The sequence below is a fragment of the Notamacropus eugenii genome, chromosome 5, assembly GCF_028372415.1.
Source record: "Notamacropus eugenii isolate mMacEug1 chromosome 5, mMacEug1.pri_v2, whole genome shotgun sequence".
Lineage (NCBI taxonomy): Eukaryota > Metazoa > Chordata > Mammalia > Diprotodontia > Macropodidae > Notamacropus > Notamacropus eugenii.
Window position 1 is genome coordinate 94,666,619 of NC_092876.1, and position 60,014 is coordinate 94,726,632.

At 38.3% G+C, this 60,014-nt stretch overlaps 4 protein-coding genes across 6 annotated transcripts in view; 1 reads left to right on the top strand and 3 right to left on the bottom strand.

Annotated features, from left to right (window-relative positions):
* The window catches only part of LOC140504859 (NACHT, LRR and PYD domains-containing protein 12-like), a 12,624-nt gene extending 11,499 nt beyond the window's left edge, over positions 1-1,125 (top strand). For all 3 annotated transcript variants that reach the window (XR_011967255.1, XR_011967254.1, XM_072610226.1), the window contains one exon: positions 1-1,125. This exon is cut by the window's left edge. The gene's annotated coding sequence lies outside the window, so the exon portion shown is untranslated.
* Positions 1,126-3,791: 2,666 nt separating this feature from the next.
* On the bottom strand, positions 3,792-4,736 carry LOC140504858 (olfactory receptor 52K1-like). Its single transcript, XM_072610225.1, has one exon. It carries the CDS (start codon positions 4,734-4,736, stop codon positions 3,792-3,794), a length of 945 nt encoding a protein of 314 aa, XP_072466326.1.
* Positions 4,737-16,611: 11,875 nt separating this feature from the next.
* On the bottom strand, positions 16,612-17,601 carry LOC140507632 (olfactory receptor 52I1-like). The gene has a single exon (XM_072615648.1). The coding sequence runs from the start codon at positions 17,599-17,601 to the stop codon at positions 16,612-16,614; it is 990 nt and encodes a 329-aa protein (XP_072471749.1).
* Positions 17,602-41,926: 24,325 nt separating this feature from the next.
* LOC140508844 (olfactory receptor 52I2-like) lies at positions 41,927-42,913 on the bottom strand. The gene has a single exon (XM_072616725.1). It carries the CDS (start codon positions 42,890-42,892, stop codon positions 41,927-41,929), a length of 966 nt encoding a protein of 321 aa, XP_072472826.1. The 5' UTR covers positions 42,893-42,913.
* Between the last annotated feature and the right edge of the window lie 17,101 nt (positions 42,914-60,014).

Consider the following 60,014-nt stretch of genomic DNA (forward strand, 5'->3'; position numbering starts at 1 on the left):
CAAGGTCTCACACATTTTCATTGCTGTAGGGACTGTTTCTTAAGTGGTTTACTTAGAGTTTCTCAAATTATTTCTGAAAGGCCCTCAAAGTTTAGTCCCAGTGCTGTCCACACATAGTCATTTTTCTCTTTCACACCTTGCTCCTAGATTTTGTTGTTGTTCAGTCTGTGTTAGAGGGCTCAGTTCTAGAGTGAGAAGGATGAACAGGCCTGGGATGGGGGTAGAGCAAAGATTTGATAAGGAAAGACTATATCATATTCAGTGAATAAATTCATATAGGAGGGACCTGTTTTATTCACTAATTCCAAAAACTAAGGATAGATCATGTTTGTTGTTTCTCAGTGCTATTGCAGAGTCACCAAGTGGACATAGACCTCAATCTATTCCAACATTTCCCTGAATAGGGATCCTCTTACAACATCCCTGAAACATGATCATATCCCTTCCCAGGAGAACTCCGGTGATGGGGAAGCCACTACCTTGTCAGGCAGTTCATTCTATGTTTGAACAGTTTTCATAGTGAGATATTTGTCTTAATATATAATTAAGTTCTGGCTGTGTTAAACATACACACCACTGTTTCATTTTCAAAGAAGCAGAGCACATTTCAGACCTCCTCCATGTGACTGACCTTCAGTTACTTAAAGATAGTTATTGGTTGTTTTCACCAACCTATTTTTGTCACTGTCTCCGGTTCTCATTCTTATTTCATTTTTCTATGTTTTCATTTTTTTCATATTTCTAATGTTAAATTTAAAATATATTCTTTAAAAATAAAACTATACAAAATTGAAGCTCACAACTTCATGTACAGTCTTATTTTGGGTTTGTTGTTTATTGAAATGTTCATTTTTGTTTAAATTCATAATAAGAAAGTTCAATAAAATAGTGTTTTTTAAAGTTGTCTACAACTGACATGAACTGATCCAAAGTGAAGTAAACAGAACCAGGAGAAAGGTGTACATACTAACAGTAATACTGTACAATGAAGAACTGTGAATGACAGCTATTCTCAGCACTTCAATGATCCAAGATAATCCTGAAGAACTAATGATGAAACATACTATTTGCCTCCAGAGAAAAAACTGTCTGAATACAGAATAAAGTATGCTATTTTTCACTTTCTTTTATTTGTCTTTTTGTACATAATGACTAATATGGAAATGTTTTGCATGATTATACATATATCACCTGTATGTGATTGCTTACCATCTCAGGGAGAGGAGAGGGAAGGAAGGGACGGAGGAATAGAATTTGGAACTCAAAACATTTTTTAAAAATGTTAAAACATTCTTTTAACATGTATTTGGGGAAAATAGTATTTATTTATTTGTTTGCTTGTTTATTTAAAATAGTCTGTACTCACTGCCTCCATTTCCTTTCTTCCCCTCATTTGTCGGTCCCTTTTGACCTGGCTTCCAACATCATCACGATGCTGAAAACAATCTTTCAAGTGATATCAAAGACCTCAGTTGTTAAATTCAATGGCCTTTTCACAGTCCTTACCTTCTCTGACCTTTCTTGTAACTTTTGCCACTAGTGACCATCCGGTCCTCTTGGATATTCTCTTGGCTTCCATGGTCACTTCCATCTTCTGATTATAATACCTGTGTGCTCTTATATAATTCATTTAATCATTTTGTGCCTCAGTGTCTTTTCTCTGAAGCACTCTGTTTTGGGGCTACTCCTTCAAACTTCACTTGAACTTCAGGTGTGGGGTCCTCAGAGGGTGAAATTATCATTCCCCTGAGAGTAAAATTGTAACCCTGAGGTATTGTGGCTTCTAACACTGTTGTTCATAAGTCTCCACCAGTGTGCTCCTCATTGGTTATCCCTAAGTAGACTCTATTAAACTTTGGCAAAGTTGCCTGTGAACAAGCATTTATTAAGTGCTTACTTCATTAGGTCTTGTGCTAAGCACAAGCACTGAGGGTATAAAGAGGCAAAAATGGGCCTTTCTTCAAAGAACTCTCATTCTTAGTGGTGAGACACCATAAAAAAAAGTACCTAAGAGGTATATATAGCATAGATGAATATAATCTGAAAGGGGAAAATGTTAGCTGGGGGAAGGGAGATCAGAAAAGGGCTCCTGCAGAAGGTTAGCTTTAAGCTGAACTTGAAGGAAACTAAGGGAACCAAGAGATGGAACTATGGGGTGAGGAAATAGGAAAGGGGCAGACCATGATATGCATGGGAGACAGCCAGTACAAAATAATGGAAATGGGAGATGAGGTGTTTAAGAAACCATAAATAGGCCACTAGAATTTCATTGTAGAGTGTCTGGAAGGGAATTAGGCAAAGAAAAAATGGAAAGGACCAGGTTTTGAAGAGCTTTGAATGCCAAATAGCAGAGTTTATATTTGATCCTGGAGGTTATAGCCACTGAAGCAGAGAGGGACATGCACTTCAGACCAATCACAGTGGCACCTAGGTAGGAGATGTAATGGAGTGGAGAGAAATTTGACACAGGGAAAAATCAGTAGGCTATTCCAGTAAGCCAAGAGAGAAGTGATGGGGGTCTGTACAAAAGTAGTTATGTGAACAAACAGGAGATATATATATGACAGAAGTTTGAAAGGTAGAAATGACAAGACTTGGCAATGGATTGTATACATGGAGTTACTAGAATAAGGAGTCAAAACATTGAATTTTTGAGCCTGGGAAATTGGGAATCTCCTTGAGAGCACTAAGGGAGTTTGAAAGTGAGGGGAGTTTCAGGGAAATAATGAGTTCTGCTTTTGAGATGTTGAGTCTGAGATGCCTACAGAGCATCCAGTTTGAGATGTACAAGAAGCAGTTGGGGAACTGTGACTATCAGAACAAAGATTAGAGTTGGATAAATAGGTCAGGAAATCATGCATAAGGTGTGTTATCCATGTTACATTGAATTGAATTTAGTCCCACTGAACCTATATGATCTGATGAGACCACTAAGTGAGCTAATATTACAGGGCACAGAACAGAACTTTGGGAAATACACAGTGGAAGTAATGTGCATGAAGAACTAGCAAAGGAGACTGAGGAATAGTTGGACTAATAGAGCCAAGAGAGACAAGTGACACAGAAACAGAAGAAAGAATACACAAAAGCAGGTGATTGATATTGTCAAAGTCTGTAGAGAGGATGAGGATTGAGAAAAGCCTAGTACATTTGTCAGTAAAAAGATCACTGGTACCTTGGAGAGGCCACCTTCTGTTAAATGAACTGATTACAGAGGGGTTTAGTACTGAGCGAGTAGTGGAGTCATCTAGTTTAGATGGCTTTCTCAAGGAATTTAATCACAAAGATGAAGACATGAGAGCCAATAGGGTTGATTACATCATGTGAGGACTTTTTGAGAATGGAGGAGACATGGGCATGTTTGTAAGGAAGTAGAAAAGATTCAGTAGATAGAAACTGGAGATATGAGAATGGTAATGATAATGGCAGCAAATAGTCTCTTTTAAACTAGGAGTTCCCTGAGGGCAGGAATATGTCACACAGAACAGATCAACAACTTCTTGAGGACAAGGGTACCTCTCAAATCAATAATCAACCAATGAATGTTTAGTAAGATCAACTACGTGCCAGGTCTAAGTGCTGAGGATACAAAAGATGGCAAAAGACAGTCTCTGTCCTCTAGAAGCTTATGGAGCACTCCTCTTAAGGTAGAAAGTTTGCTTCATTTGTCCAACATGAGTTTACCCACAATGAAACAAGCATGTCTCCTTTTCCTCCCTCCCTTTCCACCATATTGAGGCCTAGTTCAGTCCTCCAGTGAGACCTGTTTCTGCCCAGCCGTTTTCCCCAAACTACACATTTTTTCTCTGAAACAGACCTAAGACCCGGTCACGAATTTGCTTTGTCTTGATGCCATAGATTATAGGGTTGACCATAGGTGGGAGTAATAGATAGAAATTAGCAGCAAGTATATGGACATGAGGAGCAGCATGGCGGGCCATACGGTGCAAGAATGATGAGAGTACTGCAGGTGTGTAGAAGGCCAGGATGGCACCCACATGAGACACACATGTTCCAAAGGCCTTATAGCGTGCTTCTCGAGATGCTAGTCTCAGCACTGCCCTCAAGATCAGAGTGTAAGAGAGGGCCACAAAGAATAGATCCATCCCACCTACACCCAGTGCTACTGCAATGCCATAGACATTGTTGAACCATGTGTTACCACAGGCCAATTTTACCACTGCCATGTGTTCACAATAACAGTGAGTGATGACGCGGCCCCGACAGTATGGGAAACGCCTGAGATAGAATGGCAGTGGCATCATGAGGGCCACAGCCCGGGCTACAGCTGCCATCCCAATCTTGGCAATGAGTTGTTGCGTCAGTACTGTGGCATAGTGAAGAGGCTCACAGATGGCCATATATCTGTCAAAGGCCATGGCCAAGAGGATGGCTGACTCCATGATGGAAAAGGAGTGGAGGAAGAACATCTGAGTTAGGCAGGCATGGAAGTTAATCTCATGATCACCAAGCCAGAACAGGGCCAGCATCTTAGGCAATGTGGAGGAGGACAGGACCAGATCAATGGCTGACAACATAGCCAGAAAGAGATACATAGGCTCATGGAGAGTAGCATCTACCCTGATGATGAAAAGGAGGGTGCAATTGCCCAACAAGGCCAGAGTGTAAGCTGAGCAAAAAGGGATGGAGATCCAGATGTGTAAATGTTCTAGACCTGGAATCCCCATCAGCAGGAAAGAGCTTGGGTGCAAGGAGGTGCTATTCATGACTGACATAGCCACTGTATGCTGGCCTTATCCACATCTGTCTTCTTAGGGGCTTCTCCCCTTTCAAGAGAGAGTGCTCAGAGGGTTCCAAATTAGGCATATCAATCTCTGACCTCCCAATTGTGAAGATGACCCATGATCCTCATTCCAAAACCTAATGGAAAATCAGACAACGGGTGAGCTGAATAGATACAAAGAAGAACAACATAAGGTCTCTTCCCTTAAAAAAAACCTGGAATGTCACTAGAAATACAATATAAGCACACTTGAAATGGTAAATAATACAAGAAATGCCAAGTGACACATGAAAGTAGTAAGTGCCATAGAATTTAGGAAGAGAAAATGAATGCTGTGGGCTGCAGTGTTCAGGAAGGGTTCCATTGAAGAGGTGGGACAGCTATCATGTTAGTACTCTGCTCCAGAACCTACCATGGGTCGCTGTTGCCAAACTCATAGTAATAGGAATGAATATTTTATACTGAATTATCAGATTTAATTGTCCATATGGATCAGATTAACTGGGTAATTGACAAAACACCTCAAAATTGACTGAGTAACTGACAGAACACCTTCTAGTCATTTTTGTCAAGGTACCAAATCTACCATACACATGGCAAAAATAGCACACCCCCTCCTTTACTGAGAAGATAGAGATAGATGAGAAAGTTTAAGTGAATTCTATTAGGTTTTTGCCTAGGATCATAGAAGGAATCTCAGGGTCATCTAATTCAGTCCATATTTCAATAAGAATCTCTGCTACAGATCCCCAGTCTGTCCAATCAGCCTCCACTTTGAGTCCTCCAGTGAGCAGGGAATCCTCTTCTGGAGGCAGCCTACTCTGCTCTTGAATGGTTTGGATACTTAGAAGAGTTGAAATCTGTGTCTTTGCAACTTCTACCCAGGGCTTGTAGGTCTGTACTCTGGCCAAGTAAACAGAACAAGTAAAGCAGAACAAGTCTAATTCCTGTTCCCCATACCACCCCTTCAAAGACTTGGAGTCATTTTATTCCCCTCCCTTACCTCTGAACCCTAGGATTTTTTTTCAGGATAAATATCCGCAGTACTTTGTGTTTGTCCTTCATTACCAAAGAAGACCATGCCATCAGAGAAATGATGACATGACTTGCACTTGACTTTGTTTTGAGTGAGGAAGGGCTGTGCAGGTCACCAGCCTCACTTCTCCTCCAGAACCATCTGAATCCAGTGACCAGATATTCATCAGGATGACTGGAGATAACCCAGGATGCACTAGGAGACCTTGGCCCATTTAGGCCAAGGTCTAGCCCTCCCTCACTGAAAATAAAGTCAAGTGCAAGTCATGTCATCATTTCTCTGTGCATCCTGGGTCACCTCCAGTCATCCTGATGAATATCTGGTCACTGGATTCAGATGGCTCTGGAGGAGAAGTGAGGCTGGTGACCTTGCACAACTCAGTACTTTCAATCAATGATTCAACGGCATATTCTCAGTGCCCCTCACCACCTTGGCCTCACGTTGGCCTCACTGGATAATCTCCAATTTTATAATTTCCTTCCTAAGACATGACCTTTAGAACTGAACACAGTACTGCAGATGTGGCCTACCCAGGACAGAAGATAGCAGGATTATGCTCCCTGATGTTTGGGATATTATACCTCTGAGTATGCTTCTGCCTACATCCATCTATCCATTCTTCTTTTCCCTCCTGTCTCAAAGAAAAAGTGTCTTCCTTCTCACAGCTAAACTTGTCCTCCCATATCATCTCTCCAGGACTTTGAATAGCTTCATCTTTGTCAAACTGCACAGGTTTCCCATATATTGAAGAAGGAGGAGTACTTTTCTTAATTTGCTATTCTTTTAAGTTAATAATCTGCTTTGAACTTTGCCTTTTACTACTAATCCTTTTTAATAAACACAGTGCCTTGAACATAGTAAGTATTTAATAAAGATTTATTTAAGAATGAATGATCCTACTCTGATAAGGCAGTATGGTCCAGTGGAAAGAAACCTGGCTTTGGAGTAAGAGTCTTTGTCATTTACTACCTGTGTGACCTCAGCAACTCGTTGAAACTCTCTAGTTTTGTTTCTTCATATGTAAAGCGAAGGGGTTGGGCTAGATGGTTTCTTACATCAGGCTTGCATATCATATGGCCTGTGGGCCACTTATGGCCCACCAAAGCATTTTGGGTAGCCCATGAAAAATGTAGAGGACATAAAAGAAAGAAAAGTTGTAACAAGTGCTTTGTCCATGTCCCGCTTAATCTACCTTCCACTAGTCACTATTATGTCAATTGTGTAACTTGGCTGCTGGGTTGCCCCTGCATGCTCTCTCCTATTTGTCACATGACCCACAGTAACCAATCATTTTGAGTGTTTCTAGTCTTAGAGGAGCAAGAATAGTGTCTTTTCACAGTATTTTCAGTTGTTACTAAATGTAAACAGTAAGACAACCTAAAAAATGTGTCAAAATTTGAACTGCTCAGCAAAGACATTTTTAAACATTAATGTGATTTCATGATAAATAAAAATCTGAAGTAATAAGTGTAATTAATTAATTAACACTAATTGGAATTTTTATTTTTAAAAAATATGGTTTATTTGCAAAAATAATTTAATCATTTATTATGCTTGGAAAGTAAGCCCCTAAAATCTGTCTATGGCCTGAAGAAGTTTAGCCTATTTCAATTTTGGTCCCTAACTACTGCCAAGTTATGTAGGTCTGTCTTTCATAGGTCTAAATTCAACAATGTATGGCTGTGGTCTTTTACTGCTTGAGGCCTCAAATTGAATCACTTATTTTATTAGGCCTTCCTTTTCCCCAACTGGTCTTCAGCCCACAGAAAATATGGACTGTGGGTCTCTATTTCTTCAGCTTCTCCTTCCCCCAGTGCCTAATACAGAGCTCTACTGCCAGTGGTCTTTCAACTAATACTATGAGCTAATTGGCTGACAGAACCCTTTATTGGAAAACAAGCTAATCATGTTGTGGACCCCTTTGACAGTCTATTGAAGCTTATGGATCCCTGCTCAGACTAACACTTAATGCATAAAGTTAAAAAAAAAATAGGATTACAAAGGAAACCAATTCTATTGAAATCATTAATAATTTTTTGAAAACAATATTTTCCTTGTACCCTGGAGTAAGAACTCCTGTTCTAGAGCATTATAGAATTCTAGGATTAGATGCATTTAGTCCAAACCTTCATTTGACAGATGAGAGAACTGTTGCCAAGGGAGGTTAAGAGACTTGGTTAAGGATGTTCAGCAACTCAGGGCCAGGGCTTGGACTAAAAATAGGTTTCCCAACTCCCATATCTTTCCCTATATTCAGTTATGTTCTACTCTTAAACATGTTGCAAGACAAAAAAATGGAAGGAAAGAAGAAAGATTAATAATATCTGGACAAACCTAGAGCCAGAAGTGCTAGGTTTATGGGGGGTTGCAAATCAGGGAAGCCTTGTTGTAGGGGGGTGAATGTTGAGTGGGGCAGGGAAGGAAAAGAAAGGCATTGTCAGAGAAAGCGTGGAAGGTATTCCAAATGGAAGGCTCAGAGGTCTAAGGAATGTGAGGCATGAGCTTTGGATTTTGAGAATGAGAGGAAGCTTTCAAACTGGAGCAGAAGCATAAGGCCATAGAAGACAGACATAGAGACAAGACCAAATGGTTAAACAAAGCCCATGCTAATAAATTCAGATTTTTCTTACGTATATGGGAACCTCGTCCCTCAAAAATCAGACCAAAGCCCTGGACCGTACCAGCAACACAGAGACAAAGACAGATATATAGTCAGGAATCCCTGTGAACACATGTCTCCTGCCCAATCCCTTCATTTAAAAAAAAAATCACCTTTTCCTGATCAGGAAACCTTATTTCAATTTGAGCTCTGACTGGGATTTTGATGGGATAGTTTAGGGAAAACTGTAGTTGTCCACAGGGATGCCAGTCTCCCAGAATAAGAATAAGGCAAAATATTTAGAATCTTCTGCAATGACCTGTCTTCCTGAAGACTGGGAAACTCTCTAAACCTTTCTTATATTCATTCCTTTCTCACCTCACAGAGAAGTCTCACCTGGTGACAATTTAGCTCATACAAGCTCCCAGGATCTTCCTGCAGTTTAGGAAACAAATGGGCGACACATCTTTCTACCTCTTTCTGAAGATTCTAACTTCAGTTCTCTTCTGCCTGAACTTCTTTTGCTCTAGACAAAAGGGACCACCTCTTACTTATCTTGCCTCGTCCAGCTATGGCACATGTGCTTGCCTATCAGAGTTCCTTTCTATGATGCTCTTAAGCTCTAAATACAAGAAAGGAAGCATTAGTACAGTGGGAAGAGGAGTGGTTTAGACATCAGTGGACTTCAGGTCAAATCCTACCACTGTCACTTTACTGTGTGACCCTGGGAAAGTCATTTAAATCTCTGGGCTTTTGTTTCTTCAACTTTCAAATGAAAGGGCTGGATTAAGTCTCTTCTAGCTTTAAATCCATGGTTCTATGACTTAGGTTCTACTCTTAGATTTGAGGGTAGGGGAAAGGGCTTAGGTAGGGAGCAGGGGAATCAAAATCTTTTAAAAGATCAGTCTCCTCATCTTCCTTGTTTTTGTAGTGCCTGGGCAGTAAAACTTAGTGTACCCCACACCTTAGTGTTAATTCTCCATTCACACACCTATGTGCCTCTAGTTCAGAGGAACTTAGACCTTGTTCATATGTAGTCATTTGCATGTTGTCTCCCCCATTAGAGATACTAGGTGACATGGTGGATAGAAAACTAGATCTGGAATCAGGAGTTCAAATCTGCCCTCAGATACTTAGTAGATATGTAACCCTGTAACTTAATAGTAATCACGCAACCTCTACCTGCCTCACTTTCCTTATCTGTAAAATGGGGATAATAATAGCACCTCTATCCCAGGGAGATACATTTGTAAACCTCAAAGTGGTATATAACTACTAGCTACTACTGAGGGCAAGGGCTATTTTTGCCTTACCTTTTATCCTCACTGCCTATCACAGTGCATGACACCCAGCAAACCCTTAAGAAATACTTGCTAATTTATTGACTGGGAATATTCCCAGTATGCTTGGTGATCCTGGGAACCACATTTTAGAAGGGACGTGGAAAAGCTTGACTACAAAGAGAGATGAGCAGGCAGGATTAGGATCTCACTCTTGAGACTGACATTTGATGTTCCATGTTGGTGAGCATCTTCCATACCACCATCTACTTGTGGGACACATTCATTCTCCATCTCTTCTTTCCTAGCTATGCTCTGAAAAGCCCTGTTGTTCTCTAGCAGCTAGATAGAGTTCTGTCCCCACACTTAAGTGAAATGCATGGAATTTAGAAGACCTATGAATTTAGGTGTGAACTTATAAAATTCTGTGCCACAGACTTTACCTTGTTGCTGTGAGTGTGTAATCCTTTGTGCAGTCAAGTGACTCATCAGAAAGTCATAAGATACAATCCTTACCACCAACAGTGAAAATCTGTTCTATCCCTGTGGCCCAGCTAAGAAACTCATAGTCCAAGGGTTCTTGACTTGTGATCAATGACCTTTAAAACATTTTGATAATTGTATTTCAGTAATAATTAGTTTTCCTTGTTATCCCATATATTTTATATGTGAGGCAGTTAGGTGGTACAGTGGATAGAACACTGGTCTTGATGTCAGGAAGACCAGAGTTCTAATCTAGTCTCAGGCAATTAGTCACTATGTAATCCTTTGCAAGTCTCTCCCACTATTTGCTTCAGTTTCCTTATCTGTAAAATGAGGATAATAATATCACTTACCTCCCAGAGTGGTGCTTTGCAAACTTTAAAGTGTTCCATAAATGTTAGTTGTTATTGTTATTAATTTTCTGCACTTAAAAGCACCATTCTGAGAAGGGATCAACAGGCTTCCCAAGCCTGCCAAAGGGGACCATGATAGAACATTTTAAGAGTGCCTGTCATACTTCCTTGTCTATATTTCTACCACTTTTCATAAACTCCCTGAGCACAAGAAGAAAGATTAGATTTTGACCAAGGCTTTATAGTCTTTGTCTCCTCTGCAGCACCTAGCTCAGCATTTTACAAAAAACAGATGATCCTTTGTTGAGTTGACCGAGAGTCACCTTGTTACATGAAAATAAATGAAAGGATCTAGGGACACTTCACCTAGAAAAGAGAAAACTTAAGTGAGACACAATCAAAGTCTTCAAATATTTGAAGGGTTGTCATGGGGGAAAGGATCAGACATGTACTTTTCCCTAAAGGGCTGAACCAGAGGAAGGTTTACATTCAATATAAGGTAAAATTTCTTAATAATTAGAAGACTCAAAGGCATGGTCTCTGCAAGAAATTTCTTTTCTCTTTATCCTCAGAAAGTGACAGTAAAAGTTCATCCAAAAATTCACTCCATGAAAGAACCCCTAATTCATATTTTTTCTAGGAGCATGAGCTCTAATGGGGGAGAAAAGGGAAGGACTGCAGGAAAAGTTATCCCTAGTTATTCTGTATAGCCAGAAATAACTATCCCTAGTTACGGAGGGGGCCTGTATTCTTGTGGGGAGGGAGAAAAGGGTGTGATATGTGACTGTGTATTTGTTTCTTGATTAGCCTTTTTGAAAACCTTAATCCACTGGGCTAAAGTGTAGTGGAATGTGATCTTTGATCAACCTGCCTAAGGAGTTGAGTCCCTGGATGGTTTCCTTAGTCTATCTGGAGACCCGAGTCACTGAGAATGGAAAGCTTATTGTGTCGCATCCTTTAAAGGACTACCTCCTATATCCTCCCCCCTCCAACTCTGACTTCCCAACCCCAGTATCCACCTGTTTCAAGGAAACTTGCAGATTCTTCCTTCTCTGAGGGGCAGCCAGGCATCTGTGCTACCTTTTCTTCAAATGACATATATTTATATCCCAGGCTGCTCCCTGCTATGGAAACCCAGGGGAGGAAGAGTAGATAATCTGAGATACAGGGACCTCTAGGGAGAAACTGATCAACTCCTCAGAAATCACTCAGTGTAATAACTGATACTCCACAGGTCACCAGTCCAGGTTGTCAAGGGAAGTAACATGATGTACTGGGAAGGTCAATCGTTATGGAGTACAAGGAACTGGGGTTTTTTTGTCTCTACCATTACTTATCTATGTGAACTTGAGAGGTTACCTTCTTTGAGCCTCAGTTTCCTCTTCTGTAAAATGTAAATGATGATACTGATGATATCTACCTCATAAAGTAAATCAATAGCATTTTATGCATTTTGAGAACATGTTGACAGCTGACACAAACATTCACAGCTCTAATGAATCAACCTTGTTTATGGTTTCATTTGGAGACTGTGCTAAAATATAAAACTCAAAAAAATATGCTTGTCCATTTGTCTCTGGCATGAAAAATGCCCCAATATGAATTTAAATGGAAGAGAGATTCCTTAAATATAGATGGTGGTAGAGGTACAGATGAAAAAGCATGAACATTGAGCAAATATATGGTAGGCTGCCATGCAGCAAGAATTGAACAGTAGAGGAAAATCATAAGGGCTACGGTGTTGAACAGGGAATGGCAAAAAGAAAGAGACGTTCTTCAGCACCCTGGACAGCACATGTCTAAGAATAATAAGGTATGAAAACAGTATCTGTAGATCATAACCTTTACTGGTGGAGGGAGTACCCCATTTGGATGCAATCACAACTCTATTAAAATAACAAGAGCGTTGTCTTCACATTTCACCCACAAAGTCTACCAAAATGACCCATATAAATGGGTTATGAGGCAATGTGATATAATTGAAAATGAAGAACTGGATTCAAGTCCTAGATCTGCCACTTTCTTACTGTGAAATGACAGATAAGTCATTGAATTCTCTCAGGAAGTATCTCATGTATTTTTTAAATTTTGGTTGATTTTTCTTACAGAAGGATATTCAATAGGACAACAACTGGGGCAGTGTTGGAACTGATGAAATTTGAAATGTACCTGTTCCCCACTACCTCCTTTCCAATATCTGAAAAGCCCTAAAATTCACAGAGTGAGAGAAAAACAAAGTATATGTAAGAAAAATTCACTTTCCTATGGAAAAATTATTTTTATTAACAAAATCTATTCTCTCTCTTCTACTTTCTCCTTTAATTGAAAAACAAAAACAAAATCTTCGTAAAAAATATGCATAATCAAGCAAAACAAACTGGCTACATCCAAAAACTACATCTTGATCTATTCCCAGAGTATAACTTTTTGGGCAGAAAGTGGGTAGTAAGTTTCATCATGAGTTTGATGGAGAAATGGCTGGTTATTGTGTTCATCAGAGTTCTTTACTCTTCTAAAGTTGTTTAGGAATCCTCGGCCTCTATTCAAGAATCAGCTCAAACACTACCTTCCACAAGGTAGTGGAACCTTTCTATTCATTCGAGATATTAATGCCCTTCCTAGTAAGAAATCTTTTATCCAATCTTTATGGATCTTTATGTATACACACACACACACACACACACACACACACACACACATACATACACATACACACTACTACTGCATTAGAATGTAAACATTTTGAAGATTGGGATTGTCTTGTTTTGTGTTTTATTACATCTCTGAAGTTTAGCATGGTATCTGATACATATTGAATTGATTGATTAATTGATGAAATGATTGAGACCAATTCCTAGAAGAATTTTAGAATGGATTCTTGGAGCCAAAAAGGGTAATTCTGAGAATTTTAAAAGGGAAATGGAGGTCAACAAAAGCTACCATAGCTTCATTAAAAATAAATAATGTTACACCAATATTATTTCCTTTCCCTTATAGTAGTGGCATAGCTAGATTTGAGCAAAGTATTTTCAATCTCTCTTGCTAGTCTTGTAGATGAGATGGAGAAAGAGGGTCTCAAACAATAGTTCCCAAATTGTGAACCACAGATTCCTGTGGGGAGTTATTTTCTTTTTCAATAAAGTCCATGACTTCATAAAAGTGTATTATTCAATTGAAGAGAGATTCTGTTACATATTTTCTTCGTGAAAACAAACTAATAATACAATGCTCACAAGTGATAAATTAGAGAGGAATTGTAGATTTCCTTATCTGAAATCCCAGATCCTAACACATGGGAGAATTGCTAACAACAATATTATAAATGTTAGGTATATTAAAGACATATATCAATATATATGTATGATGGGACTCTGTTTTTATTATTAAAATTAGTACTATACTTTAGGGCAATACTGTGATATGGCAGAAAGCACCCAGGATTTAGAGTCTGAATTTGTACCCAACTCTTTCTAATGTCACACTTACTGTGTGACAATGTGCAAGTCAATTCCCAAAGGGAGCTTCAATATCAACATTTGTAAATGGAGAGAATAATTAAACATCCTGCCATACAGGGCCACTATAAAAAACATGCTTGTAAACAATCCTTTGACCTAAAGAAAAGTGAATTATTTATAGGAATCTGTTAATAATTCAATAAACATTAAGATCTCACTGTGTGATGACCACAGTGATAACTTGGATGGATTAGTTGGATTACACAGCATTCTCAAGTTCTGGTGTGTTCCTGATCTTGAACTGGAGAGAACTCAGGGGAGTACAGATAAGAGAGTAAAAGGATATCACCAGGAACGATCTTGAGAGGATCCTGAAAGGAGTCATTTGAACTTTCAAAGAGCCAGTCAGGGGGGACAATAGGAGCAGGAACTGATGGAGAAGTTCTTAGCATGAACTATGGGCTAAACTGAATCAGCTGATCAAAGCTAATACTAAACCCAGGGTCAATGACTTTCTCCACTTCTGTTCTTCCTGTCTAGGGAGAAATTAGATGTTCATGTGTACTATTAATGCTCTCCTATTATTACCTACTTCCATTTGACTCTTCCAAACTGACATGGAAGCTTTTCTCTTTTCCCAAATGTTTTAATTACAGTTTTGGTTGTTAAACAATGATGATGGCACTGGTCACCAAATGACAGACTGTTTAATACAGTATAAACAAAGAGTGATCAGGAAAATAGGAGGGATTTCTTCTTTTAGAGAAAAATGACATATCAGCCCAGTGGAACTGGAATCCTACAGGGAAAAGTATGGAGGGAATGCTATTGATTACGAGCAATGCAAAAATACCCAAAATCCCTACATCTATTTTTATTTCCGCATAACCTCCCCCCACCCCCACCACCTGCAAAAAAAAAAAAAACGGCAAAACCAGAAGCATCATAATATAGAAAAAATTCACTGTAGATTTATTTCAGAGGCCTGATTCAATAAGCATTCCTGATCTTTCTCTTTATTCTTTAATTCCAAACTTAACCAACATGAAATAAGATGAACATCTCCATATGCAAAGAACAGAAAAAGGGAATTATACATGGAGCTGTGAATGTTCACTATATACAATTTGCTTTATAAGAAACTACATGTTTTAAAAGCTGTTTTGCTTGCCAGTTTCTTCCTGATTTTAATTCTCTTCTACATGGTTTTAGATGTTCCAGTGATTCTCTTTTCTTATTTTAAAAAAATCATGTTGATTGTACCATAGTCACCGAACTTCTCTACTTCTCCTCCACGTTAAAAGAAATCAAAGGAAACAAAGATAAAATGCTTAGATCAGATATATATTCAAAATTGTAATTCCTATGTTGGCCCTTTCCAAAAATGTATATCTCATTATAGGACTTGAGCTCACCATTTCTTTGGCTGCTGAAATTTTCAAAAAGCACAATTAGGAGGAAGAAGTGAGGATATCATGCAAACACAGTAGCCTAGTTGGAGAGCAAGCAACACACATGTTACCATAATAAAGCTCCCATAGCAAACCACCAGTTCTCCTAGTTCTGAACTCATCCCTAGTGGTTAGAGTAGTATCTTCAAATGTGAGCTACAACTGAAACAGAATAGAGTGTGCAGTTCTTGGGTTAATTGCTCCATAGTGGGGATGGGACACAATAAACGATCCATATCCTCACACATAGGACTAAGAGACTCTCAAAATCCTAGACAGGTGAATATTTAATCTAATAACTTCATCATCATTAAGAGTTGTAAATAATGATTTAGTTTTACTGAAGTTCAAATATCTATATCAGTAAGCTTAATGTACTTTCAAAGTCTACAATTCTGTAATTCCCTGATTCTCCCAAAGGGCAGAACTAGGAGAGTGAGGAAAAGTTTCAGAAAGGGAGATTGAGATTTGATATATGAGAAGACATCCTAGTAAATAGTACTGTCTTAAACCAAAGTAGTGAGGGTTCTCATAAAATTGAGGTCTTCAAACATAGGGTGATGGATGATTTGTCAGGACTGTGGTAGAGGGAATTACCTTTGTAGTTACAATTTGGACTGGATAACCACTGAGGTTTCTTCCAACTGTTATAATCAAAAATCCAGTTGTGATTCAATTATGCTGGAGGTGGTCTTGTTCATCCTCCTACCCACAGTAGGAAACTCTGCCAAAATGACATGAGAGGTCATACATCCTCTGTTTGCCTCCCATGAGAGGCTTTAAAGTTAGCAACCTAAGATCACCCCTAAACAACAATTTGTTTATCTACAATTAGCACCATTGGACAGTGTAAAATAGTGTCCATGGTGTTACAAAGTGATATTTTCTAAGACGGATAGTTTGCTCCAACTATAGGAGGCCTTCCCCTTCATCTGTTCAAAATCCTAGCATGAGAGAAAGTGTTGTATAGCGAATAGGGAGATGACCTTGAAGCCAGGGAGAACTGGATTTAAGATCTGCCTCTGACACATACCAGGTGTGTAACTCTGAGGCAAGTTATCAAATCTCTCAACACTTTAACAAACCCAAGTTTCAGAAGCGATACCAATTTGTATTGATGAAGAAAGTTTCCTTCTCTCAGAGTTCCTTATGCAAACACTCACAAGTCTAGTTCTACTCCCCATCTAGGTCTTAAAATTTTTGGTAATTAGACCCTCACACATGATTTTTTAAATTTGAACCTTGACACAGAGGACCAACAGTTCCCTAGCACACTTAACACATGCTGTAAGATCTGGTTGGTCCTCAGGCCATAGATAATAGGGTTCAAGGTGGGTGGAATGACCAAATAAAAATCAGCAAGTAACACCTGGGTGGGCAGAGCCACTACACCCTGCCCAAACCATTCCACATAGCAGGATATCATCCCAGGAAGATAGTAGAGCACCATGACTCCTACATGGGAACCACAGGTGCTGAAAGCCTTGAATCGAGCATCCCTGGAAGAAAGTCTAAATACTGCCTGCAGAATCAAGCTGTAGGAGGTGGCAATAAAGAATACATCAGAACCCACAATGATAGAGGAACCAATCAGACTATAAAGGCTGCTGGGCATATAATCAGCACATGCCAACTTGGCCACAGCCATGTGCTCACAGTAGGAATGGGGGACAATGTGGGAGCCACAAAATGGCAGTTGAAGCATCATCCAGCTCAGTGGAGTCATGAACAGAATAGCTCTCACCATGATAGCTAGGCCAATCCCCAACATCATCTTGGGTGTGAGGATGGTTTGGTAGTGCAGAGGTTTGCAGATGGCCACATAGCGATCAAAAGCCATGCCTAACAACAGGCCTGTCTCAACAGCTGTGGCTGCATGGACCACATACATCTGAGCAAAGCAGGCAATGAATGTGATGGCACTATCACCTGACCAAAAGATGCTCAACATCTTGGGAGCAACAGAGGTGGCCATGATGATGTCGACAGCTGCCAGAATGCACAGGAAGTAGTACATGGGCTCATGCAGAGTAGGTTCAATGCAGATCACAGTCAGAATCAGAGTGTTTCCTATAAGAGCCACAGCATACATAAAGCTCAATGGGGCTGCCAGCCAGAGGTGTGACTCCTCCAGTCCAGGGATGCCCTCAAGGATGAAATTAATATCTGATGTCTGGTTGCAAGGTGATGCCAGCATGACAAGGGAGGCTCCTCTCCTGTGGATAAAAACAGAAAGCTCTTAAAGAGACAAAGAGTCCTGATTAGGTTCCTATCTCTCTCCAATGTCACCTGCTACTTGATGACTTAATTATTAGGCTTCTAGTTTCTCTGACAACCAGAAGATACTTGGTAAGGAAAGAATAAAAATGGCTAATTAGCAGCAGATGTCCACGAAAAGTAAAGAAATCAAAGGCGGTGGGATGCTATTTTGCTGATTTCAGTTCACACAGCTGATCTAAATAATATCCTCAGGGACTGAAAGAAATGGTGGACATGGCCTCTGAGCCACTGTTGGTGATTTGGTAGATTGCGGAGCACAGGAGATGTGATTCAGGAGTGAAGAAAGGCCAGTGTTTTCTCAAGTTTCAAGAAAGGAACCAGAATGAAATCTGAAAACTATTGACCTGTGAGCTTGACTTCAAATCCTCAAAACATTCCCATTTATATTGTGTGAAAAGGTATTCAGCAAAAAGCTAGAAGACAGCAATTCTCACACTGTGGTCCATGGACCTTTGTAGGACCCTGAGATTCCTTGAGTGGGTCTGGACAGTCAAAATTATTTTCATAATAATATTTAGATGTTAATGTTAAAACTTGTCAAAAGCTCCTTTTTTGTCACCTACACATGTGTATACTACCAAATTTTCTTTATGTACTTCAACAATATATCTCAAGAGATTGAATTTTAGAATCAGGTGACAGAATCCAGATGTCTTCTGCTAAACAAGACACTAGAGATTTGCCAAAATGTGTAAAGCAATGCTACTCATCTTACTATTTTTTTCTTTGTAAAATATAGTTTTTTTGTATTAAAATGTTAACATCCAATGAGTTTATTATTGTTTTTAGTTAATTGATATTTTAAACTTAATCAGCTTAATTGCTAATATGTTACATATGACCCTCATAGTCATGGGTTATTGGGGTCCAAAATAAACTTTAATAATGTAACAGGGTCCCAAGAGAAAAAAGCTTGAGAACTATAGATCTAGAAAATAAAACCACAAACATAAAGTGTCTTCAGTAAAAACCACTACACTAACTTTATTTCCTTTTTTGACAAGTCCTAAACTGAAAGCTCAGGAAGATGCTATGCATATAAGTTACCTACATTTTAGAAAAGTATTTCATAAAGTATTCTTGCAAAAAGATAGAGAGATGTATATAACTAGATTAATTCAGACATGCTATTTAAAAAAATTGTAAGAAGTATTCATGAAATGTCAGGGTTGAAGGAGGTCTCCAGTAGAGGATCAGGAATCTCTGTTTCTCCCTTGCTGATGAACATTTTTATCACTGACTTAGGTAAAAGTATAGATGACATCCTGGACACATTTCTCATAGTGTTGTTAGTAACATTTTCTAGTTTTGTCATTTGCAGAGTCAGTATCCAAACATGTCTTGACAGGCAAGAAAATTGATGGGCCTCTAATTAGATGAATTTAATAGGGATAAATTTCAAGTCTTACATTTAGTTTAAAAAGGGAAGGAGGCTTCACAAATACTGAGTTTTCCAAAGGTCTTAGTGCATTGATAAGCTTAAGAATTCAGTAAGACTTTTAGGACATCCTGTACAATATGGGAGAGAAGCATGTTATATAATAATTTCTCTGAAGAAGTATCTGGGCACATTGATGAAACTCAGACTAATGTGGTTTGAAAATGTGATGATGACAGCAACAACCATAGTGTATGAGGAATTTTTCTGGTAGACTTAATACTTCATTGCAATGCAAGGACTTAAATAATTCCCATTGGTCTGTTAAGGCAAAATGCCTTCCACATCCAGGGAAAGAACTCTGGAATTCAATCGCAAAATGAAGCAGATCAATTTCTTTTGTATTATGTTTTGGTTTGTTTTAGGATTTTTCCAATTCATTTTAATTCTTCTATGCAACATGACTAAGGTGAAAATGTATATAATAGGAATGTATGTGTAGAACCTATATAAAACTGCATGCCATCTCAGGGAGGGAGTGGGGAGTTAGGGAGAAGGGGGGGAGGGAGGAAAAAATCTAAGATATATGGAAATGATTGTAGAACAGTGAAATCAAATAAAAACATTAAGAAAAATAATATAAAATATAAATTTAAAAAAGAAGGAAAATATGATGATGTCTGAAAAAGTTAAGGTGCCCTTGGGCTACATTAAAATAGATGAGCATTCTGAGAATTAGTGAGTTGATAATTCTGCTGTTATACTTCCCTGGTCTTAGCATATAGGCTTTGTGTTAGGATAGACAACCCTGGAGACAAGGTTAGAGGAATGGACATGTATAGATAGCATTTGATCAAAATCATCTTTCTTTTGAAACTTCGGGTGGTGGGCAAAAATGGAAACGTGCAAAGAGGTTAGCCTCAGTTGAAAAGCTGCCTGAAATGATCCCTGGTGGAACTTTCTAGGATCCAGAGACCCTGAGTGGGCAAGGAGGAGCCTTCCAGTCAATCAAAGACAGTCTGAGTTCTGGGAATAAGAACAATCTTTAAATCTATGTGTTGGGGAGCACAAACCCTGGCAGTGAGGGGAAGTACCCTGTCATTCTTTCTGAGGGCCAGAGCCCCTGGGTTGGAGGAGGGGAGATATTCTGGAAGATACACTGAAACCTTAAGACTCTGGGTCAGATTCTGCCATCCTGCCTGAGAGCCTGAGCTTCTAAACTCCTGAGCAGAAAAAATTGATTTTGTACCATCCCTTCAAAGAGACACCTACCTGAAACTGCATCCTCCCCACCCCAGGACCTACCTGCCCTGAGGAAGCTTCCAGGTCCTTCTTTCTCTGAAAGAGCAACAGAAGAATCTGAGCTGCTCCCTCTTTAGATGAGGAGGATTGGTAACCCAACCTCCTACTTGCTCTGGGAACCTGGAGACCTGGAGTCCCATTAGGAGATCTGCACTCTCTCACTGGGGAAAAGCCTGAGCTGGTGAGCTGTGGAAAATGGAATATCAGGGGAGGCAACTAGTATAGGATAAAGGACACTGGCTGTGGAGTATGGAAACCTAGGCTTGAATGCTGCCTATGTTTATGCCACTCACTAGGGAGGTGACCTTTGAGGAAATACTTCCCTTTCTGGGCCCATTTCCCTCTACCATGAGGATCATACTGTTCTCCCTGCTAACCTCACTGGGCACCTGTAATGAAAGTACTTGATCAATCTTAAGCATTGTGGAAATTTAAGTAGTAATTCTCAACATAGCAACCTGAAACAAATAACCATCACCTATATCTCCTCCTACTAGAAGCAATGGACCCTCTGTGTGGAGATTCTAAGGCAACTGGTAGACAGGGCACCATGAAGGAAGAGAGACAGGATATGGTGAAGTAAGCCACAATGGGAAGAAATATGCCATCTGGTAACTTCTTATTTTAAACAATCATTCTTACTCTCCAGTTGGCAAACTCAGTTGTTTCTTCAAAAGTGCAAGTGCTTTAAGTACCTTCCCAATTTTGTTGCTCTGCCCCCACCCTAGTTGCAGCTGTAGTCAAAAAGTCTGGGTTTAATATAGATTTTGACTTTTAATGGCTATATAATCATTGGCATGTTACTTGCATTATCAATTCAACAATTACTTTAAGGATAAATGTTTGCCAAGTATTGTGTTATGCAGAATCAGCATCCAAAAAGAAAAGGGATTACTGCCCTCAAGGAGTTTGTCTTCTACTGGGGAAAAACATATACAAAACACAGTAATTTTGTTGGTGGTTTTGTTGTTGTTATTGAGTCATTCAGTTATGTCCAAGGCTTTATGATCCCAAGGATCACAGCATAACAAGCCTTTCTATACTTAATTATCCCTTAAAGTCTGTCCAAGTTTATGTTCATTATTTCCATAGCACTATCTATCCATCTTATCCTCTGCAAACCCCTTCTCCTTTTGCCTTCAATCTTTCTTACAGGGTCTTTTCCAATGAGTACCATCTTCTTATTATGAGGTCAAAGTATCTAAATTTCAGCTTGAGTGAATTTGATTGAATAGCCTGAATTAATTTCTTAATTAATAGTCTGAATGAATTTGAAGTAGTGACTGATCTGATCTCCTCGCTGTCCAAGAGACTCACAAAGTTCTCCATTGCCACAATTTGAATGATTCCACAACCTTGAGCTTTCCTTATTGTTCAGTTCTCACTACCAGACATTGTTGTCATTTGTTGTCTTTGTTGTCAACAAGGTGATGTCTCTGCTTTTCAGTATGCTTTCAGATTTGCCATAAATTTCCTTCTAAGTAGCAAGTTTCTTTTAATTTCATGACTGCTACAGTGATCTTTGAGATGCAGAATAAAAATTCTAATACTGCCTCTGTTTGTTTTCCTTCCATTTACCAGGAAATGATTGGACCAGTTGCAAAGATCTTAGGTTCAGATAGAGAGATAGAGAGATAGATGTACATATACGTGTATATTAAGTTTCGTGCCATCCTTTATTCACTCTTCTTTCACCCTTATCAAGAGGATTTTTAATTTATCTTCACTTTCTACCAAGAGTGGTGTCATCTGCATATCCAAAACTGTTGATACTTCTCCCAGCAAACTTAATTCTAGCTTTTGATTCATTCAGTCTTGCATTTCATATCACATATATTGTATATAAGTAAAACAAATAAGGTGACAATATACTTCCTTGTCATACACTTTTTCTATTCTTAAATCAATCAGCTGTTTCATGTCCAGTTCTACCTCTTGCTTCTTGGCCTGTATACAGGTTACTCAAGATGATGTGGTACTCCTATCTCTTTGAGGACTTGGAACATTTTGTGGTGATCCATATACCCAAAAGCTTTAGAGTAGTTAATGAAGCAGAAGTAGATGTTTTTCCGGAACTCCCTTGCTTTCTCCATAATCCAGCAAATGTTAGCAATTTGTCCTCCAGTTCCTCTGCCTCTTCAAAAAACCAACCTGTTCTGGCAATTTTTGGTTCATGTATTGCTGAATCCTAACTTCCAGAATATTAAGTATAACCTCATTGGCATGTAAAATGAGTATCATTGGTTGGTAATTTGAACATTCCTTGGCATCGTCCTTCTTTTACATTGGAACATAAACTCTGTGCCCACTAGTATAATTTCCAAATGTGCTGGCATATTGAGTGCAGTACTTTAATTAGCACCATCACTCAGGGATTTAGATAGGCCTGTTGGAATTCCATCATCTTCACTAGTTTTCCTGTGAGAAATGCCCACTTAACTTCATTCTCCCTGATAACTGGCTCTCGATCAGTAACCACATGATCCTGGTTGTCAGTGATATTAAGAGCTTTCTTGTAGAGTTCTTGTATTCTGGTCACCTGTTCTTAATCTCTTCTGCTTCTGTTAAGTCCCATTTTTGTCTTTCATTATCCCATTTTTGCATGAAACATTCCCATAATATTTCTAATTTTCTTTATTTTTTTCTAATTTGTTTATTTTTAATTTTCAACATTCAGTTCCACAAGATTTTGAGTTCCAAATTTTCTCCCCATCTTTCCCCTCTGCCCACCCCAAAACAGTGTGCATTCTGATTACCCCTTCCCCCCAAGCTGCCCTCCCTTCTCTTATTCCCATCCCCTCTATTTTCTTGGAGGGCAAGATGGATTTCTGTACCCCATTGCCTATATATCTTATTTCCCAGTTGCATGTGAAAACAATTTTTAACATTCATTTTTAAAACTTTCAGTTCCAAACTCTCTCCCTCCCTCTCCACCCATCCCCACTGAGAAGACAAGCAGTTCAATATAGGTTATACATGTGTTGGTATGCAAAAAACTTCCACAAACGTCAGGTTGTGAAAGACTAACTATATTTTCCTCCATCCTATCCTGCCACCTATTTATTCTATTCTCTCTTTTGACCCTATCCCTCCTCAAAAGTATTTACTTCTAATTACCCCCTCCTCCCATTTGCCCTCACTTCTATTATCTCCCCCCACCCCAGCTTATTCATTTCTCCCCTACTTTCCTGTAGTGTAAGATAGATTTTCAGAGCAATTTAATATGCATGTTATTCCTTCCTTAAGACAAATGTAATGAGAGTATGGTTTACTTTTTCCCTCTCATCTCCCCTTTCTTCCTTTCCATTGAAAAACCGTTTTCTTGCCTCTTTTATGTGAGAGATAATTTGCCCCATTCTATTTTTCTCATTCTCCTCCCAATATATTCCTCTCTCACCCCTAAATTTAATTTCTTTTAGATATCATCCCTTCCTATTCAACTCACCTTGCCCCCCCGTCTACATGTATATAATCCCTTACACTACCCGAAAACTGAGAAAAGTCTCAAGTTACCAATACTATCTTTCCATGTATGAATATAAACAGTTCAACTTTAGTAAGTCCCTTATGATTTCTCTTTCTTGTTTACTTCTTCAGGCTTCTCCTAATTCTAGTGATAAAAATTAAATTTTCTATTCAGCTGTGGTCTTTTCATCAAGAATGCTTGAAAGTCCTCCATTTCATTAAACAACCACTTTTGCCCCTGATATATTATGCTCAGTTTTGTTGGGTAGGTGATTCTTGGTTTTAATCTGAGTTGTTTTGCCTTCTGGAATATCGTATTCCAAACCCCGTGATCCCTTAATGTAGAAGCTGCTAGATATTGTGTTATCCCAATTGTATTTCCCCAATACCCTAATTGTTTCTTTCTGGCTGCTAGCAATATTTTCTCCTTGACTTGGGAGCTTTGGGATTTGGCTACAATATTCCTCAGAGGTTTCCTTTTTGGATCTCTTTCAGGAGATGATTGGTGGATTCTTTTAATATTTATTTCACCCTCTGCTTCTAGAATATCAGGGAAATTTTCCTTGATAATTCCTTGGAAGATGATGTCTAGGCTTTCTTTTTGACCATGGCTTTCAGGTAGTCCATAAGTTTTAAATTGTCTCTCCTCCAACTATTTTCCAGGTCAGTTGTTTTTTCAATGAGATATTTAACATTGTATGCTATTTTTTCATTCCTTTGGTTTTTTTCTTATAATTTCTTGATTTTTCATAAATTCATTTGCTTACATATGCTCCATTCTCATCTTAAAGGAATTATTTTCATCACTGAGCTTTTTGACTTCCTTTTCCATCTGGTCAATTCTGCTTTTTAGGGCATTCTTCTCTTCATTGGCTTTTTGGATCTCTTTTGTCATGCTCCCTATGTGGTGCCTCATCAAATAGCCATTTGGTTTTCTTGCTCTTCTTTTTCTTTGGAAATTTTTTTGTTGTTGCCTCCTGAACAGTATCAGAAACCTCAGTCAATAGTTATTCAGGCACTCCATCTACCAAATCTAATCCTTTAAATCTATCCATCACCTCCATTTTATATGCATAAGAGATGTTATTTATTTCATACCTACATGGACTGATGGTTTTCCTACTTTCTTCAATTTAAATATGTATTTTTCAACGAAAAAACACTCATGAGCCACAGTCAATGTCTTTTTCAAATTGTTTCTGTAGAGCTTCTCCAACTTTGGATATAAAGTATACAATCAATGTTTTCTCTTACTATCAGGAGATGTCCATGTGTAGAGCCACCTTTTGAGTTTTTGAAAAAAAAGTTTTTGTTATGATGTGGATGTGGGAAAATAGGGATAGTAATGCATTATTGATGGAGTTGTGAACTAACCAAATGATTCTGAAGAATGATTTGGAACTATTCCCAAAGAGCTATAAAACTATGTATATTCTTTGAAACCAGCAATACCAATACTGTATTCCAAAGATTAAAAAGGGAAAAAAGACCTAGTTGTACAAAAATGTTTATAGCACCTCTTTTTGTGGTGGCAAAGAATTGGAAATTCAGGGCATGTCAATCAGTTGCAGAATGGCTGAATAGCTGTGTTATATGATTGTGATTGAATAGTATTGTGTTACAAGAAATGAATAGCAGGATAGCTTCAGAAAAACCCACAACAATTTGTGTGAACTGGTGCAAAGTAAAGGGAGTAGAACCAGGAGAATATCATAGTATTGATCAACTGTGAATGATTTAGCTACTCTGAATAAGGCAATGATCCAATGCATTTACAAAGGAACCATGATAAAAAAAAAATTACTATTCACCTGAAGGGAGAGAATGGATAAACTCAGGAGATTGAAATATATAATTTTTTGCTTTCTTTATTTTTCTTGGGAGTTGCTGATGTCTTTTCTTTTGTAATGTGAAAAATATGGAAATATCTTTTACCAGACTTCACATGTAAAAACAATATTAACCCCCATGTTTTTTACAATTTTTAAACATCATTTTCCCATTTCTATATCAGGAAAAAAAATTGGCATTCCTTTCTACAAGATTTTTTCTAATTTTTCTTCTCTCCCTCCCTTCCTTCCTTTCTTCTGAAAATGATAGGCAGTTTGATGCAGTTTACACATGTGTTATCAGATAAAACTGTTTCCATATTAGTCAGAGTTGTGAAAGAAGACACAGATCAAGAAGGAAAAAAAAACACAAGAAAGAATAAAGTAAGTAAAAAAACAGGCTTCAATTCTGCATTCAGAGTCCATTAGTTCTTTGGAGAGGGATGGCATTTTCCTTCATGAGTTCTTTGTACTTGTCTTATTTGATTGTGTTGTCGAGAAGAGCTGAGTCATTCATAGTTAATCATCAACCAATGTTGCTGATCTTATGTACAATGTTTTCCTAGTCCTACTCATTTCACTTTGCATCCATTTGTACAAGTCTTTACAAGCTTTTATTCCTAAAATTTGCCTATTTACCATTTATTGTTCTGCACTAGTATTCCATTACATTCATATACCACAGCTTGTTCAGTCATTGCCTAACTGATGGGTATCCTTTCAATTTCCAATATTTTGCCACCACAAAAAGGATTGCTAAAAATATGTTTTGCACATGTGTGTTCTTTTATTTTTTTAATCATCTTTTTTAGGATACAGACCTAGTAGTGCTATTACTGTTTCCAAAAAAAGCACCAAATAAACAAAACAAAACAGTTTGTGTGCCCTTTGGACATAGTTCCAAATTGTTCTCCAGAACAGTTGAATCAGTTCACAACTCCACCAACATTTCATTAGAGTCCCATTTTCCCACATCTTTTCCAGCACTTGTCATTTTCCTATTCCATCATATTTGGCAATCTGATAGATATGAGGTGGTACCTCAGGGTTGTTTTAATTTGTACTTCTCTTATCAATTTTTATTTAGAGTACTTCTTCATATGCCTACAGATAACTTTAATTCTTCATCTGAAAATTGCCTATTCATATCCTTTGATTATTTATCAATTGGGGAATGGCTTAAATTCTTGTAAATTTGACTCATTTCTCTATATATTCGAGAAATGAGGTCTTTATCACAGACACCTGCTATAAAAGTTGTCTCTCATCTTTCTGAGTTCCATCTGATTTTGGTTAAATTGTTATTGTCTGTACAAAAGCTTTTTTATCTAATATAAAAATTTATCTATTTTACATTCTATAATGCTCTTTTTCTTTTGATTGGTTGTGAATTCTTCTCATCCCTATATATCTGACATAGATATTGTTCCTTCCTCTTCAAATTTGCTTACAGTGCCACCCATTATGTCTAAATCATGCCAAAGGTCTGTCATGTCTAATTTTTCTAATATTCTATTTACCTCATTAGTTTCTATCTTGATTATTGTTTTAGTTGGGTTTATTTAGTTCCGAGCAGGGACAGTTGGTTTCCCCCATGAGTACAGTTTTGATGTCTGTTTCTTTTATATCACTTGGTGCATATTTGTTTAGTATTGACGTTGCTTCTCTTAACAGGATTTTTACTGAACCAGTCTCTAACCTGAGAATGTCCCCAGCTACAAAAAGCAGGACTAGAAACGGGAGTGCCAGGAATCAAGTAGTTTAATTGAACAGTTTCAGAGGGAGGAATATTCTTAGCTGAAGTAAAAGCACAGGTTATATACTTAAATCACAGGGAGGGCAGGGAGGGTAGAAGGTGGATTACAAACAATCATTTAGTTGTTTCCCATGAGAAACCCACAAGTTTCACAATGCAGTAATTCTGGAGTCAAGTCTTTGGGGATCACGACCACCTCCCTTAGGGTACAAAACCAGAGTTCTGTGAAAGGAACAGATTGTGCTTATCTTTGATTCACTTCCCTTAAGGTCCAGTGATTGTGGGCATCATCAGAATTTTGGTTAATCTGTTTAAGTTATATTGTGAGCTCTGACTCCCTAGCCAGAGAGGAGGCTCTTGAGAAAACTAAACTATTAGTAGATTCATTACATGTATCATATCAATTAATATGAAAAATAAAATCTTTTCTCATTCCCTTCTTTTGACCAAGAAGATCACAACAACCCTTGAGGGCTGATGAGGAACATTCATTTGAAAAATTATTTTGAAAAATTTGATTATGGAAATTTGCTATAAAAAAAGAGGCACATAGTTGTTGTTCCCCAACAGTGGGGAAATCTCCTTTAGCTCTTTTTGATTCCAGGTTTGAGTCACATCAGACAGTCAATCATATAATTACAGAGTGTTAAAGCAAGGCACAGGATTAACCAGGTGGGGATTTTCCTTTTCCAAAATGGAAATAACACAATATGGAAATGAGGTCAAAAGGATCCTGCATAGTCTAGGTCCTAAATGATCCTCACAACCTTTCTCAGGCACAGACATTTAAATTGGCAATCCTCAGACTACCACACTTGCCATTTTCTATTATTGACTTTGTGACAACTCAGATAACTATTCCTGAAATCAAATCTCAAAACAAACTACAGTCCTAGGAAATTTTACTAAAATAGTAAAATTTTCATTAATCACAAATTAAGTAATTAAATATGACATAAAAATGGAAAAAAAATAACTGCTTCCATGAACATTAAGTGATTCAGGGGACACTAACAAGAAGAAAAAAAGCTTAGTTTATAGCAGGAGTAACAGCAAACCTCAGTCCATCTTCAGTTTCTTGGTTGGTGGTCTACATCAGCTATTATCTTCTTCTAATCTTGGGGGTTTGGGAAATAATTGTCCACCTAAATGTTGGCTACTTCAGAGTCTATTTAATCTTTTTTTTTTATTTAATTTTTCATTTTTAACATGGTTTATAACAGATAAAACAATTCAAACTTTTGGTCAGGTGATACTTCTTTTTAAGGCATTTACGATATGGACAACAAAAGAATTTTTTTTTAAACATTAACCAACTGAGACACAAATAATATTTATGTTGCTAACTTCACAAGCTCATCACCTAATTATCTCCACAGTATTACAAAGAATTAAAGGACCCTAACTTAATGTTGTTGGTCTAAAGTCCTATGCCTAATAGCTTAATTTTAGATTTAACCTGGGATGTTCCCCTTCCAATAATCTATAATTTAAGAGATCTGGTATTAAGTTTACAAACCTTTGGACTATATGAAATTGCCACCAAGAGTAGGGACATTGCAGGGATATAATATCTTCCAACTTCAAGTCAATTCCAGGCAGGATTAGATTGTCCACTTGTGTTCAGTCAGGCTTAAAGTCTGCCAGGTGTCAGTGGGGAAATTGAGTCAGGAGACTCCTACCTCAGCCCAGGCTGAACAGCCACTCTCCCACCCATCCCATGAGATCACCTTTTGCAGTTCATACCAGCATCTCACTGACTTACTGACATTATGGATTGGAAGCTAAGACCACCGTTTTTGCTATCCATATCTGGAGTTAAGACTCAGAATAACAGTCACTTAATAGTCCCATAACATCTAAAAATGGTGAGTTCCAATAACCAGGTTTCAAATATGATTATAATTTCATTTTGGCTAAGGAACATCTATTGAGGCAAGTCTTAAGTGGCTTACATGTCTTTCTATACATGTTCTAGTTCCTGATTAAATAGCAATCATAAAATCAAATTTACCATTAAACCTTAACTTTTCCATCAATGTCAAATTTTACATGAGGTTACCTTCCTCTAGGAAATTTAGACTAAAACTCTTTTCCCCAAACTAAAGATGACATTGATTTATTCTCAGTAATTAATTCAGTCTATTGTTTTAATACTAAGTGCTTTTACCTCACTTTGTAACATGTCCAATTTTTCTCCCCATCACTCCCCTCCCCCCATTTCCTAATACCTTGTATTCTGATTACTTCTTCCCTCAATGTACCCTCCCTTCTATCATACCCCACCCTTCCCTTATCCACATCTTCTCTTTTTTCTCATAAGGCAAGATAAATTTCTACACCCCATTCCCTGTATTTCTTATTTCCCAATAATATGCAATAAAAATTCTCAACATTTGTTGCTAATACTTTGAATTCCAACTTCTCTCCCTACCCCCCTCCCTCCCCAGCCCCAGTGAGAAGGGAAGCAATTCAATAGACTAAATATGTGTTGTTTTGCAAAAGACTTCCATAATAATCATGTTGTGTAATAATAATTATATTGCCCTCTGTCCTACTCTATCCCCCACTTTTTCCCCCACAACTGACCTTGTCCCTTCTCAAAAGTGTTTATTTCTAGTAACTCCCTTCTCCCATTTGCCCTTCCTTCTAACATTCCCCTCACCCCTTGTTGCCTCCTCTCCTACTTTCCTGTGGTGTGATGTAAATTTTCATATCAAATTTAATGAGTATGTTATTCCCTCCTTTAGCCACATGTGGAGAGAGTAGCTTCATTTTTCCTCTCTTCCCTTCTCCCTTTTCTCCTCCATTGAACAAGATTTTTCTTATCTCTTTTATGAGTTATAGCCTGCCCCATTCCATTTCTCCCTTTCTCTTCCCAGTATTTTTCTCCTTCACCCCTTAATTTTTATTTTATTTTATTTTTTGTGTGGATATTATCTCTTCTGATTCAACACACCCTGTACTCTCTATCTATATATGTGTATGTATGTGTGTATGTATGTGTGTGTATATGTACATATATGTATATCTCCATCTAGCCAAATGCTGAGAAAAGATTCAAGTTATAAATATTTTCTTTACATGTACAAATGTAAACAGTTCAGCTTTAGAGAGTCTTTTATGATTTTTCTTTCCTGTTTACCTTTCATGCTTCTCTTGATTCTTGTCTCGGTAAGTCAAATTTTCTATACAGATCTGGTCTTTTCCTCAGTATGAATGATTGAAAGTCCTCTATATCATTGAATGACCATTTATTCCCTTAAAGTGTTATACTCAGATTTGCTGTGTAGGTGATTCTTGGTTTCAGTCCCAGCTCCTTTGACCTCTGAAATATCCCATTCCAAGCCCTTTGATCCCTTCATGTTGAAGCTGCCAGATCCTGTGTTATCCTGATTGTATTTCCACAATACTCAAATTGTTTCTTTCTAGCTACTTGCAGTATTTTCTCCTTGATCTGGGAACTCTGAAATTTGGCCACAGTATTCCTAGGAGTTTCTCTGTTTGGGTCTCTTTCAGGAGGTGATCAGTGGAGTCTTTCAATATTTATTTTGCCCTCTGATTCTAGAACATCAGGGCAGTTTTCCTTGATAATTTCATGGAAGATAATGTCTAGGCTCTTTTTTTGATCATGGCTTTCAGATAGTCCCATAATTTTTAAATTGTTTCTCCTGGATCTATTTTCCAGGTCAGTTGTTTTTCCAATGAGATGTTTCACATTATCTTCTATTTTTTCAGATTTTTGGTTTTGTTTACTAACTGTATGGTTTAACTCATAGTCATTCATTTCCCTGGACTCAATTCTCTCTTTCAGTGAATTATTTTGTTGAGTGAGCTTTTGAAACTTCTCCTCCATTTAGCTAATTCTGCTTTTCAAAACTTCCTTCTCCTCATTGGCTTCTTGGACCTCTTTTTCCAATTGAGTTAGCCTCTTTTTAAAGCTGTTATTTTCCTCAGCATTTTTTTACTTCTCCTTTAGTAAGCTGCTAACTTGTTTTTTAAGGTCTTCTATTGCCTGAGCCCTATTTAAGTTCCCTTTGGAGGCCCTGGAGGCAGAGGCCTTGACTTCCTCTGACTGTATGTCTTGTTCTTCCTCATCCAAAAGGATGGGGAGAGACACTTGTTCCCCAAGAAAGTAACCTTCTATGATCTTATTTTTTTTCCCTTTTTTTGGGCATTTTCCCAGCCAGTTACTTGACTTCTGAGTTTCTTCTCCACAACCACCTCACCTCCAGTTCCACCAAGCCAGAACTGGAGGCTGAGATTCAGATGAACTACTCCAAAGCCTCAGGAGCTTTAGGAGGGGGCAGGGCTGCTATTCAGTGTGAGATTAAGATCAGCTGCTCAGGAGGGGGCAGGGCCACCACACAGGGCTCAGTTCCCTCAGGGAGTTTACAATGAGACCTTCAACAATGGATGCAGGCTACTGCCTGCTTTGGGAGCCTTGTCTGCTGCTGCCTCTACTGCTGCCACCTGAGGAGGCTCCAAGTTGTGGGGACACCCTGCTCCCTTCTCGGCTAGCTGAAAAGACCCTCTCACTGACCTTTGGTGCCTGTGGGTTGAGGGATCTGCACTGCCGCTGGAGATTCTGTCCCTGAAGCCTGCTCGGATCTGCTCCTTTCAATGCTATGTGGCCAATGCAGGGCTGGGTTCTGCTCCACATCTGGTGCACAACAGACTTTTCCTGTCAGTCTTTCAAGTCACTCTGGGATAGAAATCTCCTCCACTCCGTTGTTCTGTGGCTTCTGCTGCTCTAGAATTCATTGAGAGTTCTTCTTTACAGGTATTTTATGGGCTGTGGGGTAAGAGCTAGCGTATGTGCATCTTTCTACTCCACCATCTTGGCTCCCCCCTCCCCCCCACCATTTAATCTTTAGCATCAGGTCACCTATGGATTCTGAAATCCAAGTGGGTGGTACTGCTCTTTTGGAGATGTGACAGGTGGATGCAGAAATTCACTTCCTGGAGTTTGGCTGCAATAGGAATGGTGTATAGAACTTCAAAGGGACCTTTCCACCATAGTTCTAAGGAGTGTTTTCAGAGGACACATTTCTAGTAGATTGAGTCACTAGGTTGGTTTAGGGGCTGTGTTTTGGTTGGAGATTCTAAAGAATGGGATTGGGAGATAAGTTGGTCAGTCTCAGATATCTTCTGAGCCAACCCAATGGAGTATTGTAGGAGGGAGCCTTTGGCTACTTTGCTTCCCACCCACAGGTACAGTGGCATTGGGCATCCTGTTACCATCTCATAGGAACTGAGCTTATAAGAACCAAATGGTCTGGACCTACAGCTTAAGAGGGCTAAAGGAAAGGCTTTGAATCACAGAATTTAGCAAGGTAGGTCTTAAGTAACCCATTAACTCTTTCAACTATTCCTGATGACTGGGGATGACAAACACAATGGAGGTGCTGAGTAATTGGACAGCATGAGAGTAGCTGATCTAAGGAAGCTCCTATGAAATGGGTACCTCTATCACTGTATCTCTTTAGGAAGTCCCCATAATGGAATGATTTTTTATCTAAAATGATTTTTGCTACCTCAAAGGCTGTGGCAGTATGACAGGGAACATTTCCACCCACCAGGAAAACATACAGACCATAACAAAAGTATATTTGTATCCAAGGGTAGGTGGTAATTGAATAAATTCAATCAGTCAGATTTCAAAGGGTGCATCTGGGAGAGTTAACTGGCCACAAATAAGCTTGAGAGGCTTAGATGAATTCTGCTTGGTGCAGGTGGGACACAACTCATAGGTGGTGACAGCAGCCCTGTGAAAACTATCCCACTGATATTTTTGAGGGAGCTCCACTAGCTTGTCAGGTCCCCAATAACTGAATGAATAAAGGTGTTTCATCATAGGGAGAGAGAAGTTCTTAGAGAGTACTGTAAATCTGTTTGAGTGAACCCATAGTCCTTTAGTTTTATCAAATTTATATCCTTCCTTTTGAAGCTTTTCTTGCTTTTTGATAAGCATTCTTTTGGGGCAGTGGCTACATCTTCTTTTGTTAGGTTAGGAGCCTTAGGCACTCCTTCAGAGTAAGATGGATATACTAATAAGTCTGTGCCTATGGAGACTTGTACCTTAAGAATTTGAGGAGTTAAAGCTGCAGTTTTAGGTGCTTGGTCAGCCTACTCATTTCCACAGGCATGAATGCTGTTTTCTTGACTGTGCCTTGGAATTTTAATTACTGCTACAGCCTGGGAAGCAGTAAATGGTCTAATATTTGGGAAGCCTATTTCTGATTTTTAATGGGTTGTCCAGAAGTGGTGAAAAACTTCCAATGTTTCCAGAGCATCCCAAAATCATATGCCAGAGTCTCATTCTCACTTTCCATCTCAGGTAGATAGGTGGCAGGATTGAATGTCCTTACACCAACTACATTTCCTCCTTTCTCAGAGTCAAATAAATCAAATGGGAGAGCTAACAGCACAACAATATCTGGGATATCGAAAACTGACCTGATAAAGTAGCATCTGAAGTCCCCAAGTTGAAGGAAACTTGATTAAGAGCCTAATGGTCAGAAAGGGTTAAGGAAGATGATGGAGATAAAGAACAAAAGGAAATGATCCCTCCTTGGTCAAATGAAAGAGAGTCCTGTTCTAACAAGTGGTTAGGGGCCTCAGGGACCAGGACATAAGGATGAAAGACTCTGACCTCTCCAAGAAAAAGAGAATGATTCTGCGATATGGGCAACAATGTTCTTATTAGCAATCCCTACATCTGAGATATTCTTCTCATTCTGGTGGAGGGCAGTGACAAAGGCAGAGGGGTTAAAAACAGAACGTGGCACCAGCCTGAACTAGAGCAAACACCTCTTGCCCCCTGTATGAGCAAGGAGACATCCCCAACAGGAGTCATGGGGATAACAGGCAGTACCTGTGCATCCCTTTCCTTTTGCCACCCCTCCTGATAGCCCTTCATAGAACCTGGTCATGCTGAGTGATCACAATTGCAGGGAGGGTCCCTCAGTATGTCCTGGGGTATTTTCTCTTTTTTCTCTTCACCATCTGCCACAATCTCCATTTTACAGTTTTTCCTCCAGTGGTCAGATTTTCTACAATTAAAACTAATTCCTGGCCTACTTGATTTTGATAGTACAGGGAAGGGTTTCTGGAGACAACAGGGGATGTCCCCAGGGATGGTAAGGAATGTACTACAGCTGTTGCAGAGAGACTGCATGGAAAAAACTGTTTTTTTCCTTCTATTAGTTCTTTTCTATTGTTTTCACTCTCCTCTGTCAGAGCTGCTGCCAGCTGTGCTTTCGCCTCAAGAAGGAACCCAGTGTCAGAGTATTGCCAATCAGAAATAGCTTAATTTGCTTAGAAATGGGTGGACAAAGATTATTAACAAAATAGAAAAGAAACTGAATTTGCCGTACTACTCTCATGCTGAAGGCTCAAATTGTCATCAAAAGCTTGTGTGAGTTTGTCATAAAACTGACAGATTCTTCATGGTCCTCTTTAGTATCTCAGATCTTTGTTGAATCAGTAGTCAGGGGAATACAAGGGATATTGCTGCAAGGAGCTTTTTACCCATAACTTGGGCAAGTTGGTAATGTTCTTTACCTTAGCCCTCCAAGGCCCAAGCTATCTTAAGATCCTCCTCCAGGTCTTCCCAGCTGGCCTTTAGGAACCAATTTTTAGTGTTCTTCTTCTCAACCAAGACAATCATGAGTTGGTACAGATCTGGGTACCCAGGTTTGTATGAATACAGGGTTAGTTGGAACTACACAGCAAAGTCTGTGGGATCCTCCATGAGACTGGGATAATCCTTGGCAATTGTATAGAGTTCTCCAAGCTGCCAGGGCTTGAAACCATAGGCCCTGAACAAGACACTCTTGCCAGGGGTTTTTTCCTTTGAAAACTTTGACTTACACTTTAAAAAGGAACATAGAAACTGGGGAACTGGTGGAGTCTTTCAGTAAAAGTGGTTATCTTTTAGGTAGCTGGGGAATTTGAGCCTTGTTAAGAGGATATTTTCAAGTGATTTAATCCTTTCTTTCATTGACCCTAATTCAGATCTAAGCTCACTCTCCCTTGCCTCTGAGTACCATTTATTATAGCTGTCCCATTCAAGAGGCTAAGTTTTCTTGTTCATCAATTACTTCCTTAAATACTCTAATGTGCTCTTATCAAAGCTGCCTCAAAGGGGCCAGAAAAGTTTAAGGTCATCACTAATCAAATTAATCCAACCCAGTATGAGAGACAGTCAAGGCCATATTTCTTGTACATTTGAAAGGCACATGTCCATTCTGGAGGTTTGTTAATAAGAATTGCTGTATCTTCCCCCATGACTTTATCACACATCTGTCCCATTTTAAAGGTATACACTCAAAACTAATAACACCACTTAACTAACAAGGCTATACAATACACAAATACAAATGTATAATAAGGGAATAAAATAAAAATACTCTAAATACAAGTTCACAATTACAAGTATTCCACTCTGTGCTAGCAATCCACTTGACTTATAAAAGTTCCATGACTCTGACCAAGAGCACAATTAAAACGTTAACAAAAAACCAACCTCACAAGCAACTCAATGAAAAAAAATTTGTGTGGCATACAGAAATAAAATCTTGCTGTCTGTAGCTCATACCACATGTATAAAAGAGAGAACAAAAAACCTGCAGGTCATACATTATAAGAGAAAAGATACAGACAAAGCCAAATCCATGTGACAAAACCAAAACAAAACAAAAAACAAACAGGGCCCTTATCACAGTGATCCAGATCAAGAAAAGAAGTACCAGAGCAGGCCTCACAATGAAAAGCTGGAACTGATCAGAGGTTGGACTCTTAAGAGAGTAAATTAGAGACCATCTAACCTGTCAAGCAAATTGGGACTCTGATAAAAATCCTGTGGTGCAGGTCCCTTCCCCCCACACTGAAGAGCTCAAGGTATTAGCCTATGTCCTCCCCTTAAAAACTTCTGACAGCAATTAATGTTAACAGGATTTTTACTGAGCCAATATCTAACCTGAGAAGAATGCTCAGAGGGAAACAAAGGAGGTCTAGAAACAGGAGTACCAATCATCAAGTAGTTTAATTAAATGAATTTCAGAGTGAGGAATGTTCTCTTAGCTGAAGTAAAAGCACAGTTTGTATACTTAATCATAAGTAGGGAAGGAGGAGAGAAGGTGTATTATAAACAATCATTTAGTGGTTTCCCATGAGAAAGCCATAAGCCCCACAATAAAATAGTTCTGGATTCAAGTCTTTGAGAATAGTGACCACCTTCCCTAGGGTATATAATCAGAATACCCTCACAAGGAAAGGTCCTTCAGTCTTTGATTTGCTTCCATTAAGGTATAGTGATTGTGAACATTGTCAGAGCTTTGATGATGGTGGAGAGGCAGTGTGGTACAGATAAAAAAGCATGAATATTGAGCAAATATATAGTGTATTGTCATGTATCAAGAGTTAAGCATCTGAGGACAATCAAAGGGTTGTAGTGCTACACAGGGAATGGGAAAAGACTGAAAGCAGCCCTTCAACACCCTGGACAGCAAATGCCCAAGAATAATAAGCTATGAGATAGTATCAGTAGATCACTGCATTTACTGGTAGAGGGAGTATCCATTTGTATGCAGTCACAAATCTATTGAAATAATGACAGCATTGTTTTCACATTTCACACCCAAAGTCTACCAGAATGACCCATATAAATGGGTTATGAGGCAAGGTAATATAATTGAAAAAACAGTGAGCTTTGAGGCAGAAGGACGGGATTCAAGTCCTAGATCTGCCACTTCCTTGCTGTTAAATGTGATAATGTTTAATATAAAATTTTGGAATAATCTCTTTGTTCTCTCTGAACCAAACTCAGAGAATGCTTCTTCCTATGTCAACAAAAGCCTGCCAGGGCTGACTTAACATTCCTTAAGAGACCTTTAACCTAAGACACTATCTTGAATAATGGGACGTTTTCCATATCTTAATATTTGTAGACATATACTATGTTATGGCATGTTAATGGTAAAGAAAACACAGACATCTTGGGTCATAATTTCTATGTGAAACTTTGTCAAACTCTGTTATCTTATTGTATTTACAACCTATGCAATTAAGAAATTCCTTTACTAATGGTCTAGTTAATCATTTATGGAGATCATAAATCTGAAGGACACAGAACACTTCTTTGTCCTAAAACATATTTAAGGCTGCCCAATTCTTTGTATCAGTAGCCAGAACATTTCTGGCTCCATAATGCATTATGTTACCGTTGTCTTTAATAGGGAATTGATTAATTAATTAATTAAATCATAAAATGTATGCATTTAGCCTGTTGCCTTTTCTTTAACAAGTTTTCAGGTCAACAAATGATAGGTAAGTCATTGAACCCTCTCAGCAAGTGACTAATTTTTAAATTTTGGTTTATTTTTGAAATGGAAAGATATTCAGTGGGACAACAATTAGGGTAATGTTGGAATTACTAGGTGAAATTTGGAATATGCCTCTTCCTCACTACCTCCCTTCTCTCTCCCCCCAAAAATCCTAAAATTCATGGAGTAGGAGAAAAATATTGCATGTAAGAGAAAGTCTTTTGCATATGGAAAAATTCTTTTTATTAATAAAATCTATCTTCTCTCTTCTATACCCTCCTTAAATTGAAAAACAAATACTAAATCTTTGTAACAAATATGCATAGTCAAACAAAACAAATACCCAAATTGGCTATGTTCAAAAAATACATCTCAGTCTACTCCTGGAGTATTACCTTCTGGGCAGAAAGTGGGTAGTAGGTTTCATCATGAATTTGATGAAGACTTGGTTGGTTAATTGTGTTCATCAGAGTTCTTAAGTGTTCTGAAGTTGTTTTGGAATCCCATGATTCTATTCAAGATTCACCTCAAAATCTACCTACTACATAAAACCTTGTCTATTCATTAAAGAGATCAATGTCCTCCCCAGTGAGGAATCTTTTATCTAATATTTATGGATCTTTATGTACACACACACACACACACACACACACATACACACACACACACACACACAATTACTGCATTAGAATGCAAACATTTTGAAGATAGGGATTGTCTTTTTTTTGTTGTTTTGGGTTTTTGTTTTGCATCTCTGAAGTTTAGCATGGTACCTGAAGCACATTGAATTGATTGATTAATTGATGAAATGATCAAGACCAATTCCTAGAAGAATTTTAGAATGAATTCTTGGAGCCAAAAAGATTAATTTAGAGAATTTAAAAAGAGAAATGCAGGTCATCAGGAGCTACCATAACTTCATTAAAAATAAATAATATCACACTAATCTCATTTCCTTTTCCTTACTGTGGTAGCATGGGTAGATTTGAGCAATTTATTCCTTAGTGTCTCTTGCTAGTCTTGTGGATGAGATGGAGAGACAGGGCCTGGGGCAAGAACTGCCAAACTATGAACCACAGATCATTGAGGGGAATTATTTTTCTTTTTCAAAGAAGTCCATGAATTCATTTTTAAAAATTTTCAATAAAATCCATGAATTCAAAAAAAATTACTGAAATGAAGACAGATTTTGTTATATATTTTCTCAAAGAAAAGAAACTGATAGTACAATGGTCACAGGTAAGAAATTAGAGAGGAACTGTAGATTTGCTGATCTGAAATCCCAGATCCTAACACATGAGAGAATTACTAATAACAATATCATAAATGCTAGGTATATGGAAAGAACTGTGTACATATGATAGGGCTCTATTTTTATTATTAAAACTAGTCCTGAACTTAAGGAAAATACTGTGATATGGCAGAAAGCACCTAGGATTTATAATCCCAATTTGTGCCCAAGCCTTTCTAAAACTACCACTTACTGTATGGCAATGGGCAAGTCAATTTCCAAAGTGAGTTTCAATATCATCATTGGTAAAATGGAGAGAATAATACTTATATATCCTGTCTTACAGAGGTACTAAAAAGAACATGCTTGTAAACAATCTTTTGGACTATAAAAATGTGAGTTATTTAAAGGAATCTGCTAACAATTCAATAAACGTTAAGATTTCACTGTGTGATGATCACAGTGATAACCTGGGTGGATTAGTTGGATTACACAGCATTCTCAAATTCTGACCTTATATTGGAGACAGCTTGGGAGTTGGGGGAAAAGGCTGGAATAAGAGAGTAAAAGGAAATCACCAGAATCAATCTTGAGAGGCTCTGGGAGGAGTCATCAGAATTTCCCAAGATCTAGTCATTGTACATAAAGGGATGACAGGAGCAGGAGCTGATAGAGATGTTCTGAGCATGAACTATGTGCTAAACTAAATCAGTTGATCAAAGTTAATCCTAAAGGGAGGGACAATGACTTTCCCCACTTCTTTTCTTCCTGCCTAGGGAGAAATCAGATGTTCATGTGTAATACTTATGCTCTCTTACTAACTACTTCCATTGGACTCTTCTAGACTGATATAGAAGCTTTTTTCTTTTCCCAAATGTTTAATTAGTGTTTTGGTTGTTAAACGATGATAAAGTTACCAGTCACCAAATGATGCGGACTGTTTAATACAGTATACACAGATAGTGGTCAGGAAAATAGAAGGGATTTCTTCTTTTAGAGAAAAGTGAGATAACATCCCAGTAGCCCTGGAGTTCCAAAATGAAAGGGAAGAAAGGAATGCTATTGATTACAAGGAATGGAAAAGCACCTAAAACACTGAGGTGTATTTTTATTTCCATATCCCTTCTCCCCCAAAATAGTTAGAGCCAGAAGCACCATAATATAGAGAAAATTCACTGCAGATTTAACTTGAGCGACCTAATTCAACAGACATGCCTTGTCTTTCTCTTTATTCCTTAATTCCAAACTTAACCAACTTGAAATGAGATGAACATCTCCATGTACAAAGGTCAGAAAAAAGAGAAATGTGCATGAAGCTGTGAATGTTCACTATATTCAATTTGCTTTATAAGAAACATGTTTTAAAAGCTGTCTTGCTTGTCTATTTCTTTCTGACTTTCATTCTCTTCTATACACTTTTAAATGTTCCAGTAACTCTCTTTTTTTACTTAAAAAATCATTTTGATAGCACCATAGTCATCTAACTTCTTTATCTCTCCTCCCCTCAAAAAAAAAAAAAGGAAAGAAAAATAAAATGCTTATATCAGGTGTGTATATTCAAAATTCTAATCCCTATGTTGGCCCTTTCCAAAAATGTATATCTCATTATTGGATCTGAGCTCATCATTTCTTTGCTTGTTTGACATTTCAAAAAGCACAGATAGGAGGGTGATATGATGATACAATGCTGGCACAGTAGCCTAGTTGGAGTGCATGGAACACTCATTATGATAATAATGCTACCATAGCAAACTAGTAGTTCTCCTAGTTCTGAACTCACTGGTTCTGAACTCATCCCTATAGTTAGAGTAGTATTTTCAAATGTGAATTACAACTCAAACAAAATAGAGTGGACAGTTCTTGGGTTAATTGCTCCTTAGTGGGAATGGGACACAATAAGCCATTCATATTCTCATATGTAGGACTAAGTAAGAGATTCTGATAACTCTAGACAGGTAAATATTTAATTTAATTTAATAATCTCAGCTACATTAGCAGTAGTAAATACTGGTTTGTTTTCACTGAAGTTCAAATTTCTATGACAGTAAGCATGACGTACCTTCAAAGTCTATAATGCTATATTTTCCTGATTCATCCAAAGGGTAGAACTAGGAGAAGGAGGAAATGTTTCAGAAAGTGAGATTGAGATTAGATATTTGGGAAGATTTCTGAGTAGCTAATTCTGTCTCAAACCAGAGTAGTGAGGGTTCCCATAAACTGAGGTCTTCAAATGTGGGGTGACTGATGATTTGTCAGGATTGTGGTAAAGGGAATTCTTTTTGAAGTTACAATTTGGACTGGATAACCACTGAGATTCCTCCCAACTCTGATAAACAAAAATCCAGTTGCAATTTGATGATGGTGGAGGTGGTCTTATTCATCCTCCCACATGCAGTAGGAAACTCCTCTACAGGGCCATTAAAAGTCATACAGCCTCTGTTTGACTGCCTCCCATGAAAGAGTTCAAAGTTAGCCAGCTAAGTTCACCCCTAAACAACAATCTGATTATCTACAATTACCGCCATTGGCCAATGTAAAATAGTTTCCATAACATCGTTAAGGGAAATTTTCTAAGGTGGATAGCCCTAGACAATGAAGGAACGTAGTTTGTTCCAAGTATAGGAGACAACCCCCTTCATCTAGTTACGATCCTGGAACCAGAGAATTAGTGTTGTATAGTGGATAGGGAGAAGACCTTGAAGCCAGGAACAGCTGGGTTTATGATCTGCCTCTGACATATACCAGCGGTTTAACTCTGGGGCAAGTCACCTAATCTCTCAACACTTTGAGAAACCCTCTGAGACTACAAGTTTCAGAAATGATGCTAATGTATATTAGTAAAGGAAGTTTCCTTCTCTCAGAGTTCCTTATACAAAGAAACTCATGAGTCTTATCCCCATCTGTTTCCCAGTCTTAAACCCTCTAGAAATTAAGTGCTTATATGCAGTTTCTCCTATTTGAGCTTTGACACAATGCACCAGCTGTTCCCTATCACACCTAACACTCGCTGTAGGATCTGCTTGGTCCTCAGGCCATAGATGATAGGGTTCAAGGTGGGTGGAATGACCAAATAAAAATCTGCAAGTAACACCTGGGTGTGCAGAGGCACTACACCCTGCCCAAACCACTCCACATAATGGGATATCAACCCAGGAAGATAGTAGAGCACCATGACTCCTACATGGGAACCACAGGTGCTGAGAGCCTTGAGTTGGGCATCCCTAGAAGAAAGTCTAAACACTGCCTGAAGAATCAGGCTGTAGGAGGTGGCAATAAAGGACACATCAGAACCCACAATGATAGAGGAACTAATCAGACTATAAAGGCTGCTGGGCATATAATCAGCACATGCCAACTTGGCCACAGCCATGTGCTCACAGTAGGAATGGGGGACAATGTGGGAGCCACAAAATGGCAGTTGAAGCATCATCCAGCTCAGCGGAGTCATGGACAGAATAGCTCTCACCATGATAGCTAGGCCAATCCCCAACAACATCTTGCGTGTGAGGATGGTTTGGTAGTGCAGAGGTTTGCAGATGGCCACATAGCGATCAAAAGCCATGCCTAACAACAGGCCTGTCTCAACAGCTGTGGCTGCATGGACCACATACATCTGAACAAAGCAGGCAGTGAATGTGATGGCATTGTCACCTGACCAAAAGATGCTCAACATCTTGGGAGCAACAGAGGTGGCCATGATGATATCAACAGCTGCCAGAATGCACAGGAAGTAGTACATGGGCTCATGCAGAGTAGGTTCAATGCAGATCACAGTCAGAATCAGAGTGTTCCCTACAAGGCCCACAATATACATAAAACTCAATGGGGCTGCCAGCCAGAGGTGTGACCCCTCCAGTCCTGGGATGCCCAAAAGGGTGAAAGAATTATCTGATGTCTGGTTGCAAGGTGATGCCAGCATGACAAGGGAGGCTTCTCTCCTGTGGATAAAAGTAGAAAACTTTTAAAAAGACAACTTGGGCTCCTATCTCTCCCCAATGTCACTTCCCACTTGATGACTTAATTATTATTTGCTTTGGGTTTCTCTGCCAACTAGAAGACATTTGGTAAGGAAAGAACAAAATTGACTAATTGGCAGCAGGTGACCAGGAAAAGTGACGCGATCACGGGCAGCGGGATGCTATTTTTTTTATGTCAGTTCACACAGCTGATCTAAATAATAACCTCAGGGACTGAAGGAAACGGTGGACATGATCTCTGGGTTACTGTTGGTGGTAAGATTGCTGAACACAGGAGATGTGTTGTAGGAGTGAAGAAGGACCAGTATTGTTTCAAGTTTCAAGAAAGAAACCAAGATGAAACCTGAAAATTGACCTGGGAGCTTGACTTTAAATCCTCAAAACATTCTAGTTTATATTATGTGAAAAGGTGGTCAGTGAATGGCTAGAAAAATCGCAATTCTCACACTGTGGTCCATGGACTTCTGTGGGGCTCTGAGATCCCTTGAGTGGGTCTGCACCTTCAAAATTATTTTCATCATTAAAATGTTATTCACTTGCTAAAAATCTCCTTACATTTTCACCTACACATGTGTATGGTACCAAATTCCTTCAGGTACTTCAACAACCTATCACAAGAAATTGAATTTTTGAATGAGGTAAGAGAATCCAGCTGTCCTACTAATCCAGACTCTAGAGATTTGCCAAAATATATAAAATGATGCTACTCACATTACTATCTTTTTTCTTTGGAAAATATAGTTATTTGTTTTAAAATGTTAACATCCAATGAGTTTATTCTTATTTTTAATTAATTGATATTTTAAACTTGATCAGCTCAATTTCGAATAACATAAACACGACCCTCATAAACACTGGTTATTCAGGGTTCCCATTTTTAAGAATTTTTAATAATGAGACAAGGCCTGAGAGAAAAAAGCTTGAGAACCATAGATCTAGGAAATAAAGGAACAATTATAAAGTATCTTCATTAAAAGCAACTACACTAACTTTAATTCCTTTCTGGACTAGTCCTAAACTGAAAGCTCAGCAGAATGCTATACAAAAAAGTATTTGATAAAATGTCATGTGATATTCTCACAAAAAAAGATGAAAAGATGTATACAATTAGATTAATTCAGAAGATTTATGTTAAAAAAGAAAAAACATGGTAAGAAGTAGTCCTGAATCATTCAATGTCAAGGTTGAGCAGGTCTCCAGTGGAGGACAAGAAATCTGCTTCTCCCTTGCTGATAAATATTTTTCTCACTGACAGGTAAAAGCATAGATGGCATCCCTAACACATTTTTCATAGTGTTGTTAGTAACATTTTCCAGCTTTTTGTCATTTGTAGAGTCAGGAGGCAAATGTGTCTCAATAGGAAGAACATTGATGGGATTCTAACTAGAAGGAACTTCATAGGGACAAATTTCAACTCTTACATTTGAATTTAAAAAAGAGGGGGGAACTAAACAAATATTGAGTTGTTCCAAAAGTCTTAATTCAGTGCTAAGCTTAAGAATGCAGTAAGACTTTTAAGACACCCTGTGTGATATGGGAGAGAGGCACATCAGACAGCAATTTCTCTTGAAAAGAATCTAGGCACTTTAATGAACCTCAGACTAATGTGAGTCAAAAATGTGATGATGTCTGAAAAATCTAATGTGCCCTTGGTTTACATTACAAGAGATGAGAATTCTGAGAATTAGGTGTTTGATAATCCTGCTGTTATTCTTTCCTGATCTTAGCCTATGAGCATCATGTTAGGAGAGAGGGCCCTGGAGACGAGGTTAGAGGAAAGGACAGGTATAATCTTTGGTCAAAATCACCTGACTTTTGAGCCTTCAGTTGGAGGGTGAAAATGGAAATCTGGAAAAAGGTCAACCTCAATTGAAAATCTACCTTAAAGAGTCCCTGGTGGACCTGTCTAGTGTTCAGAGACCCTGAGTGGGCAGGGAGGAGCTCTCCAGTCAATCGAGGACAGTCTGAGTTCTGTAAGTAGAAAAATCCCTAAATTAATGTGTTGGGGAGCATAAACCTTGGCAATGAGGGGGAGTACTCTGTCATTCTGTCTGAGGGCCAGAGCCCCTGCACTGGAGGAAAGGAGATATTCTCCATCAGACGCTCTGAAACCTTAAGACTCTGGGTCAGATCCTGTCATCCTGCCTGAGAGCCTGAGCTTATGAACTCCTGAGCAGAGAAAACTGATTTTGTCTCATACTTTCAAAGAGACACCTACCTGAATTTGCATCCTCCCCACCCCAGAACCTACCTACCCTGAGGAAGCTTCCAGGTCCTTCTTTCTCTGAAAGGGCAACAGGAGAATCTGAGCTGCTCCATCTCTAGATGAGGAGGATTTGTAACCCAGCCTCCTACTTGCCCTGGGAACCTGGAGCCCTGCAGTCCCCTTAGGAGACCTACACCCTCTCACTGGGGAAAAGCCTGAGCTGGTGAGCTGTGGAAAATAGAATATCAGGGGAGGCAGCTAGTATAGGAGAAAGGACACTGGCTATGGAGTATGGAGGCCTAGGCTTGAATGCTGCCTATGTTTGTGCCACTCACTAGGGAGGTGACCTTTGAGGAAATACTTCCCTTTCTGGCCCATTTCCCTCTACCATGAGGGTTATACTGTTCTCTCTGCTAAGCTCACTGGGCACTTGTAATGAAAGTACTTGCTCAACTTTAAGCACTCTGGAAGTGTAAGTGGTTATTCTCAGCACAGAAACCTGAGACAAATAACCATCTCCTACATGTCCTCCTACTGGACATAATGGCCCCTCTGTGTAGAGATTCTGAGGCTACTGCTAGCTTCATGCTAGCTGCCATGAAGGAGGAGAGACAGGATAGGCTAAAGTAAGCCACAATGGGAAGAACCATGCCATCTGGTAACTTCTTAACTGAAACAATCTTTCTTACTCTCTAGGTGGCAAGCTCAGTTGTTTCCACAAAAGTACATGTGCTTTAAATACCTTCCAAATTTTTTTGTTCTGCATCAAATCACAGATTGCCCCCACCCTAGTTGCAGCTCTAGTCAAAAAGTCGGGATCTGAATACCGATTTTGACACATTGGCTATGTGAACAGTAGTAGGTTACTTAGCGTTCTCAATTCAACAATTATTTTAAGAATCTATGTGTGCCAAGTACTGTGTGAGGCAGAATCAGTATCCAAAAAGAAAAGTAGTTACTGCCCTCAAGGAGTTTATCTTCTACTGGGGAAAAACATATAAAAAACACTGTAAATTCTTTCTTGTTGTTGTTGAGTCATTCAGTCATGTTGAACTCTTTATGACCTCAAGGACCACAGTATGACAGGCCTTTCTCTACTTCAATATCCCTTAAAGTTTGTCCAAGTTCATGTTCATTATTTCCATAGCACTCTGTATCCATCTCATACTCTGCCATTGCCTTCTCCTATTGCCTTCAGTCTTCCTTACCATCATCATGTTCTTTTCCAATGAGTACCATCTTCTTATAATGAGATCAAAGTATTTAAGTTTCAGTTTGAGTGAATAGCCTGAATCAATTTCTTAATTAATAGCTTGGATTAATTACAAGTAGTGATTGATTTGATCTCCTTTCTATCCAAAAGACTCACAAAGGTTTACATTTGCCACAATTTGATTGCTTCTACAAACCTCAGCTTTCCTTATCGTCCAATTCTCACTGCCAGGCATTGCTACTGGAAAAAAATCTAACTATATAAAATGTGGTCAGCAAAGTGATGACTCTGCTTGCAGTAAGATTTCAGATTTGCCATAAATTTCCTTCTAAGGAGTAAGTGTCCTCTAATTTCATGGCTGCTGTTACCACCTACAGTGATCTTTGAGATCAAGAATATGAATTCTAATGCTGCCTCCATTTCTTCAGCTTCTATTTACCAGAAAATGATTATACCAGTTGCCAAGATCTTAGTTTTTTTTTATATTAAGCTTCATACCATCCTTTATGCTCTCTTCTTTCACCCTTATCAAGAGGCTTTTCAATTTCTCTTTACTTTCTGCCATTAGAGTGGTATCATCAGCATATCCAGAACTGATGATATTACTCCCAGGAAACTTCATTCTAGCTTTTGATTCATCCAGCCCTGCATTTTACATGATGTACTCTGTATATATGTTAAATAAATAAGGTAACAATATACAGCTTTGTCATATACCATTTTCTGATCTTCACAGCTGTTTCATGTCCAGTTCTACTTTTTGCTTCTTGGCCTATATACAGATTACTGAAGATGATCTGGTATTCCTATGTCTTTGAGGACTTGGCACATTTTGTTGTGATCCATACACTCAAAGGCTTTAGTGTCATCAATGAAGCAGAAGTAAATATTCTTTTTCAGGAACTCCCTTGCTTTCTCCATAATCCAGCAAATCTTAGCAATTTGTTCCCTAGTTCCTCTGCCTCTTCAAAAACCAACCTGTTCTTCTAGTAATTCTTGGTTCATGTATTGCTGAAGTCTAGCTTCCAGAATCTTAAATGTAACCTCATTCCATGTGAAATGAGTATGATAGGCTGGTAATTTGAACATTCCCTGGCATTGCCCTTCTTTTACATTGGGACATAAACTCTGTGACCACTAGCATATTTTCCAAATGTTCTGGGTTATTGAGTGCAACACTTTAATAGCATCATCTATACTGGTTTTACTGTTAGCAATGCCCACTTGACTTAATTATCCAGGGTATCTACCTCCAGAGCAGTAACCACATGATCTTGGTTATCAGTGATGTTAAGGGCTTTCTTGCATAGTTTGTGTATTCTGGCCACCTGGACTTAATCTCTTCTGCTTCTGTTAATTTCCATTGCTGTCTTTTATCATAACATTTTTGCATGAAATTTCCCCATGATATTTCTAATTTGCTTAAAGAGACCTCTTTTCTTTTCCCCTCTATTATTTTCTTCTATTTCTTTTCATTGCTTATTAAAAAACAAAATAAACAAACAAAAAAAAAATACTTTAACTCTCCTTACCGTACTCTAGAATCCTGCATTCAGTTGAGCATGACTTTCCCTTTCCATTTCTTTCTTTCCTCAGCTATTCATAGAGCCTCATCAGATGGACATTTTGTTTTCTTGCTCTTCTTTTTCTTTGGAAAGTTTTTGTTGTCGTTGCCCCCTGTACAATATTGCAATCCTCAATTAATACTTCTTCAGACATTCTGTCTACCAAATCTAATCCTTTTAATCTACCCATCACCTACACCTCATATGCATAAAGGATTTTATGTAGGTCACACGTACATGGGCTGATAGTTTTCCCTACTTTCTTCAATTTAAATATGAATTTTTCAACAAAAACCTCATGATCTGAGCAGCAGTCAACTACATGTCTTTTTCAAACTGCCTCTTTAGAACTTCTCCACCTTTAGTTGGAAAATACATGATCAATATGTTTTCTATGACCATCTGGAAATGTCCATGTGGAGAGTCACCTTTTGAGTTTGGGGGAAAAGAACATTTGTTATGAGCAGTAAGATATCTTGACAAATTTGTCAAGTTTTATGCCATCTGTGCTGTGCTTACTTTTATACTGCAACGGCAAACTTGCCTGTTATTTCAATAATCTTTTTTTTTTTTTTTGCAAGACAGTCAGGGTTAAGTTACTTGCAGTAAGGTTAATGGGATATAACATCTTCCCTGTCCATTGAAAGGCCTCATATGGAGCCCTGGAGCATAGCCAATTAGGTTCTGGGATACCAGGACTCCTATACCTTCCCAATTAAGTGCTGATTTCAAAGCTTCTCTGCTCTCAGCCAATTAAGTACTGAGTCTTTGATTAGAAACAGTATATATTGTATTGTTGGGAGGGAAATGTATGGGTGGCAAGAGAAAGAGGAAGAGAGAGAAACAGACAGAGGGAAGAACTTGCCTAGGGGAATTTACTCTACGGGGGGCTTGAAGGAGAGAAATGTTGGCTCTCCCTGCATTAGTGATATATACCTTCCTAAATCTTACCTTCTGGTATCCCAACAGATATATTTCAAATAAACATTTTAGAATTTGTCTTGGAGGAGGACAATTTCTTATATTTTTGTGAACCTACCATGGAGTTATGGGTGTATAGTCATAGGAGCTGCTATGAGCATCTCATTGGTGTTATACTTGTCCAGGGTCAAACAGCTCCAATTACCTTTTGACTTCCTACTTTAGTATGCCAATCCTTTATTCTGAATATAATATCTTTTAGGAGATAGTATTTCTAGGTGTTGTTGTTCTATAAAGAACTGATCAGCTTTGGTCTCTTTGGCATCAGTGGTTGGAGCATAGAATTGTATTACTTTGATGCTGAACACTTTGCCTTGGATTCAAAAATATATGATTTGGTCATTTTTGAAATTATACCTCATTAGTGCTTCTCTCACCCTTTTCTTGACAATGAAGGTTACTACATTTCTTCTAAAGGATTCTTTTTTCCCGTTTTTAAAAACTTATTTATATATTTATTTTTAGATTTCAACATTCATGTCCACAAGATTTTGAGTTCCCAATTTTCTCCCCATCTCTCTCCTGTGCCTACCCCAAGATAGCATGCATTCTGATTACCCCTTCCCCCAATCTGCCCTCCCTTCTATCACACCCCTCCTTTCCCTTATCCCCATCTCCTCTATTTTCTTGCAGGGAAAGATAGATTTCTATATCCAATTCCCCATGTATATTATTTCCCAGTTGCATGTAAAAACAATTTTTAACATTTGTTTTTAAAACTTTGAGTTCCAACTTCTCTCGCTTCCTCCCTCCCTACCCATCTGCACTGAGAAGGCAAGCAATTCGATATAGGTTATACTTGTGTAATTATGCAAAAGACCTCCATAAAAGTCATGTTCTGAAAGACTAACTATATCTACCTCCATCCTATCCTACCCCCCATTCTTTCTATTCTCTCTTTTGACCCTATCCTTCCTCAAAGGGGTTTACTTCTAATTATACCCTCATTCCATTTGCAATCCCTTCTATCATCATCCCCACACCCAAATTATCCCCTTCTCCCCTACTTTCCTGTAGTGCAAGATAGATTTTCATATTAAATTGAGTGTGCATGGTATTCCCTTCTTAAGACAAATATGATGAGAGTAAGGGTCACATTTTCTCTCTTACCTCCCCATTCTTCTCCTCCATTAAAGAAGCTTTTTCTTGCCTCTTTTCTGTGAGAGATAATTTGCCCCATTCTATTTCTTCCTTTCTCCCCCCAATATATTCCTCTCTCACCCCTTAATTTTATTTTTTTAGAGAACATCCCTTCCTATTCATTCACCCTGCATCCTCTATCTATATGTATATAATCCTTTACACCACCCTAACACCAAGAAAAGTCTAAAGAGTTACCAATACTATCTTTCCACATAGGAACATAAACAGTTTAACTTTAGTAAGTCCTTTATGATTTCTCTTTCCTGTTTACCTTTTCATGCTTCTCTTGTTTCTTGTGTTTGAAAGTCAAATTTTCTATTCAGCTCTGGTCTTTTCATCAAGAATGCTTCAAAGTCCCCTATTTCATTGAATGACCATTTTTCCCTTGAAGTATTATATTCAGTTTTCCTAGGGTGGTGATTCTTAGTTTTAATCCTAGCTCTTTTGACCTCTGAAATACCATATTCCAAGCCCAGTGATTGCTTAATGTAGAACTTCCTAGATGTTGTGTTACCCTGATTGTATTTCCACAATGCTTGAATTGTTTTTTTCTGACTGCTTGCAGTATTTTCTCCTTGACCTGGAAGCTCTGGAATTTGGCTACAGTATTCCTAGGACTTTTCTTTTTGGGATCTCCTCTGGTGGTGATTGCTAGATTCTTTCAATATGTATTTTAACCTCTGGTTCTGGAATATCAAGGTGGTTTTCCTTGACAATTTCTTCAGATGATATTTAGGCTCTTTTTTGATCATGGCTTTCAGGGAGTCCCAAAATTTTTAAATTGTCTCTCCTAGATCTATTTTCCAGGTCAGTGTTTTTCCAATGAGATATTTTACATTGCCTCCTATTTTTTCATTCCTTCATTTTATAATTTCTTGATTTTTCTTTTTTTATTTTCTTTTTTAGGTTTATTCATTTATTTTTAGTTTTCAACATTCATTTCCACAAAATTTTGAGTTCCAAATTTTCTCCCCATCTCTCTCCTCCTCCCACATGAAAATGCCTTGCATTCTGATTACCCCCTTCCCCCAATCTGCCCTCCTTCTTTCACACCCCTCCCTTCCTTTATCCCCATCTTCTCTCTTTTCTTGTAGGGCAAGATAGATTTCTATACCCCATTACATGTATTTCTTATTTCCCAGTTATATGCAATAACAATTCTCTAAAAACTTCTGACACCAATTAATATTAACAGGATTTTTACTGAGCCAGTCTCGAACCTGAGAATGCTCAGAGGCAAACAAAGCAAGCCTAGAAACAGAAGTGCCCATCCTCAAGCAGCTTAAATCAATTTCAGAGTGAGGAATGCTCTCTTAACTGAAATAGAAGTAAGTACAGGTCATCTACTTAAATCCTAAGTGGGGAAGGAAGGGATGAGGTGGATTACAAACAATCATTTAGTGGTTTCCCATGAGAAACCCACAAGTCCCACAATACAACAGTTCTGAAGTCAAGTGTTTGGAGGTAGTGACCACCTGCCCTAGGGTACATAACCAGAATTCTGTGATGAGAAATGCCTCTTCAATCTTTGATTCCCTTCACTTAAAGTTCAGTGATCATGAACATTGTCAGAGTTTTGATTAATCAGTTTAAGCTGCATTGTGAGCTCTGACTCCCTAACCAGAAAGGCAGCTCTTGAGAAAACACAATGATTAGCCTATTCATTAAACATCACATTGATTACTATGAAAATTATAATCCCTTTTCATTTCATTGTCTATGTACCTTTTAGCAAGATGTAGTTTCCTTCCTTATATCTTTTAATTAAGTCTACTTTTGTTTTTGCTTTTTCTAATATCAGGATTGCTATCCCTGCCATCCAGATATTTTTACTTCAATTAAAGCATAATAGATTCTGCTTTGTCCCTTTAGCTTTATACTGTGTGTGTCTCTTTGCTTCAAGTGTGTTTCTTATTAACAATATGTTGTAGGATTCTGTTTTTGATTCACTCTTCTCTTCACATCTCTTTTGTGAGAACGTTCATCCCATTCACATTACAGTTATGATTGCCACCAGTGTATTTCCCTCCTTCCCATCCTTCCTCTTTTCTGTCCTCTCCTTTTCCCCTTTCCCTTCTCACCAACTTTTTGCTTTTGTCTACCACCTCCCCTCATCTACCTTCCCTTTTGTCAGACACACCTTCCCCTTTACTTGATCTCCTCCCCTCCTACTTCCCTGTTGGTCAAGGGAGATTTCTATATTTAACTGACTGAGCATTGGGTAAGGTAGATTTCTACATTCAAATGATTGTGTATATGATTCCCTCTTTGAGCCAAAATGATGAGAGTAAGGATCGTGTGATGCCCATGACCCACTGTCACATCTCCCCTTTTCTATAATAGGTCTTTTATACCTCTTTTACCTATTTCTTCCTTCTGTACATATAGTTCCCCTCATTCTTATCCCTTCCTTTTTAGGTCATTTCCTCTAATTCACCTTACACCTATGCCCTCCATGTATATCCTTTCTAGCTGTACTATTAATGATACAATTTTTAAGAATTAGAAGTATCATTTTCTCATTTAGGGATATAAATAATTTACCTCCATTTATTTCCTTATGTTTTCTTTTCCTTTTCTACCATTTTATACTTCTCTTGGATCTTGATATTAGAGGTCAAATTTTTGGTTTAGTTCTGGTCTTCTCTTTATGAAAGCTTGAATCCTTCTATTTCACTGAATGACCATTTTCCCCCTTGATGTAGTACATTTATGCAGGAGAAGTGATTCTTGGTTGTAATCCTAACTCTTTTGCCTTGGTAATATCATGTTCTCTGACCTCTGATCTTTTAATATTATAGCTCCCAAGTCCTGTGTAGTCCTCCTTGTGACTCACTGATATTTGAATTGTTTTTTTTCTGGCCACTTGCAGTATTTTTTTCCATGACCTGATAGCTCTGACCTTTGGCTGTAAGGTTCCTTAGGGTTTTAATTTGGGGATCTCTTTCATGAGGTGATTGGAGGATTCTTTTAATGCCTATTTTGCCTTCTGGTTCAAGTATATATGGACAGTTTTCCTTGACAATTTCTTGAAGGATGTTGTTCAGGTTTTCCTTTTGGTTATGGCTTTAAGATAGTCCAATGATTCTGATATTGTCTGTCCCGGATTTATTTTCTGGGTCAGTTTGTTTTCCCATCAGGTATTTTACACTTCCTTCCATTTTTTTTATTCTTTTGAATGTGTTTGATCAATTCTTGACCACTCATAGATTCATTAGCTTCCAGTTGTTCAATTCCAACTTTTAAGGTGTTGTTTTCCTCAATTACCTTTTATACTTTCTTTTCCCTGTCCAGTTGTACACTTCAATGAGTTTTTAATCTTCAGTGAATTTTTTATCTTCTTTTCTATTTGGCCAATTCTACTTTTTAAACAGTTTTCCAAATCGTTGACTCTTTTTTCATATTGCTCTTGTATCACTCTCATTTCTTTTCCCATTTTTTCTTCTACCTCTCTTATATGATTTTTAAGCTCCTTTTTGAGATCTTCCATGAGTTCTTTCTCAGCTTGAGACAATTTCTCATTTTTCTTTAGGGTTTTGACGTGGTTGTCTTCTTCTGAGTTTGTGTCTTGGTCTTCCCTATCAACATAATAACTTCCTATTGTCAGATTCCCTTCTGTTGTTTTTGTGCTCACCTTTTTTTACCTTTTCCCCCTATTTTACATTTCAGCTCTGCTTCAGGAGTGGAAGGGGTATTGTCTCAGGCTTCTAACCCCAGTGACTAAAGGCCCTGACTGTTTACTTGGTGCTCTGCTGATGTTGTCTTAAGGTCCATAGGGGATCCTCATGTCTGGTACTCTGCTAAGTGGTTGGGGTAGGACAGGGATAGGGTGCAGAGGTGCCTGGCACTGCTGAAGGCCATAGAGGGTCTGGCAGTTAATCTGGTGCTGAGCAGGGATCCAAGTGGTGTTGTTTTGTGTGTTTTGAGGCCCAGTGGGATGTTTCATCATTTCCCCAGGGCAAATCCAGGTCTGTCTGCTGGAGGTTGCCTTTTTGCCCAGAGCTACACTGAAGCATGTGGAATTCTGGTAACAGGAGTATGCTTGTTTGCCCAATGCTGTGCTGAAGCATGAGGTGGTTCTCACAGCTGGAATCTGTCAGCTTCCCTGGTTATGCTAAGGCATGTGGATGTCCTGTTGATGACATTTGCTTGCTCCATCACACTGAGTCTCAGGATCTCACAATGGTTTACTGAGATGTCTCTCGTCCTAGAATGGGCTCCTCTTTTAACTGAATGAGATGGACATTTCTTAATGATCTACCAAGTTTCTTGGACTAAAAACATTGTTTCACCCCATCATTTTTCCAGTTCTGCTGTTGCAGGATTTGTTTGGGGGAGCTATTTTATAATTGTTTGGAGGTGTATATGGGAGAGTTATAGTGATTTCCTGCTTACTCTGTCATCTTGGCTCCTGAAAGTCCCCCTGAAAAATGTCTTTTACAAAAGGAAAAGTAAGGCAGTCCCTCTCTTCAGGCAGATGATTATCTAAAAACCAAAAGAAAGAAAAGGAAAAAATGGAGTTAACACACAGCACAGATATGTTGTGAAGGCCTTGAACATTAAAATCCTGATGTCTCTGGGGGGAACAACTCTGAACATTGGTTTAGCAGATAGCAGAACTGGCTTGAACTTCTTCAGTAAGGTCAGTCTGGTCTTGAAATCCTCTATTTTTCTCTAGTAACCAGAATAAACATAATTTTTTTACAACTTGTTAGGCAAAAATTTTAAATAGTTACAACCCCCACCTTACATTTGTTGATCTGCCTTATTTCAACTCTGTTTTTTACAATCCTGAGTTCTCAGTTCTCTCCTCTCTCCTTTATCATTGACAGGCAAGAACTTTTATAAAGGTAACTCATGTGCAATTATGCAAAATATATTTCCATATTAGTCATGTTGTGAAGGAAGCAAGGACACAAAAAGAGAAATAAAAAGTAAACAATAAAAACAGTATGCTTCAATTTGCATTCTGCCACCATCAGTTCTTACTAAGGGGATGGATGGCATTAGATCCAAACCATGTTCATGGTTTTATTTAGGGACTGCACTAAAACATAAAACTCAAAAATAAAACGTTTATCTGTTTGTCTCTGGCAAGAAAAATTCCCCAATAGGAACTTAAATGGAAGAGAGACTCCTTAAATATAGGTGTTGGTGGAGAGGCAGTGTGGTGCAGACAAAAACAAAACATGCAATTGTATGGTGGGTTGCCATGCATTAAGAATTGAGCATCTGAGGACACAGGCAATAGGAAAAGACTGAGAGAAGCCTTTCAGCTCCCTTGACAGCACATGCCCAAGAATAATAAGTTATGAGACAGTGTCTGCAGATCACAGCCTTTGTGTGTTCCTCCTTCATTGCCAAAGAAGACCATGCCATCAGAGAAATGATGACTTTGAAATGACTTTGTTTTGAGTGAGGGAGGGCTGTACAGGTCACCAGCCTCACTTCTCCTCCAGAGTCATCTGAATCCAGTGACCAGATATTTATCAGGATGACTGGAGATGACCCAGGATGCACTGGGAGACCTAGGGCCCTTTAAGCCAAGGTCTTTGTAGGTAGTTACTTAGTGTGAGGCAACGCCCTTTCATTGAATAGGCCTGTTTAAGAACTAGCCAGGGCATGGTCCCTTTAATGAGGCCAAGAAAAATAAAGGCATCAGGCTGGGAAGGAAATAGCAAGATTATTGATAATCACTCTAAAGCTAGGAGGGTCCAGAGGAGCCCTTAGGCAGGGAACAATTGGCATTCTGGGATAGGACAGGATAGGACAGGGTACAGGAATGGACAGAGGAAAGGCAAGGCAAAGGCAAGGCAAAGGCAAGGCAAGGCAAGGCATCCTGATGGAATTGGCTAGTAATAGGATCAAAGGAAGGAATATCAAAAGAATACTAAATAAAAGACAAGGAGTATCTGGACTGGGAGAAATGGAAGGGGAATCCAAAGGCCAGACTTTCTGGGGGCCCTTCAGACAAATGGGACAAAAACCCTCCTAATCCAAGGGGAAAGGTCTTGGCTCAGGCTTGTACCTCATCAGTTTCATTTGGAGACAGCACTAAAACATGAAACTCAAAAAAAAAAAATGCTTGTCTGTTTGTCTCTGGTAAGAAAAAACTCCAATAGGAATTTAAATAGAAGAGAGATTCCTTAAATATAGGTGTTGGTAGAGAGGCATTGTGGTACAGATAAAAAAAAAAAAAGCATGAATATTGAGCAATTGTATGGTGGGTTGCCATGCATCAAGAGTTGAGCATCTGAGGACAATCAAAGGGCTGCAGTGCTACACAGGGAATGGCAAAAGACTGAGAGCAGTCCTTCAGCACCCTGGACCCAAGAATAATAAACTATGTGACAGTATCTGTAGATCACAGCCTTTACTGGTAGAGGGAGTACCCATTTAGATGTAATCACAAGTCTATTGAAATAATGACAGCATTATTTTCACATTTCACACCCAAAGTCTACTAGAATGACCCGTATCAATGGGTTATGAGGCAACATGATGTAACTGAAAAAGCAGTGGGTTTTGAGTCAGAAGAACTGGATTCAAGTCCTAGATCTGCCACTTCCTTGTTGTGAAATGATAGATGTCATTGAACTCTTTCAGGAAGTGCCTCATTTTTAAAATTTTGGTTTATTTTTGAAACAGAAAGATATTCAATAGGACAAAAATTGGGGCAATGTTGGAATTACTAGGTGAAATTTGAAATATATCTCTTCCCCACTACCTCCCTTCTCTCACTCCCCAAAAGCCCTAAAATGCATGGATGTAAGAGAAATTCATTTTCATATGGAAAAATTATTTTTGTTTACAAAATCTATTCTCTCTCTTCTATATCCTCCTTTAATTGAAAAAAAATACAAAATCCTTGTAAAAATATGCATATTCAAACAAAAAAGATACCCAAATTGGCTATGTCCAAAAAATCTCAGTCTACTCTCAAAGTATTACCTTTTGGGCAGAAAGTGGGTAGCAGGTTTCATCATGAATTTGATGAAGACATGGTTGATTAATGTGTTCATCAGAGTTCTTAAGTCTCCTGAAGTTGTTTGGGAATCCCGACTCCATTCAAGATTCAGTTCAAACACCACCTTCCACAGAAAACCTTTTCTATTCATTCAAGAGGCTAATATCCTCCCAGTAAGGAATCTTTTATCTAATCTTTATATATCTTTATGTACACACACACAAACACACACATACATACACACCTGCTATTAATGCATTAGAATGTAGACATTTGGAAGATATTGATTATCTTGTTTTGGGTTTGGTTTTTTTTTGCATCTCTGAAGTTTAGCATGCTATCTGATACATAATGGATTAACTGATTAAATGATAGAATGATTGAGACCAATTCCAAGAAGAATTTTAAAATGAATTCTTAGAGCCAAAGGGCTTAATTATGAGAATTTAAAAAGAGATCACCAAGAACAACCATAGCTTCATTAAAAATAAATGTCACACTAATCTCATTCCATTTTCCTTATAGTATAGTAGCTTAGCTAGATTTGAGCAAAGTATTGCCAGTTTCTCTTGTTAGTCTTGTGGATGAGATGGAGGGTTTGGGGCAAGAGTTGCCAAACTGTGAACCATAGATCCCTGAGGGGAATTATTTTTCTCTTTCACAGAAGTCAAGGATTTCATAAAAAAAATTTTCAATGAATTCAAAAAAAATTACAGAAATGAAGATAGATTTTGTTATATATTTTCTCAAAGGCAAGAAACTAATAGTACAATGTTCACAAGAGATAAATTAGAGAGGAATTGTAGATTTGCTTATCTGAAATTCCACATCCTAACACATAGTAGAATTGCTAATAAAAAATATTGTAAATGCTAAGTATATTGAAGGAGCTATATACATGTGATGGGGCTCTATTTTTATTATTAAAATTAGTACTGTATTTAGTACACTGTGATATAGCAGAAAGCATCCAGCATTTGGAGTCTGAATTTGTACCCAAGACTTTCTAACGCTACCACTTACTGTGTGACAATGGGCAAGTCAGTTTCCAAATTGAGCTTCAATGTCATCCTTTATAAAATGGAGAGAATAATACTTATACATCCTGCCTTACAGGGGCACTATAAAGAACATGCTTGTAAACAATCATTTGAACTAAAGACAAGTGAGTTATTTATAGGAATCTGTTAATAATTCAATAAACATTAAAATCTCATTGTGTGATGAACACAGTGATAACCTGGGTAGATGAATTGGATTACACAGCATTCTTAAATTCTGGTCTGTTCCTGATCTTCAGTTGGAGAGATCTTGGGGGAGGGGGAATAATAGAGTAAAAGGAAATCACCAGGATCAATCTTGAGAGGTTTCTCGGAGGAGTCATCAGAACTTCCAAAGATCTAGCCAGTGTACATAGACAGATGATAGGAGCAGGAGCTGATGGAGATGTTCTGAGCATGAACTGTGGGATAAACTGGATCAGCTGATCAAAGCTAATCCTAAAGGCAGTGACAATGACTTCCCCCACTTCCTTTCTTCCTGTCTAAGGAGAAATTAGATGTTCATGTGTAATACCCATGCTCTCTTACTCTCTGCTTCCATTTGACTATTCCAGACTGATAGGGAAGCTTTTCACTTTTTCAAAATGTTTAATTACTGTCTTGTTGGTTAAACTAGGATAAAGTTACTGGTCACCAAATGACTCAGACTGTTTAATAAAGTATGCACAGATAGTGATGAGGAAAATAGCAGGGATATCTTCTTTTAGACACAAGTGACGTAACAGCCCAAGAGTACTGGAGCCCCAAAGGGAAAGGTAAGGAGGGAATATTATTGATTACAAGCAATGCAAAAGTACTCCAAACTCCTAGGTCCATTTTAATTTCCATATCCTCTCTCCCACTCCACAAAATAATGTTATAGCCAGAAGCACAATATAGAGAAAACTCACTGCAGATTTAACTTGAGAGGCATGATTCAACAGGCATTCCTGACCTTTCTCTTTATTCTCTAATCCTGAACTTAACCAACATGAAATGAGATGAATATCTCCATATGCAAAGAACAAAAAGAGGGAATTGTACATGACACTGTGATGGTTCATTATGTACAATCTGCTTTATAAGAAACAACATATTTTAAAAGCTGTATTTCTGACTTTCATTCTCTTCTATACAGTTTTAAATGTTCCAGTGACTCTCTTGTTTCTTTAAAAAAAATAATTTTGATTGTATCATAGCCACCTAACTTTTTTGCCACTCTTCCCCCAAAATAAATCAAAGAAAAATAAAATGCTTATATCAAGTGTGTATATTCAAAATTGTCATCCCTAAGATGGCCTTTCCAAAAAAAAATGTACACCTCATTATTTGACATGAACTCATCATTTCTTTGCTTACTCGACATTTCAAAAAGCACAGATGAAATGAAGATAATATGCAAGCACAGTAGTCTAGTTGGAGGGCGTGCAACATATATGTTACCATAATAATGCTACCATAGCAAACTAGCAGTTTTACTAACTCTGAACTCACTGGTTCTGAATGAATCCCTAGTGGTTAGAGTAGTATCGTCAAATGTGAAATACAACCCAAACAAAATAGAGTGGGCAGTTCTTGGGTTAATTGTTCCATAGTGGGGATGGGACACAATAGGCCATCTGTATTCTCATATTTAGGACTAATGAAGAGATTCTCATAATCTTATACAGGTGAATCTAATAATCTCAGCTACATTAGGAGTAGTAAATACTGATTTGTTTTCACTGAAGTTCAAATTTCTGTATCAGTAAACTTAATGTACCATAAAAGTCTACAATGCTCCATTTCCCTGATTCTCCCAAAGGGCAAAATAAAGAGAATGAGGAAAAGGTTCAGAGAGAGAGAAATTGAGATTTGATATATGGGAAGGCTTCCAGTAATTAGTTCTGTCTCAGACCAAAGTAATGAGGGTTCCCATAAATTGAGGTGTTAGAATACAGGGTGACAGA

Coding starts and splice junctions, on each gene's coding strand:
- LOC140504858 (XM_072610225.1), bottom strand. CDS start 4,736: ATGTCAGTCATGAATAGCACCTCCTTGCACCCAAGCTCTTTCCTGCTG.
- LOC140507632 (XM_072615648.1), bottom strand. CDS start 17,601: ATGCTGGCATCACCTTGCAACCAGACATCAGATATTAATTTCATCCTT.
- LOC140508844 (XM_072616725.1), bottom strand. CDS start 42,892: ATGCTGGCATCACCTTGCAACCAGACATCAGATAATTCTTTCACCCTT.